Source organism: Rutidosis leptorrhynchoides, chromosome 3 (assembly GCF_046630445.1).
Source record: "Rutidosis leptorrhynchoides isolate AG116_Rl617_1_P2 chromosome 3, CSIRO_AGI_Rlap_v1, whole genome shotgun sequence".
NCBI classification, from domain to species: Eukaryota; Viridiplantae; Streptophyta; class Magnoliopsida; order Asterales; family Asteraceae; genus Rutidosis; species Rutidosis leptorrhynchoides.
The window spans coordinates 188,662,934-188,735,022 of record NC_092335.1 but is presented as its reverse complement, the minus strand read 5'-3'; the positions used below and the strand labels follow the sequence as shown (position 1 = coordinate 188,735,022).

Genomic DNA, 72,089 nt, shown 5'->3' with positions numbered 1-72,089 from the left:
ATTAATCCGTCATTTTAAAAATACATTTTTACATATATACAACAAATTATAATCAAAATATATTATATTTATTATTGATAAATATATGTAAAAATTTATATACTTATTTTTCATTAAAAACCATGTTCATAGAGTTTACTTATTCGTATATGCATCGTTTTAAATAACAATCTTTACATCATTATGTACCTATACTTCTACGTATGTCGATTAGTATTTATTATACATATCATTGTTATATCCATAGTATTATCTTAATATATCATAACTTTAATCATACATGATACAATTACAATCATATATTATCTTATACTTATATTAGTAATCATGATACTTATAATAACAACAAGTAGTAATAATAATAATAATAATAATAATAATAATAATAATAATAATAATAATAATAATAATAATAATAATAATAATAATAATAATAATAATTAAATTGCTACCTTTAAGAAATCAGCAAAAAGAATGCCCCGGCCCGGACTCGAACCCGCGACCACTCGCTAACCCAAACACACTCCAAGCCACTCGTCTGATTCTGTTTTATTTGATTTAAACATCATTCAATATTATTTAACCCTTTAATTATTTCTGTTACTCTATCTTCTTCACACACTCAGTCGACCAGGGATCAAGTAATAACATCGAGTTTTAGAATTAAATTACGATGTGATATGAAATTTGAAACAATCCATTGTGGTTGTTGTTGACTGTCAAAACAAAAAAAAATATATATAGCAGCAGCAGAACGTATGAACTCTTTATAAACTCAAATCGTGATTTTGATTTCTATGATGTTTTAGACAAAGATTTGAACACGAAGTATGTTTAAAATTACTCCTAGAAGCTTTAAAAATCATCAATTTAACTGGAAACAAAACAGAGATTTCGAATTTGACTGATGAACGAAAGTTGACTTTTTAATTAAAAAGTTTGACTCACAAATTCGTACTCGATAATTGAAATTGAGATTTGAAACTTTGCAGATAGTTCAAGTGAGTGATTCCTAACAGAACCTCATTATTACATTTTGGAATTTGTTTCGAATTCATTCAAATTAAAAAATGAAGGTAAAACAGAGATAGCGTGCAGGTTTCTTAAAAATTAAATTTGATTTTTGTTGTTTTTAATTCAAATTGCACTATTGGAGTATTATATAGATGTTAATTGATAGGATTACAGTTAATGTACACAATTATCAGTTGTTTGCTAGCTTAATTGGTATGATCAAATAAATCAAATCAGAAGAAATTTTAGAAAACTCCAATCACCTCTAACAGAATTTGTTTGCTACCAGGACTAATTGGGATTGCTTCGTACCAACATGTAGTTATAAAACAAATTACAAAATAGTTTGATAATGATAGAAAACTGGATACGTAATTATATATAAATATATATATATATATATATATATATATATATATATATATATATATATATATATATATATATATATATATATATATATATATATATATATATTCGTATTTATATTCTTATATAATATATACATCAGTATTTGTAATTATATATATATATTTGTATTTTGTATATGTATATATATTTAATTATAAACTGAATATAACAATATTCATATATCTGTATTTGCATATCTCTTTAATTTATATTTATATTTATTTTTTTATAGATTGTAACTTATTAATAATTATAACCAAAATATTAATATTCTTAATATTATAAATAATAGTAATACAAAATTAAAATAATATAATAGTAATAATAATAATATTATTAATAACAATAATAATGATTATAATAATACTAATATTTTAATAGCAACAATAATACTAATAATAATAATACTATATCAATTTATATAGTAACTTTCATATCTATATTTTATCTATTGATAGTAATAATATACCTAACACTGATTTTAATAATGATAATAATAAAAATATTAATATTATTAAGGTTGCTAATAATATTATTTGATATAATAATATAAATTTTATTAATGATAATAATAATATTAACAATAATCATAATATAACAACTTATATCTATCAAATTTCATATATGTCTATATATATACTTTATATAATGATATTAATGATACAAATATTAATATTAATATTAATCTTAATAATAATAATGAAAGTAATGTTAATAATATTAATATACAATTATTCTTTAACTTGTAATTACATATAATATAGTATATTACCATTTATTATATCATATCTATAATTCATTTATTCTTTAATATTTACATATTACAATACATATAAATATAATATTACTTATGTATAGAATTTACATATATTTACATTTTTTAAAGCAACTTAATTAGTTTGTATATATATTTTTTCTATTGATTAAATTGTATAATATTATTTCAAATTATTATTATATATATACTTTTGTTTAAATTTATATATTTATATATATATATATGTATATACATATATATATATATATACATTTAATTACACACAATAGTTCATGAATCGTCGAAGTTTGGTCGAGTTAAATGAATATATAAACACAGTTCATCATTTTTGAGATTCAATTTTATAGACTTTGCTTATCGTGTCAAAATCATATTGTAGATTAAGTTTAAATTTGGTCAGAAATTTCCAGGTCGTCACAGTACCTACCCGCTAAAGAAATTTCGTCGCAAAATTTGATCGGAATCGTCATGGCTAACAGTAAGAATGTTTTCCTGACGAATATGAGTTGATAAATAGAGTTTTATTACTGTTGGGTATTATGGATAAGATAATTCGATTACTCAAAGAGTATAAGTGAAGCTATCGCAAAAGTTTGAAATAGATAAAAAGAGATTCATCTTAACTTTTGACATAGTCATGGTTGATTTCCGGAATCCCAGGGATTTAAAGATAATCTTCGAATCTATATAAGATTTGATTCTTCGATAATTCAGGAAATTAGGATCTCTCTAATTAAATGCGGAGATCTGTCTTGGTTTCTTTATAAGATATTTCACTATAAATTAACTTCTTCCGTTCCATTACTTTTACCACTCCTATATTCAATTCCAAAATTCAAAAGATTGTGAAAATGATTAATCCAGTTCTGATCCTTGTCCTTATCCTGACTATCGCAACAATCATTCTCCTTTTTTAACTTCCACCAGAGGAATCTGTTTACTCTTACTTCGCCCTTGGGGTTATAGTATTTTTAATTTTCCCGTGTCTTAATGTTGTGATAAACATTGATATCCACGGTTTGTAATTTATGTGTTGTTATCGGGCTTTATATTCTCCCTTATATTTTGGAGCTCCTTGTTTTTGTTTTCTCTTCCCGACTTTAAATACAGCAAGTAATGGTCCAGAATTCGTAGGTATGGTGTTTTGAATTAACATAACTAATGTTTTAAGAAAGTGTAATAACACAATCTTGATTGGTTAAATTTCCAGAAGTTACGGGAAAAGGTAGAACTATCAAGAAAATATGTTCTTGATTTGTTTAGAGATTAGGTAGAATGTAAGAGTCGTGTAATATGGCACATGATGATGGTAGGGTCTGTGAATCATCATGTTCCATTAGAAACTCAACACGACTTACTGTAATATAATCACGTTGATCAAGTGTCATTATATTATACTAACTCATGCTTCAGTTCCCAACATTACTTCAAAACATTCATATTTTAAACTCAAAGGTTTCAGAACTTAGAAACTAAAATAGTTTCTTTTATGATGTAACACAAATAGCGCGAGGAGATAAATAATTTCGGATCATAATAGTTATGAAGATATCTTCAGAAATATGGAGGATATTTATAATGAAAGATACGATGATATCTTAGAATTTCTAATATCAGAGGATAATGAAAGATATTGTCCGCAAGGGTTTAGAGTCAGGAGCAATGTATTCGTTAATGACTTTAGCAGACACTGAATCATTTGGATTCTTGAAGGCAGGTTTAGTCTTTGTGATTTGTCCACAGCCTCCTTCATACTTAGCTCAATTCATTTTTCAGTACCAAATCTTCTCTTTTTTTTTGAGCTTTGCCAATAGACTATTCTTTATCATCAAACTTTTTACTGTTAAGTTCGTTTACAGTTTTTGCTGCTTCATTCAGCTTTTTCAAAAATTCGAAGAACTAAATGGTAGATTGAGGTGTTTTTCAGAAACTTCACATTCGAAGTATGTAAGTCTAGAAGATAGACGTTATATGTACACAAATAATTGTTGGAGTAGACATGCTGCGAGATTTCAAAATACTGATTGCTGATTCCCGGTAATTGACATGACAATTCTTGTTACAAGATGCGAATGAGTAAATGATGGGGTTTCGATAAATATAATGATTTTTCGGAATGTCAAAGATCAGTGAAGTTGTTGGTAAGTTTATTGCTAATGTGGTGGAACATAAACGACTCCCCGGTAATGATGGCGAAAGGGCAACGTATATATCAAGGTTATAATAAGGCTGTTTCGACTGAAAAGCCGAAGTTGACTTGCTGGAGCTGTGACAAAATTGACTACTTTGGAAAGGAATTGAAAAGTCATTTTAGCTAATAAATGCCAAAGGTTCTAACACGGATACGTGTTAAACTATGACTTTGGTTTTGAGAGTTTTTCAGGTGTATAACTGTGGGTAACATGTGGTTGGGTCATCATCTCGGTTGTTCATTATTTGAAGTGTCTTCAGGAATTTCGAAGGGTTTGAACACAGATTGTAATTGTCAATATGCATATGATGTTCTAGCACAGTTTTGAAGTCAAAATATAGCTTTGAAAGATGTAGAGATTTAAGAGTGATAATTCTGGTTATATCTCGAATTGAATTCCGCAATTTCAAAATCAGAACATGTAATTGAATTTGAATGAGTATGGTTGTTTTGATTTCTATGAAAGAATGTATATTGTTGAGAAAGTAGTGAGTATAGTTAGTGATTGCTGAATCAGATTCGAAGAATGTAACATATTAATTGTGAATTTTTATATCTCTTGGGTATTACCTACCCGTTAAAAAAAATTTCACAATTAATATTTTGTACAAAAGAATTTTATTACAGTCTTTATGAAAATATATATGTGTATATTTTCTTCAGATGTAACATAGATTTAATGAGTTAATATTAAATTAAACTCATTTGATTTACGGTTGAAACTAAAATAGATAATCTCTAAACTTTAGAAATTACATAATCGCCGTAGAATATTTCCCCAATGAAGTTATAAATCAATACTTCATCGGTTATTGTTGTTGGTATTCCTTGGTAGCTATGGTGCGTATGACGTTGATGTTCGAGGTACAGATTGTGATGTTGAAGTGTGGGATACGGATGTTATTGTTGATGGTATAGTTGTTGATGCTGGTGGTACTGTTGATGCTGGTGATGTTGCTGAAGCTGGTAGGTTTTGCACCATATTCTCCAAATTGATTACTCAAGCGCGAAGTTCGTTGACTTCTTCTATTATTCCGGAATGATTGTCGGTTCGGACAAGCGGATAAATAAGATCTAGAATTTGATATAGTATATAATCGTGACGAGATACTCTGGAAATGAGAGAGAAAATGGTGTTTCGGACAGGTTCGCCGATAAGTGCTTCAGGTTCTTTGCCAAGAGGGCAATGTGGTGGATGGAAAGGATCGCCTTCTTCTTGTCTCCAATGATTAAGGAGGCTACGAACCCATCCCCAATTCATCTAGAATAGATGATGGCTGGTTGGTTGATCCATTCCAGTCACACTGCTTTCGGAGCTTGAGTGGGATTCCATTTCGGAATCCGAGGGACTTGAACTAATGACGAATTCCATTTCGTACGATTGAATAAAGGATTTTTTTTCAATATGAAATTATTTTTCGGCTATCGGGTGGTATTCTAATTACATAGAATATCTATATATATAGAGCAAAAGATTTCGTAGATTACGGAGGAATTTATGGAATATGTCAGGCAAAGTTTACAGTAACATATACGCTAAGATATGAATTAGCAGATACGCTAAGATATGAATTTTATCTATACACTATTCATGCAATCAATGCAATAAGATGTGTCTAGACTAAGAATGATAAGCAGGTAATTTCTTAAGGATGGTAAGTAGATGATTTCTAACTAGAAATGATATGCAAAACTTTTGACATGCAGATACGGTCGAAGTCCAGACCCACTAATGCATCTAAACAACTATCAGTTAGACTAAGAATGATAAGCAGGTAATTTCCTAAGGATGGTAAGTACATAATTTTATCAATATGTTTAAATATTCCAAGTTTTTAATATGTTAGTATTTTAATTAAATACAAATTATATAGTTATATGAAAATGTATTATATTATATTATTAATAAATATTTACATACTTATTAATCCATCATTTTAAAAATACATTTTTACATATATACATCAAATTATAATCAAAATATATTATATTTATTATTGATAAATATATGTAAAAATTTATGTACTTATTTTTCATTAAAAACCATGTTCATAGAGTTTACTTATTCGTATATGCATCGTTTTAAATAACAATCTTTACATCATTATGTACCTATACTTCTACGTATGTCGTATTAGTATTTATTATACATATCGTTGTTATATCCATAGTATTATCTTAATATATCATAACTTTAATCATACATAATACAATTACAATCATATATTATCTTATACTTATATTAGTAATCATGATACTTATAATAACAACAAGTAATAATAATAATAATAATAATAATAATAATAATAATAATAATAATAATAATAATAATAATAATAATAATAATTAAATTGCTACCTTTAAGAAATCAGCAAAAAGAATGCCCCAGCCCGGACTCGAACCCGCGACCACTCGCTAACCCGAACACACTCCAAGCCACTCGTCTGATTATGTTTTATCTGATTTAAACACCATTCAATATTATTTAACCATTTAATTATTTCTGTTACTCTATCTTCTTCACACACTCAGTCGACCAGGGATCAAGTAATAACATCGAGTTTTAGAATTCAATTACGATGTGATATGAAATTTGAAACAATCCATTGTGGTTGTTGTTGACTGTCAAAACAAAAGAAAAAAAATATATAGCAGCAGCAGAACGTATGAACTCTTCATAAACTCAAATCGTGATTTTGATTTCTATGATGTTTTAGACAAAGATTTGAACACGAAGTATGTTTAAAATTACTCCTAGAAGCTTTAAAAATCATCAATTTAACTGGAAACAAAATAGAGATTTCGAATTTGACTGATGAATGAAAGTTGACTTTTTGAATTAAAAAGTTTGACTCACAAATTCGTACTCGATAATTGAAATTGAGATTTGAAACTTTGCAGATAGTTCAAGTGAGTGATTCCTAACAGAACCTCATTATTACATTTTGGAATTTGTTTCGAATTCGTTCAAATTGAAAAATGAAGGTAAAACAGAGATAGCATGTAGGTTTCTTAAAAATTAAATTTGATTTTTGTTGTTTTTAATTCAAATTGCACTATTGGAGTATTATATAGATGTTAACTGATATGATTACAGTTAATGTACACAATTTTCGGTTGTTTGCTAGCTTAATTGGTACGATCAAATAAATCAAATCAGAAGAAAATTTAGAAAACTCCAATTACCTCTAACATAATTTGTTTGCTACAAGGACTAATTGGGATTGCTTCGTACTAACATGTAGTTATAAAACAAATTACAAAATAGTTTGATAATGATAGAAAACTGGATACGTAATTTTATATAAATATATGTATTTATTCGTATTTATATTCTTATAAAAATATATACATCAGTATTTGTAATTATATATATATATATATTTGTATTTTGTATATGTATATATATTTAATTATAAACTGAATATAACAATATTCATATATCTATATTTGCATATCTCTTTAATTTATATTTATATTTATTTTTTATAGATTGTAACTTATTAATAATTATAACCAAAATATTAATATTCTTAATATTATAAATAATAGTAATACAAAATTATAATAATATAATAGTAATAATAATAATATTATTAATAACAATAATACTGATTATAATAATACTAATATTTTAATAACAACAATAATACTAATAATAATAATACTATATCAATTTATATATTAACTTTCATATCTATATGTTATCTATTGATAGTAATAATATACCTAACACTAATTTTAATAATGATAATGATAAAAATATTAATATTATTTAGGTTACTAATAATATTTTTTTTATAATAATATAAATTTTATTAATGATAATAATAATATTAACAATAATCATAATATAACAACTTATATCTATCAAATTTCATATATATCTATATATATACTTTATATAATGATATTAATGATACAAATATTAATATTAATATTAATCTTAATAATAATAATGAAAGTAATGTTAATAATATTAATATACAATTATTCTTTAACTTGTAATTACATATAATATAGTATATTACCATTTATTATATCCTATCTATAATTCATTGATTCTTTAATATTTACATATTACAATATATATAAATATAATATTACTTATGTATAGAATTTACATATATTTACATTTTTTTATAGCAACTTAATTAGTTTGTATATTTTTTTTCTATTGATTAAATTGTATAATATTATTTCAAATTATTATATATATACTTTTGTTTATATTTATATATTTATATATATAAATATATATATACACACATTTAATTACACACAATAGTTCATGAATCGTCAAAGTTTGGTCAAGTTAAATGAATATATAAACACAATTCAACATTTTTGAGATTCAATTTTATAGACTTTGCTTATCGTGTCGAAATCATTTTGTAGATTAAGTTTAAATTTGGCCAGAAATTTCCGGGTCGTCACATGAACGACAATTGAACATCAAAGCAAAAGTTGAGAAGGAAGAGAAGAAACTTGGAAAATATTTCAAATCTTTTCTGGAGGATGATTAGTAAGTATACTTTTATATATTAACATTCACGTATAAAAAAACAACTAATAGTTACCAGTAAAAGTGATTTATATAATAATAACATTAACATAATTTGGTATATATTTTTTTCCAGTTAATTCGTGTACTCTTGTGATTATCTAGCTACATGTTTCCCAATGCACATGGCTAGTCTGTTCTATCGCATAGCTGTTCATGCGCCAGTAATTGATGTTTGGGCAACAAAACTAAATGATGAAGAGAAGCATGCTTCGGATGATTCTCCGAAAAGATATTTCATGCCAACTACTTTTCTTGTAAGTTTAAAAAAATATTGAATCATTTCAATATAAATGTATAAAATTAAATTAATAGATATCATTTATGAGTTATTTTGTATCATTTGTTTGAAAATTTTTTTAATCATTCATAAACTAACTTGATATTATTCACTATGTAGAGAATGGAGATGTTGATTATGGATAAACCAACTAAAAAAGAGCCGAAAGAATTCAATTTCAATGTACTTAATTTTGTAAAAGATGATGAAGGAAAAAGTAAATTCAGTTCATATGATTTGGTTTGAAAAAAACAACATAAAGATCTTATATATTTACAAAATCTTTATTAAAATGAAGAATTATATTTCATATAAACTTAGATAAAAAAAAATCAATACAGGTGATGTTTTCGATCTGCAAAACTAATCACTTTTATCTAATCTGTGCGCACATGAAAACTGGAATCCTTGATTTGATTGACAATTCAGGAAAAGAGGTGGTATACGAAAACAAGTATGGCAAGATACCAACAAATGTGGTAAGTAAACTCTGAAATGTTACTTAAATAACTATATATAATTGCATATACTTTATGATGAATGATAAAAAAAATACGAATATTAGATGTTAAAAAAACTGCGTATAATAATGATGAATGATAAAAAAAGTACAGATAAATGATATACTTAGATGAATAATTAATTCTAAACTTGTATGTAAAATAGCTTAAAATGAATGATGTTGAATTAGTGATTAATAAAATTGTTATTGATTAAATTATTGATAACCATCTTTTTAACTATAGGTAGTTTGTTTATCTAAAATGTTTAATACTTAACTAAGAGAATATATTGTTTTTAGGGAAAGTTTTTAAACAGAATCTAAAAGATCAAGGTAATCTGATTCAACAAATGGGATGCAAAGTAAACCCGGTACCACTACCATGGAGCACAAATGTAACGACACACCCCGTTATCCGACCAAAAACACGCCTTAAATTTTTTTTTGTGGGACAGTACATCTGGACGGCGTCCAGCTATCTGGACGGCGTCCAGTTCTGAAGGACTGGACGGCGTCCAAGCCTTTTGGACGGCATCCAAATGAACTAAAAGATTCTGATATGTTTTACAATTTTACGCGAGCGGAACACCCGCTTCCTGACACTTTCACACGAAAACCCTTTCACAATATGTTATAATAATTAAAACTAAGAGTTTTCCACAACAAAACTGAGTTTTACGACACCGGGCCCACATCGGCCGTTTTACGACTTTCGTACAAAATTACGAGTTTTCGACCATATAAGTTTTAACACAAAACCGAAGACCGAGCATGGTGATTGGGGATACGCTACCCAATCCTAATCAAATCCAAAAGCACATCTTCTAAACAACTACGCAAGTCCACTAGTTCTCACGCTTACCCGAGCCACTGCATCCATGCAAATCTATAAAAATGTAAACAACGAGAGGGTAAGCTAATGCTTAGTGAGTGAGAATATACTACGTACATATATATGCATAAAATGGATACGCCATGCAAACAAATAATCAAATAACGCATATCAGAGCATCCACGTATAATGCCAACTAACTACGCATACCGTACGAGCGCTATACATCAAGCGAAGATGTCAACAAAGTAAGTTCACCAACGACGATATGAACAAGTCCAACAAGCTACACCCGAAGGGTTAGCTACATCACAATAATACGACGATATATATAATAATAAAGCGTACAACACCTAAGGTTAACCCCTTAACCCAATACCAAAAGTCAATTACCACAATACCAAGATGAAGATTGGCTGAACTACATGAGCCTTAGTAAATCCGCATCCACACGAGATTACTATCTTCAGTATCACTACAACATCGAGGTTGGCCGAACTACACGAGCCTTAGTGAATCCGCAACCACACGAGATCACTACCTCGATAAGATGACCGAACTACAAGAGTCATCGTGAATCCGAACTACACGAGACTCACTTTCTCAATAAGATGACTAAAACTACACGAGTCATTGTGAATCCGCAACCACACGTGATCCACTTCTCCAATCGCAACTCAATACCAACCCTTTGCCATTGGGGTTGTATAATCCACATCACAAGCATATGTGATATCGTACACACAAAGTGTGCATCTTGCCAAAGGTGGTCAACCAAAATGCACAACCATGCCAATTGGACCTATTACACAAGTCCATCAAATCCACCTATATGTGAAGTGAGCTCTATAACCGAGGACCACTTCACCCGACCCGCACCCATCCTACACATACATATGCACATATGATATTAACACTCACCTTGTCGCCTTGATGAATGCAACCGAATAATCCGCAATGCGCCAATGGAAAGTACCTATTCCATTATCACAATACAAACAACACAATTATGGTGGACTTACAAACCAACCCAAATCACACTTAGTGCAATTTCGACCCAAATGCACTTCCAAACACAAACCGTGCCCAAACTAACCAATAATTACTAACACAAGTGAAAATGGTCCTAATACGCCAATTAAACCCAAACACAAGTGTTAAACACTCGTCTTACCCAAATTGACACCAAACCCTAATTTCGACCCATTTCAAAATTAATCAACCAAATACTCCCAAAAGGGTTCCAACACTTCCATAATCACTAAACCTAGTGATTAAACCCAATATCAAAGCCTAAACATGGCCAAAACGTCAACCAACCCAAAACCCGCCAAGTGACAAGAATAACTAGTCACCATAAACCCACTTCATCACCTAAAAGAGTTTTACAACTAAACAAGCTCAAACCCTAACTCTAATATCAAATCTAACAATTGAAATTTGGAGTTTGAACTTACCAATACTACCACAACGTAGATAGGAGCGAGATGAACAACTTTAAAACCAGAGCCTTGGTGAGAATCCGTCTCATTCTTCTCCAAATCAAGCTCTCTCTCTCTCTCTCTAAACCCTTCCTCTCTCTCTCTAGATACAAGTGTGTGAGTGAAAAGAGGTGAAATGAGGATAAGATAGCCCAATGGATCAGTTTTGTGGCTCATAAACCGACCCTCAAGTGAAAATACCAGAATACCCCTTATTAACTCAATTTATCACAGCTGGCCCGTCAGTTCTGTTGGACGGCATCCCAAAACTTGGACGGCGTCCAACCCTTCATTGTTGGACGGCGTCCTCCAATCTGGACGGTGTCCCAATCAACTGAAAAGGACTGAAATAGAAACATGGTCTTACAACAAAACAAAATGATGAAGACTGTGGTGTTTTCACGATGCGTCACATGGAGATATACATGGGTGATCCTAAGTGGAAGAGCGGTTTCTTTAAAGAAGGACCAAGTCAAACAAAACAGTTGAACGAATTGTGTGTGAAGTATGGAGTGAAGATTTTAACACATTCTACTAATAAATCTATGAATGAGTGGATGGAAAGGTACAATAAATATGAAGTAACTCATTCAGAAGAGGAGAAAGATGAGAAGCTAAAGAAAGAAGAGAAGAAGTATAGAGAGACAATTAATTCAAAATTTTAAAAAAGGTCAATGATGTCTTAAACAGGAGAAGAATTCAGGTGATGAAAAATATGTTTTGGAACTGTGTTTTGACGAATTGTGAACATCAATGTCTTAAAAACAGTGTTTGTTTGATGGTTATTTTGTACAAACTAAATGTTTGTTTCGTGAATGATGGAAAACCGTACAATGAATGATAAGTTTGCTGAATGATGGAAAATTTTATGATGAATGATTGTGATATATTAGAAAAATTGATAAGCGATGAATGATACATTGAGAATGAGATATATATGATTATAAATTTAAACTAATGATAGATTATGATTCATGATAACGAAAATGGATTATTAGATTTTAAGATTATGAATTTAAACTAATTATTAAAAATAAATGATTAAAAAGATATAAATGATTAATAAAATTATACAGTAGTTGTACTGTTACATAATGATTTTAATAATCATAACGATTCATCTTTAAAAATTGATTTAAAAAAAATGAGATGATGAATGATAAAAAGGATGGGATGAATGATAAAAATGAGGTGATTAATGATGAAAAACAAAATGAATGACAAAAAAGTAGGTGATGAATGATAAAAGTAGGTGATGAATGGTAAAAATGTTGTGATGAATGATTAAAATGAGGTAATGAATGATTAAAATGAGGTAATGAATGATTAAAATGAGGTGATGAATGATAAAAAATGTGATAAAAAATAGGAAAGAGGTGATGAATGACTAAAAACAACATGAACAATAAAAAAGATATAAATGAATGATATACTAAATACAAAAAATTTATAGATAAAGCATGAAAAATAAGTTATAGAATAACGAAACAGATAAATTCAATATAATGAATGATAAAATTTATGACAAGTGATTAAAAAAAGATGAATAATAAAATGCTTTAATGAATGATAAAAAACTTAGAAATTACCTAGTAATCTAATTTCAAAGGAATTTATACAAAAAAAAAATTTTAAAAAGATAAAACATATAGAAAATTTAAAAAAATAATAAAACAGTAAAAATTAATCGGAATCAGAATCTTGATCTTGATATTCCAGGTCTTCATCATCTTTTTCACTTTCGTCTTCTAATTCAAAGTCGACGACATTTTTTCCTTTATTCTTTGCATTACGTACTTCAGTGAGGTCAGTAGTACAAGTCCGAACATTGTGACCATGAATACCACAACGCTTGCAAGCTCTTGTTTTAACATGTTTCTTAACAGCTACTTCTTTGGAAGACAATATCCGATTTGATCTATGTTGACCTTTGTTTCTAATATTCTCCGGAGCACGGATATTCGAATTGACTGGTTTATAGAATCCCCATAGTTTATTAATATGTTCACCTCTAGTAGATGTAGAATGCTCATCAGGAGTAGAACCAAGAAAATCATCAATTAAGACATCAAACTTATCTCTAAAATTAACAAGTTTATCTATATCATCTCGATAAACAGAGGAAACCTTCCTAAGCTTGTTGAAAACGTGATTAATAATCTTTTTGGATTCAGACTTATCATCAGAATACACAAAAATGGAATTAAATGTTTCAGATACCTCATTTGACCACCTCCTCAACAAATGAACCATGGGGATAGCAACAACATTATGAACATGATACACATAAAATATGTGCCTACATAAAGACCTTCACGTGTAAAAAGCAAACACGAACAGTTGGCTTTGGCAGTTTTAACATCAAAAGTAACCTAAAACAAGAGTAAATTAAAAAGTTAAAAACAAGATGAATGACAAAACATAATGAATGATAAATATGATGAATGACAAAAAAGATAATGAATGAAAAACAAGATGAATGACAAAAACACATTAAATTTAATCTAAAAAATATGATGAATGAAAAAAATATGATGAATGACAAATATAAAGAACGAAAAACAAAATGATGAATGAAAAAAAAAGATGATGAATGAAAAAACAAAATAAATTAACCTAAAATATACTAAAACAAAAAGCATGTAAGCATTCAGATTAGAAAAAATTAAAAAAGATATGAAGTGAAACCTGACCGTATATTTCCAGTTTGGACGAGGAAGAGTAAATTTCTCTTGAATTACACATAATTGTTTGTCTTCATTCTCTTCAGTGGTTGAGCTGATTTGCACACAAGAAATGGAAGACTGGAAAATTTCTTCTTGAACTAACAGAAACATGGTTGGTGTATAAAAATCCCTAGCATGCAACTCAATTAGCTTATTGGTAACACAATTAATAGATCTATTATCCATTTTAAACTCGAGAAGCGTGTTGTTATGGCGCTGCTTTTCAACTACAACATCGAAGCGTGAAAAAAACTCCACCAATTTAGAATGTTTGTTCTTACATTTTATAAACACGGAATCCACTTCTCCTTCATAGCATACATATCTTTAAACCAATCAACATCATGCAAGCCAAATTCATCTAAAACATGTTGCTAACAATTTTCAAGCTTTTCAGCATTCAACTCCTGATTCCAGAATATGTTATTCATTTGCTTACGAAAATCTTTATTTGAAAACAACTCACGACCAACCTATAAAAAAAATATAAAACACATGAAAGATATCAAAAACATGAATTATACTAAAATTTTTTACCTTTTTTTCAAGTTTTTGACTGATATGCCACATACATAACTGATGCTGCGCAGTCTTAAACTTTATTTTAATAGCCTCCAACATTGCTGGGTCTTGATCAGTGGACACTAAGCCCGGTTCAGTCCCAAAAACTTTGAAAAAACAATCAAGAAACCAACTAAACGATTCTATGCTTTCACTAGCTAATAAAGCAGCTCCAAAAATAACAAGCTTCTTGTGGTTATCAACTCCAGTGAGAGGTACAAAAACCATGTTATACCTATAAAAATAGCATAAAAATTATAAGATGATTGGTAAAGATAAAGTGGTGAATGATAAAAATGAACTAATAAAAAAATAAAAATAAAGTGATACAAATTACAGAAAACTTACATATTTGTACCATATATAGCATCGAAGCCAACAATATCACCAAACTCTTTGTAGTTCAACTTAGAAATATTGTCAGCCCAAAAAACCCCACGTAAAAAATCATTATGATCACAATAATACTCGACACTGAAGTTAGGTAAAGAATTTTTCTTCATAAGCAATTGTTCAATAGCAATATGTGCATCAGTATCACCTAACGATTGGATCAAATCACGATGAAAATTATTGAAATCTACAGGCAAAGGACCAACATTATCAATACCACCACTAAGAGCACTAAAAAGTGTGTGAGCTTTAAATCTACCCATATTTGATCGAGTACTGAGTTTGAAAAGAAATTCCATGTGTTCAGGATCCAACTTTCTCCTCTTATTCAACAAATTCCTATTCCTTTCAGTTATGAGTTTGTGAGTATGCCCCTCAAAAAACTTAAAAATAACAATCTTACCCTCGATAAGTTTGAATCTAATGCAAGCTTCACATTCAACCTTAATACTAGAAGATTTACTGTTAGACACTTTCCTACGCTGATGCTTTCGCTTTGGAGGTTTATCAGGAATGGAAGAATTAGGATCAGGGGCAGATTGAGATGTGTGACGACCCGAAAATTTCTGACCAAATTTAAACTTAATCTTTAAATAATTCTGACTTGATAAGCAATGAATTTTAATAAGTCTTGAACATCCGGAAAGAGTTTTACACAAGCTTTTGGTCACCCTTTTATTCCGACGATTCACGAACGTCATAACTTGATTTAATTGTTTAATTGATTAATTATTGTGTATATATATGGATTTATATATATTTAACTTGAAAATATGATAATTAAATATCTCATTAAGTATATTAACAAAGTATTATATATATATATATTTTCATACTACTAATTTAAAGAGTTTTTGAACAATATATATGTTACTATTTAAATGACGTAATTAACTTATGTTAAAATGTATTTACATATAATGTATTTCGAGTGTAAATACATCCTTACAAGTATTAAATACACTTCATAATATACCAATACATATAAAGGATAGCTATACTCGTATTTTCGTTCAATTTTCTCAAGAATTCTACTCGCATTCATACGATATTTTTACCCATATTATACACAACTTCTAGAAGTATTTACTATTGGTATATACCAATAGAAATCTGCGATTATTTGTGTAATATGTCATCCATGACCTAATCAATTTAATATGTTATCCATGACTTAATACATTTTAACTTATCTTAGATATTTTCACTAAAAACCAAATTTTCAAGCCTACAAATAAGCACCATTTCTAACTCATTTTTACACATTCATTTTCCAAATTTTACTTCCAATTTTCACACACACTTGCAAGAACTCTCTTAAGTTTTGTTCTACTACTTCTTTCCAGCAACTTTACATTCTAAACTTGAGGTTAAAACTCTACTTCAACTCTTGTTCAATTCATATGTCTATAGCTCTCTATATAAGAGTTTATAAACTAGAACATAGTTTAGTTAATTCTAAACTTGTTCGCAAACAAAGTTAATCCTTCTAACTTGACTTTTAAAAACAACTTAACACATGTTTTATATCTATATGATATACTAACTTAATGAGTTAAAACTTGAAAACACGAAGAACACCGTAAAACCGGACATACGCCGTCGTAGTAAAACCGGGGGCTGTTTTGGGTTGGATAATTAAAAACTATCATAATCTTTGATTTAAAAGTTATTCTTATGAGAAAATTATATTTCATATGAACATGATGCTATATCCAAAAATCATGGTTAAACTCAAAATTGAAGTATGTTTTTCAAAATGGTCATCAAGATGTCGTTCTTTCGACGAAAATGACTACCTCTTTCAAATATGGATTATAACTTGTAACTTCGACTATAAACCACCACTTTTTCATTTTAGTTTCACAAATTATAGTTCGTTATAAAACCATAGCAATTTGATTCACTCAAAACGGATTTATAACGAAGAAATTATGGGCAAAATAATATTGGTTAGAAATGGATAATTTGATTACGGGATTAATTCATTAAAATCTATATTAACCATATCCTAGCTAACTTTTCTTATATTATACATGTATTCTAACATGTCATGGTTACACAATACGTCAAATAAATCAAAAGACACCACATACATAATACGTGTAACTACAATAGCGGTATTGTAGGTCATGATTGAGTCTTATACAACACGTGTATACTATGTACTACTAACTGTGGACTACTAATTGTGGACTACTAACGTTGGAGTGCTAACTTGACAACTTAAACTTAAACAATCACACGTGATTGAAAATATAAACTTAAACAATCACACGTGATTGAAAATATAAACTTAAACAATCACATGTGATTGAAGATATGATATGAATAATAGTTGTATTACATTTTGATATATATATATATATATATATATATATATATATATATATATATATATATATATATATATATATATATATATATATATATATATATATATATGTTACAGGTTCGTGAATCCAAGGACGACGGCCATATTTTTAATAAGTTGAAAACTTATTATTAATATACTTTTACTACCGTGAGTTTATAGTCCCATTTTTAAACTCTAAAAATATTTTGGGATGAGAATACATGCATTTTATGTTTTACGCTATGGACACAAGTACTTAAAATATATTCTACGTTGAGTTGTACCACCTTGCATATCTTCCCTAATAGCTTGGTAACTAATATTTACATGTTGGAAGAACATGTAAGCGCGAATCCTATTGATAGATCTATCGAATTTGACAACCCCAACCGGGCTAGTCGCTCTAGTATCGTAAACGGTAGTACTTCATTTTTACTACACTTGGCACAGTGTAGGGAGATTTCATAATAAAGGGAATATGCTACATTAATGGTTAAGTATGGTTACCGAAGTGCTCAACAACTTATAGAATACTTTTATACACTTACGAGTGTACATATATTTATAACTATGAATTCTTGTGGTCTATATTTATATCGATGCTAAACCTATATATCTCACCAACCTTTGTGTTGACTGTTTAAGCATGTTTATTCTCAGGTCCTTAAGAAAGTCTTCCACTGTTGCATTATCTGAGCAAGCTGTGCATGGAGTCTCATGCTTTTTTATTAAATAAAGTGTTGCATTCAATAAAACCTTTGTCATGTATTATATTTGACTGTTATGTCACGTGTGTAGTATTTGAAAATCAATGTATTATGGGGATTATTCCTTAAATAATCGCCCAATTGTTTAAAACATGCATTATGTATAATAATAGTGTGCTTTTTATGAAACGAATGCAATATTTTCTAAAACGTATCATATAGAGGTCAAATACCTCGCTATGGGACCAATGAATAATGTACCACGTTTATAGTAATATGGACGAGTCGTTTCAGTTGGCATCAGAGCGGTGGTCTTAGTGAACTAGGTCTTCCATTAGTGTGTCTAACTGATAGTTGTTAGGATGTATTAGTGGGTCTGGACTTCGACCTTAGCTGTATGTCAAAAGTTTTGCTTATCAATTTTTGTCGGAAATTACCTGCTTATCATCTTAAGTCTAGACGCGTCTTACTGCATTCACTGCATAGATAGTGTATAGACAAATTCATATCTTTGCATATTTATTACAGTAAACTTTGTCTGACATCTTTCTAAAAATCCTCCGTAACTTATGGGATTCTGGTATTATAAATACATATGTAAATTATGTATTGAGGAATACTAAACTAGTCCTATAATTTATTTCATTTCAAATTTCTTTTCCCTACTCTGTACGAGATGGATCCTTCAACTGGTTCAAGTTCATTGGATTCCGACAGCTATTCCGATACGGATATTCACCTGAGCTCCGAAAGTAGTGTAACCGGAATGGATCAACCGATTAGCCATCATCGATTCTGGATGGATTGGGGATGGCTTCCTAGCTGACTCAGTCAATGGAGATGAGAAGAAGGCGATCCTTTCCACCCACCAAATTTCCCTCTCGGCGAAGAACCTGAAGCACTTACCGGCGAACCAGTCTGAAACACCATTTTAACCCTCATTTCCAGAGTATCTCGCCACGATTATATATTATCTAAACTTCTAGATCTTATTCATCCTCTCATTCCAACCGCCAATCATCCCAGTGTACTAGAAGAAGTCAACGAGCTTCACGCTAGAGTGGTGGCTTTAGAGAATATGATGCAGAACTTACAAACATCACAAGCCCCACAAGCACCAACTGCACCATATGCATCCACACCAATGGTACCATTACCACCTCCAACAACATCCGCATCGCAAGCCCCAACATCACAATCTGTCCCACGAACATCAACATCATACGCCCTATAAATATCAAGGAATACCAACAACATCAAACGATGAAGTATTGATTCATAACTTCATCGGAGAAATATTCTACGGTGATTATGTAATCTCTAAAGTTTTAGAGATTATTTATTCTAATCATAACCGTAAATCAAGATGAGTGGATGGATAGAGATGATAGAGGGGAGAATAGAAACCCTGACAGGAATGGTGCGTGCGTTACAAAAAAGACTTGTTATACAAGCAGCACTAGCAGTACCGACAGCATCACCAGTACCAGCAGTACCTACAACATCACAAGCTCCGCCAGTTCCATAATCACCAACATCATCACAAATCAAGAACGAGCATATTGTATCAACGAGTTATGAAGTATTAACTCATTCCATTTGGAAAAAAAAATTATATGTATATTTTATATATATATATATATATATATATATATATATATATATATATATATATATATATGAGTTTTTAAACCACAATATATCTTTTCGTACTAAGCTATTAGGTGTGAATGTTAAAGGGTAGATACTACTCTGTTAATTCATATTACTAATATGCTATGATGTACATCCTTCGTTAATGACTTAACAATCATTAATTATAATCTCTGCTTCAACTCAATAGATTCCATTTCATAATAAACCAAGTGTATTGTTCGAGTACGTGTTAGATTTCACACTTTCATTTTTGATGTACTCGAAACTTTCTAGAAAATGTCATTCGTGTCTTGCGAAGTTCACAAGAATTCTACGAACACCAACATCAATCACTGATGAAATATCAATAAAAATGAATAATGAAGTATTGATTCATAATTTCATTTACGTTGAAGAAATACTCCGCAAAAATTATGTAATCTCTAAAGTTTTAGGGGTTATTCATTCTAGCTCCAGCAAAAATCAAATGAGTTTAATTGTGATGCCCCATACAAAACCATCGTGTACGAATCATCAACAACAGGATCATTACAAGGTTAAGTACTATATGCTGTAATAAAAGAAGTTGCATTCACGATAAAAAGGTGACGTCATAACCGACATCAAATGTTTTACACCAACAGTATGCTTCTACGAATAGAAAGCATGAATAAATGTATGTGACCCTTAGGTCATTACAAAACATAGTTTCAAAAGTATTAAAGTTTGAATGCAAGATAAACAGTTCATGCGGTGATAACACTAGAGCAGCGGGTGTCTACGGCAAGACTAGCACGACAGTGGAAGCAAATAACCTTAAGCACCTGAGAAAAACATGCTTAAAAACATCAACACAAAGGTTGGTGAGCTATAGTTTAAGTATAACAGTAAGTAAGGTAGGCCACGAGATTTCAGTGCTACAAAGAGCGTTTCAAAACAGTATGATAAAGTATATGTTAACCGTGGGCACTTGGTAACTAACTTAACGTTTATACCCCCTGAAAGTACACTTGGCAAGTGCGTATGTTTACGAAGTATTAAACACTCGTTAAATGCTAGCGCTACTAGCCCGAGTGGGGATGTCAAACCCTATGGATCCATATCTAAGATTCGCGTTCACGGTTCAAAAACCAATGATTAAACGTTACCGAGCTAAAGGGAATGTTTATGCCGTTGTATAACCCACACATATATAAGTTTAAGTACTCGTGCCTAGTATGTAAAACATAAAATCCGCATGTATTCTCAGTTCCCAAAATAAGTTAAAGTAAAAAGGGAATGCTATAACTCACAATGATAAAGTAGCGGTAAAGTATGACTCGGAAAGTAAGCAAGTAATGAAAGTTGTCCAAACGGGTCCTCAACCTAAGTCAAATAGTACTAAGTCAGTAAATCGTCCGAATAGATTTAAAAGTATGTAAATAAGGTCTTAAGGGTCATCATCAATCATCATCAAACATAAGGCGTAAAGTAGGTTTCGTTTATGAAAGTAGTTTAAAACAAAGGCTGAGTTTAGTCAGTCACCACGGCCTCTACACTTACTGAAATAAGGTGAGACCAGTGGCCATGGCTCCGTCTATGAGTCCTTTAAGTGTGGTAAAATTTACAGAAGCAAACTCGTCTTCGTTTGACCGTGGAAATGGTCTAAGTGCGAGTAGGTCAGAAATTTCCGCACAACGTTAAAAGGACATAGTGACGATCGGAGGGCCATAAATCCTAAACCGTAACTTGGATTAAGACGAATCCTATATGAAAACTTATCTACTTGAAAAGAGCTATCTGAAAATAAAGGTTACAGTAGCCCAGGTGTACTGGTCTGTTATAGAACCCAGAAAACAGTAGGCAGAAGACAGAAAACCGAAAAAATAGTGGGTTCCGGTGGTCTTGGTGCTCGATGCTTATCACGGTTCTCATCCTTGATGCATATAGCTTCAAGTGTACAAATCGTTGATGTGTTTGCATCATTTTCACCAAGGTTTGACCATCATAACCCAAGTGTAAGTCTAAGACATGAAGCACAACTCACTTAAGTGTTGCAAGTGTTTTGATGAACCAAAGTTACATCAAAGTCTTAGATTCAACACATACATGAAATGTAAAAGTAATATTAACCAATTTTTAACTATTATGACACAAGTGTAGGTCTAAGACATGTAGCACAACTCACTTAAGAGTTGTATGAAGTTTGATGAACCAAAGTTACATCAAAATCTTAGATCTAACACATACATGAACTTTAAAACTAATAATAAGTTACAAACTTGAAAGTACACTCATGAAATCAAGATCTTGAGTTGTAGAACATAGTTCTTAGTTTGATCTTGAAGATCCAAGACTCAAAAGTCTAGAATTATCATAAGTGTACAAAGTTATAATTAAAAAGTTTCATTTACATGTTCTTGAACTAGTAAAGTTAACTTTTAGTTCAAGAGAAATGAGATCAAGACTAACTTGTAGTACTTGACCAACAACAACCAAAATCATAAAATTAAAGTGCAAGTAATGAAGTAGTAAACTAAATAAACAAGTTAATAAGTCATGGTTGTTCATACTTTAAAGATTCAAACCAAAGTTTGATCTTTAAGAAAGTAAACTTTAAAGTTTACTAACATGAATCACAAGTATGAGTTTAACAACTATGAACTTACAATCTTTTGATACATTAAGTGTAGAACATAAACTAGTAAGTTTATGTTCTTGAGTGTTCTTGTAAAAACAAGATAAAAGAAGAATGAATCTAGTAAGTTTGATTCTTGAAACTAGTAAAGAATAATTACAACAACAAGTAATTAATTAACAAACATGAACAAGTATCAACTAACAAATGATGATGAATGTGTATATGTAATTTGGTTTTGACAAGGAAAAAGAAGAAGAGAAAGCCTTGAAAGAACTCACAATGTAGAGAGCAAATGAGAGAAAAGTTTGAGAGATATTGAAAGTATTTTGTGTATGTGTAATATGAGAGAAAACTAGTGAGTTAGTAATGTAAAAAAAAAAATTAAACAACCCCCCCCATGTATCCCCCAATGCTACGGCCAGTAGGAAAAAAAAGAAGGGGAAGGGAGTAGTCTATTGGGTTCATGCATGTAAAGCTTCAAAAGTAGGATAATAAGGGTGCATGCATGGGGATGTAACATGTAACTAGCTAGTAACAAGATTCTTATGAAAAAAACTAACTAGTCAAGTTCTAAATAATACTTACAAGTCTTAGTGGGCTAAGTAATCCATAAAAGAGGTAGGGTGGGCTTATAAGGTCCAACAATACTAAAGAAAGCCCAAGTTCAAGTGATTAACAAAATAAGTCCAACAAAAGCCCAAGTAATTAACCAACAACCTTAGTTAATTAAAATGATTAATAAACTTAATCATGAATGTAAATAATACTTGAAAATATTATTCGTGTAAGTTTCGAGTGTCACAAAGACGTTTCGGGCAATTAAAGTCAAGTACGGTGTATCATGGCAACAAGTAAATGTAATAACATACATTCGTTTTATCACAAGTATTAATAATAATTATTATTAATAAATAACGTTGGAAAATCCATGGTCGTTACATTACCCACCTGTTAAAGAAAATTTCGTCCTGAAATTTTAAGCTGAGGTAGATGGAGGAGTCGGGAAAAGGTGAGGATACTTCTGCATCATTTGATCCTCTCATTCCCAAGTAAACTCAGGTCCTCGTTTGGCATTTCATCGTACCCGAACGATCGGAATCTTGTTGCGTTTCAAAGTTTTGATCTCACGATCCATAATCTCAACAGGTTCTTCCACAATGTGGAGTTTGTCATCAATTGTAAGTTCCTCAAGTGGTATGATAAGTTCAGGTGCAGCAAGACACTTCTTCAAGTTTGACACATGGAAGGTAGGATGAACTGAGCTCAACTGTGCTGGTAGATCCAAACGGTAAGCAACGGGTCCAACACGTTCCAAGATTTCAAAAGGACCAATGTATCGTGGGTTCAACTTTTCACATTTTCCAAAGTGAATCACACCTTTCCAAGGTGCAACCTTCAACATTACCCAGTCGCCTACGTTGAATTCAAAGTCCTTACGTTTAAGATCAGCATAACTCTTTTGACGGTCACGAGCAGTCTTAAGTCTAGCTTGAATCTGAGCAATCTTCTCCGTTGTTTCATGAACTACCTCGGGTCCGGTGATTTGTTTTTCGCCTACTTCGGCCCAACAAATAGGAGATCGGCACTTGCGGCCATACAACGCTTCAAAAGGTGCGGCATTTATGCTTGAGTGATAGCTGTTGTTGTACGAGAATTCGGCGAGTGGCAAATGCCTTTCCCAGGCCTTTCCGAAATCAATGACACATGCACGCAACATGTCCTCCAAGGTCTGAATTGTTCATTCACTTTTCCCGTCGGTTTGTGGATGATACGCAGTACTCATGTCGAGACGGGTTCCCATGGCTTCTTGCAAAGAACGTCAGAATCTAGAAGCAAAACGGGGATCGCGATCTGAGATGATCGATAAAGGTACACCATGACGAGATACAACCTCCTTGATGTATAGATGAGCAAGTCTTTCCATTGTATCAGTTTCCTTCATCGCTAGGAAGTGTGCAGATTTAGTAAGGCGGTCAACAATAACCCAAATAGTATCGTATCCGCCCACCGTCTTTGGCAGCTTAGTAATGAAATCCACTGTGATCCTTTCCCACTTCCATTGTGGGATTTCCGGCTGTTGAAGTAACCCAGAAGGTCTCTGATGCTCGGCTTTAACTTTCGAACAAGTCAAACACTTCCCAACATAAGTTGCAACGTCCTTCTTAAGATTCGGCCACCAATACTGTTCTTTAAGGTCATGGTACATCTTGCCCCCTTTCAGGATGAATTGAATATCTTGATTTATGTGCTTTATTAAGTATAAGGTTCCGTAGATCTCCATAACGTGGTACCCAAATTCTTCCGGCATAACATCGGAGTCCAGACTCCCTAACCTCGAATCGAGAGACAAGTATGTTCAAATGTTCATGAGTTATATTCTCCTTCTTGAGAGCCTCAACTTGGGCTACTCTGATCTGGATGTTGAGGTTCGAATGGATGGTGATGTTCAGAGCCCTAACACGAAGAGGTGCCGTCCTCTCCTTTCGGCTTAAAGCGTCAGCTACAACATTGGCCTTGCCAGGATGATATCGTAGTTCACAATCGTAGTCATTGAGTGTCTCGATCCATCGACGCTATCTCATATTCAATTGCTTCTGATCGAAGATGTGCTGGAGACTCTTGTGATCGGTGAAGATAGTGCTCTTAGTTCCATACAAATAATGTCTCCACAATTTGAGCGCAAAGACAACGGCTCCAAGTTCAAGATCGTGAGTAGTGTAATTCTGTTCGTGAATCTTCAATTATCGGGAGGCATAAGCGATAACCTTTGAGCGTTGCATCAGTACACAACCAAAACCACTTTTCGACGCATCGCAATAAACAACAAAGTCGTCACTGCCTTCGGGAAGCGATAGGATAGGTGCGGTGGTTAACTTCTTTTTCAAAGTTTGAAATACCGATTCGTATGCGGGTTCCCAAATGAACTTCTTGCCCTTGTGAGTCAGTGCGGTCAGAGGACGCGCAATCAGAGAAAATCCTTCAATAAACCTTCGGTAATAACTGGCGAGACCTAGGAATTGGCGAATATGCGTCGGAGTAGTGGGGGTCTCCCATTTGCTGATAGCTTCAATGTTAGCGGGGTCAAATTTGATACCCTAGTCGCTCACAACATGACCCAGAAATTGAACTTCCTTCAACCAAAATTCACACTTAGAGAATTTGGCATAAAGTTGCTCTTGTCTCAAGAGTTCAAGTACTAGTCGGAGGTGTTGCTCATGCTCTTGTTCGCTCTTAGAGTAGATGAGGATATCATCTATGAAGACAATAACAAACTTATCCAAGTACGGCTTGCAGACACGATTCATGAGGTCCATGAACACGGCAGGTGCATTTGTCAAACCGAATGGCATCACGAGAAACTCATAATGACCATAACGGGTCCTGAATGTAGTTTTCATCACATCACTTTCTTTCACCCTCAACTGGTGATTACCGGATCGCAAATCGATCTTTGAGTAGACACTCGATCCTTGTAGTTGATCGAAAAGATCATCAATTCTAGGAAGAGGATACCGATTCTTGATAGTCAGTTTGTTGAGTTCACGGTAGTCGATACACATACGGAATGATCCATCCTTCTTCTTCACAAACAACACAGGTGCGCCCCAAGACGAGAAACTTGGTTGGATAAATCCACGGTCAAGTAGTTCTTGTAGTTGACTCTGTAATTCTTGCATCTCGGAAGGTGCGAGTCTATAAGGTGCGTGAGCTACAGGTGCAGCTCCTGGCACTAAGTCGATCTGAAACTCTACTGCTCTCTGCGGCGGCAATCCATGCAATTCCTCTGGGAAGACATCAGAAAATTCGTTCACAATTCGAACGTCGTTCACGCTCTTCACCTCAGTTTCTACCGCTTTCACATGTGCTAGGACAGCAAGACGTCCATTCTTCATAATCTTTTGCGCTTTCTTGCAACTAATGAGGTTCAGCTTCGAGGTACATCTCTCTCCGTAGATGATCAGTGGCTCACCGTCTCCGTGTGGTATACGAAGAGCTTTATCTCTACAGATAATATCGGCCCTTATCTTGCTCAACCAATCCATACCGACGATCACGTCAAAACTTCCCAGTTTGATAGGTATCAAGTCAATTTTGAAATCTGCACCAGCATTATTGATAATAGCTCCTCGACTAATATGGTCAACTTTTTCAAGTTTTCCATTGGCGACCTCGACAAGCATACTCTCTTTTAACGGGACTAATTAGCAATTAATCTTATCGCAAAAATGTCTACATACATAACTTCTATCCGCACTAGTATCAAACAAGACAGAAGCTAAAAGATTGTTGATTTTGAATATACCTGTCACCAAGTCGGGGTTTTCGCGTGCGTCCCTTGCATTAACATTGAAAGCTCTAGCGAGCGGTGGTCCGCTATCTTTTTGCTTATTTGGACACGCATTTCTGAAATGGCCTGTCTGCCCCCATTCATAACACTTCCTTGGCCCTGTGGGGTTCGGCTTCCCATTCAAAGTGGTGACCTTGCAGTCTTTTCCAACATGCCCAGACCATTGGCACTTCTCACAGACAACATTGCAATACCCAGTGTGGTGTTTGTAACACCTCTTGCATTGAGGTAGGGTTCCCTTATAGTTCGGGTTGGAGTTGGTGTTGTTGTTGGGATTGGGGTTTCCACCGTTGTTGTTTCCTCTAAAACCCTCATGTCGTTTCGCAAGGTTTTGATCATAGTTTCTTCCCCTGTTGTTGTTGTTGTTGTTGTTGTTGTTGTGGTTATCCCATTTGGGCTTCTCACTAGTATCCGCTTCAGACTTAGTTTTCTTTGGTTCATCGATGGTTATTTGTTTCATTAAAGTATGCGCCATGCGCATCGCTTCAGGAACATTTGGTGGTTTGGATGAGGTGACGTTTCCCTTAATGCTCTTAGGGAGTCCCCAGAAGTATCTCTCCATTCGCTTGAATTCTGGGGTGACCATTGTCGGACACATCAGGGGTAGTTCCAAAAATCTCCTGTTGTAACCATCAAGGTCGTTCCCAACGGCCTTTAACTGCATGAATTCCATTTCCATCTTTTGGATTTCGGTTCTCGGACAATACTCCTCAATCATGGCACATTTAAATTCCTCCCATGGCGTAGCATACGCCTCATCAATGCCTTGTGCCTGTGCCATTGTGTTCCACCACGTGAGCGCGCTGTCAAATAGCATGCAAGAAGTAAATTTGGTTTTGTTGTCCTCCGAATAGTTGCTAACTCAGAATACTGATTCAAGTTTATCGAACCATCTGGTGAGACCAACCGGTCCCTCAGTGCCGCTGAAGTTATGTGGTTTACAGCTCTGGAATTCCTTGTAAGTACACCCATTTCGAATGGGTTGAATAACCGGTGGTGGTGGCGGTGGAGCTTGGGGTTGCATTTCCGCAAAGGCTGCGGTTACACGTTCTTGGATCATCTCTTTAATTTGAGCAGCAGTAGGTGTGGATCGACCGTTAGCCATGTTGTTCTATACAAACATTTTGACTCAAGTCAAAATCTAGCATTCAATATATAATAATATAGTATATAACAACCAACATGTAAACAGCACAACACATGTTAATTAAGTAACGCAAGTTGATACAAGTACCGCAAAACACCATACAGTAACGTAAATAGAACACTTGTGCAAAAAGTAACATCACAAAGTTTCCATTCATTAATAATAAGTTTCATACATCATGATAGATTCGTACAATACATAAGTGAAATATGAAACTACAACTAGATTACATCATGAAATCTAATACAAAAGGTCCTACGGTGAAGGCGGGTGTAGGATGTCTAAAACCTGAGCCAACTGCTCCCCGAGCTCAGTAACCCGAGCTCGGAGGATTCCCACCTCCCTCCTCAGTTCCTCGTTAGAGGGAGATGATGGGGCAGGCGGTGCAGGTGGTGCGGGTGGTGCGGGTGGTGCCGGTGGTGCGGGTGGTGCAGACCGCACGAAACGGGGTGCAGAAGTTCCGGCTCCAGAAATAGTCAGTACGTAACGGGGAAACTTACGTATCTGTGGGTCGACAGGGTACGGCACAAGCCGTTTACGGGCGGTAACCCTACGACGCCGACCAAATGCGTCAGTGAAAGCATGTCCTCCGTTGATCCCCGGAATAATGGTACCGTCGAAGCGATACCGCTTCTTCGGCGGGGTGGAGGGTGGCTGAATAGGTATATCAGCAGGGTCCTCATCATCACTGGAGTCTTCTGAGGAGGTGTTGTCGGATGAAGCATCAGTGGATGACGGGTCATCCGAATCATGTGGTGGCTGTACGGGTGGCTGAACTGGCAGTCCGTGGGCGGCCATCATCTGTCTGTATCTGCCTGGCAGAATCGGCACTAAACGTCCATTAGGAGCGCGTCCGCACAGCATGCGCATATGGTTAGGGAATGGCCCTTCCCCGAACTCCGCGGGAATCACAACACCACCGATGCGGGGCTGTGGCTCCGAGGGTCCGGGAGCAGACGGAGCTGGAATCTCTGTAGGGTCCACGTGTCCGTCAATAGTAGCCACTGGTGCCGGTGCACTACTACTAGCTCCGGAAGATGATGCGCCGGGGTCACTGGTGCGTATCGGGATTGGTGTGTCGGCAGCAGCAGCAGGTGGGGTGGCTGACGAGTCTAAACTGCCTAAAACGATAGCAGGTGGAACATCCGACATCTGAACAAGGAAAAATAAATTTTCCATGTCAGTAAGTCATAAAGCAAGCACGTATTAGGCCAACAGTTTAAATCATGTATAACAATAAGTAGCATGGCAGAGGTAGCATGCCATCGAAAGCAAGTAATATCATACAGTAGTGAAATCATGTAGTAGCATATGGCATATAGCAGTAAAAGTAAGCAGCAGCATGCAGTAAGTCAGCGGAAACAAGTAAACTAGCAAGTTGTAGATTAGTCCTATTAGTGAATCCTACTCGGGTCGGTCTTAGACTCACTAATGCATCCTAATTCCCTACAACCTGGCTCTGATACCAAATGTGATGCCCCATAAAAAACCATCGTGTACGAATCATCAACAACAGGATCATTACAAGGTTAAGTACTATATGCTGTAATAAAAGAAGTTGCATTCACGATAAAAAGGTGACGTCATAACCGACATCAAATGTTTTACACCAACAGTATGCTTCTACGAATAGCAAGCATGAATAAATGTATGTGACCCTTAGGTCGTTACAAAACATAGTTTCAAAAGTATTAAAGTTTGAATGCAAGATAAACAGTTCATACGGTGATAACACTAGAGCAGCGGGTGTCTACGGCAAGACTAGCACGACAGCGGAAGCAAATAACCTTAAGCACCTGAGAAAAACATGCTTAAAAACGTCAACAAAAAGGTTGGTGAGCTATATTTTAAGTATAACAGTAAGTAAGGTAGGCCACAAGATTTCAGTGCTACAAAGAGCGTTTCAAAACAGTATGATAAAGTATATGTTAACCGTGGGCACTTGGTAACTAACTTAACGTTTATACCCCCTGAAAGTACACTTGGCAAGTGTGTATGTTTATGAAGTATTAAACACTCATTAAATGCTAGCGCTACTAGCCCGAGTGGGGATGTCAAACCCTATGGATCCATATCTAAGATTCGCGTTCACGGTTCAAAAACCAATGATTAAACGTTACCGAGCTAAAGGGAATGTTTATGCCGTTGTATAACCCACACATATATAAGTTTAAGTACTCGTGCCTAGTATGTAAAACATAAAATCCGCATGTATTCTCAGTTCCCAAAATAAGTTAAAGTAAAAAGGGAATGCTATAACTCACAATGATAAAGTAGCGGTAAAGTATGACTCGGAAAGTAAGCAAGTAATGAAAGTTGTCCAAACGGGTCCTCAACCTAAGTCAAATAGTACTAAGTCAGTAAATCGTCCGAATAGGTTTAAAAGTATGTAAATAAGGTCTTAAGGGTCATCATCAATCATCATCAAACATAAGGCGTAAAGTAGGTTTCGTTTATGAAAGTAGTTTAAAATAAAGGCTGAGTTCGGTCAGTCACCACGGCCTCTACACTTACTGAAATAAGGTGAGACAAGTGGCCATGGCTCCATCTATGAGTCCTTTAAGTGTGGTAAAATTTACAGAAGCAAACTCGTCTTCTTTTGACCGTGACGATGGTCTAAGTGCGAGTAGGTCAGAAATTTCTGCACAACGTTAAAAGGACATAATGACGATCGGAGGGCCATAAATCCTAAACCGTAACTCGGATTAAGACGAGTCCTGTATGAAAAATTATCTACCCGAAAAGAGCTATCTGAAGATATTTTCATAACCATTGTTATCTGAAATCTTTTATCCCCTCGCGTTATCTGTAGCACATCATAAAGGAAACTGTTTTAGTTTCTAAACATTTGAAACCTCTGAGTGTAAAGTATGAATGTTTTTGAAGTAATGTTGGGAACTGAAGCATGAGTTAGTATAATATAATGACACTTGATCAACGTGATTATATTACAGTAAGTCATGCTGAGTTTCTAATGAAACATGATGATTCACAGACCATAACGTCATCATGTAACATGTTACAAGACTCTTACATTCAATCTAATCTCTAAACATATCAAGAACATATTCTCTTGATAGTTCTATCTTTTTCTTTGGATTCTGGTAATTTCACAAGTCAAATTGTGCTATTACAATTTCTCTCTTAGAGCATTAGCTATGTTCATTTCGAATTTCATATCTATGAATTCTAGGCCATTATTCGCTTGACTTGAAGTCGGGAAAAGAAGACGGAAGCATGAAACTCCAAAATATAAGGAAAAATATAAGAATGACGACAACGCAGAAATTACAAACCGTGTATATCGATGCGTATAGCAATATAAAGACACGGGAAAACTAAGAACACTATAAACCCAAGAGCATAGTAGAAATTAACGGATTCCTCCGGTGGAAGTTGAAAAAGAAGAATGACAGATGTGATAGTCAAGAATATATCAAGAATTAAAACTGGATGGAGCATATTGACGAATGTTTTGGAATTAAGAAGAAAGGAAGAAAGTATAAAAGATAGGAGATGTGAAAATAAGGAAACGTAGGGGGTTGATTTATAGTAAAATATCCGACAGAGAAATCGAGACAGATTATTGCATTAAATCGAAGAGGATCATAATTTTCTTAATCACCGAAGAATCAAATCTTATATAGATTACAAAGATTTTCTTTAATTCGGAGATCAACCGTGATGACGTCAAAAGATAAGACGAATCCCTATTTTCTCATTTCACTCTTTTACGATAGCTTCACTCATACGTTTCGAGTAATCAAATTATTTTATCCATATTTCTCAATTATGATAAAACCCTATGAATCAACTTATATTCGTCATAATAACATTCTTATTGTTAGCCATGACAACCTCGATCAAATTTCGAGACGAAATTTCTTTAACGGGTAGGTACTGTGATGACCCGGAAATTTCTGACCAAATTTAAACTTAATCTTTATATAATTCCGACTTGATAAGCAATGAATTTTAATAAGTCTTGAACATCCAGAAAGATTTTTACACAAGCTTTTGGTCACCCTTTTATTCCGACGATTCACGAACGTCATAACTTGATTTAATTATTTAATTGTTTAATTATTGTGTATATATATGGATTTATATATATTTAACTTGAAAATATGATAATTAAATATTTCATTAAGTATATTAACAAAGTATTATATATATATATATATTTTCATACTACTAATTTAAAGAATTTTTGAACAATATATATGTTACTATTTAAACGACGTAATTAACTTATGTTAAAATGTATTTACATATAATGTATTACGAGTGCAAATACATCCTTACAAGTATTAAATATACTTTATAATATACCAATACATATAAAGGATAGCTATACTCGTATTTTCGTTCAATTTCCTCAAGAATTCTACTCGCATTCATACGACATTTTTACCCGTATTATACACAGCTTCTAGAAGTATTTACTATTGGTATATACCAATAGAAATCTGCAATTATTTGTGTAATATGTCATCCATGACCTAATAAATTTAATATGTCATCCATGACTTAATACATTTTAACTTATCTTAGATATTTTCACTAAAAACCAAATTTTCAAGCCTATAAATAAGCACCATTTCTAACTCATTTTTACACATTCATTTTCCAAATTTTACTTCCAATTTTCACACACACTTGCAAGAACTCTCTCAAGTTTTGTTCTACTAATTCTTCTAGCAACTTTATATTCTAAACTTGAGGTAAAAACTCTACTTCAACTCTTGTTCAATTCATATGTCTATAGCTATCTATATAAGAGTTTATAAACTATAACATAGTTTAGTTAATTCTAAACTTGTTCGCAAACAAAGTTAATCCTTCTAAATTGACTTTTAAAAATAACTTAACACATGTTTTATATCTATATGATATACTAACTTAATGAGTTAAAACTTGGAAACACGAAGAACACCGTAAAACCGGACATACGCCGTCGTAGTAAAACCGGGGGCTGTTTTGGGTTGGATAATTAAAAACTATCATAATATTTGATTTAAAATTTGTTCTTCTAAGAAAATTATATTTCATATGAACATGATACTAAATCCAAAAATCATGGTTAAACTCAAAATTGAAGTATGTTTTTCAAAATGGTCATCAAAATGTCGTTCTTTCGACGGAAATGACTACCTCTTTCAAATATGGATTATAACTTGTAACTCTGACTATAAACCACCACATTTTTTAGTTTAGTTTCACAAATTATAGTTCGTTATAAAACCATAGCAATTTGATTCACTTAAAACGGATTTATAACGAAGAAATTATGGGCAAAACAATATTGGTTAGAAATGGATAATTTGATTACGGGATTAATTCATTAAAATCTATATTAACCATATCCTAGCTAAATTTTCTTGTATTATACATGTATTCTAACATGTCATGGTTACACAATACGTCGGATAAATCAAAAGACACCACATACACAATACATGTAACTACAATAGTGGTATTGTGGGTCATGATTGAGTCTTATACAACACGTGTATACTATGTACTACTAATTGTGGACTACTAACTGTGGACTACTAACTGTGGACTACAAATTATGGACTACTAACGTTGGACTGCTAACTTGACAACTTAAACTTAAACAATCACACGTGATTGAAAATATAAACTTAAACAATCACACGTGATTGAAAATATAAACTTAAACAATCACATGTGATTGAAGATATGATATAAATAATAGTTGTATTACATTTTGAAATATATATATATATATATATATATATATATATATATATATATATATATATATATATATATATATATATATATATATTTGTTACAGATTCGTGAATCCAAGGACGACGGCCATATTTTTAATAAGTTGAAAACTTATTATTAATATACTTTTACTACCGTGAGTATATAGTCTCATTTTTAATCTCTAAAAATATTTTGGGATGAGAATACATGCATTTTATGTTTTACGCTATGGACACAAGTACTTAAAATATATTCTACGTTGAGTTGTATCACCTTGCATATATTCCCTAATAGCTTGGTAACTAATATTTACATGTTGTAAGAACATGTAAGCGCGAATCCTATTGATAGATCTATCGGGTTTGACAACCCAAACCGGGCTAGTCGCTCTAGTATCGTAAACGGTTGCATAGTACTTCGTTTTTACTACACTTGGTACAGTGTAGGGAGATTTCATAATAAAGGGAATATGCTACATTAATGGTTAAGTATGGTTACCGAGGCGCTCAACAACTTATAGAATACTTTTTTACACTTGCGAGTGTACATATATTTATAACTATGAAATCTTGTGGTCTATATTTATATCGATGCTAAACCTATATATCTCACCAACCTTTGCGTTGACTGTTTAAGCATGTTTATTCTCAGGTCCTTAAGAAAGTCTTCCGCTGTTGCATTATCTGAGCAAGCTGTGCATGGAGTCTCATGCTTTTAATTAAATAAAGTGTTGCAATCAATAAAACCTTTGTCATGTATTATATATGACTGTTATGTCACGTGTGTAGTATTTGAAAATCGATGTATTATGGGGATTATTCCTTAAATAATCACCCAATTGTTTAAAACATGCATTATGTATAATAATAATAGTGTGCTTTTTATGAAACGAATGCAATATTTTCTAAAACGTATCATATAGAGGTCAAATACCTCGCTATGGACCAATGAATAACATACCACGTTTATAGTAATATGGACGAGTCGTTTCAAGATGCATTGACAATATAAGGTGGATTAACAATAGCAGGGGGAACAAGAGCTTTTGTGTAGTGACCCGAACTTTTCCATATTTATATATATTAATTGAGATTGATATTTACATGATTAAATGTTTCCAACATGTTAAGCAATCAAACTTGTTAAGACTTGATTAATTGAAATATGTTTCATATAGACAATTGACCACCCAAGTTGACCGGTGATTCACGAACGTTAAAACTTGTAAAAACTATATGATGACATATATATGAATATATATATAGTTAACATGATACTATGATAAGTAAACATATTATTAAGTATATTAACAATGAACTACATATATAAAAACAAGACTACTAACTTAATGATTTTTAAACGAGACATATATGTAACGATTATCGTTGTAAAGACATTTAATGTATATATATCATATCAAGAGATATTCATACATGATAATATCATGATAATATAATAATTTAAAATCTCATTTGATATTATAAACATTGGGTTAACAACATTTAACAAGATCGTTAACCTAAAGGTTTCAAAACAACACTTACATGTAACGACTAACGATGACTTAACGACTCAGTTAAAATGTATATACATGTAGTGTTTTAATATGTATTTATACACTTTTGAAATACTTCAATACACTTATCAAAATACTTCTACTTAACAAAAATGCTTACAATTACATCCTTGTTCAGTTTCATCAACAATTCTACTCGTATGCACCCGTATTCGTACTCGTACAATACACAGCTTTTAGATGTATGTACTATTGGTATATACACTCCAATGATCAGCTCTTAGCAGCCCATGTGAGTCACCTAACACATGTGGGAACCATCATTTGGCAACTAGCATGAAATATCTCATAAAATTACAAAAATATGAGTAATCATTCATGACTTATTTACATGAAAACAAAATTACATATCCTTTATATCTAATCCATACACCAACGACCAAAAACACCTACAAACACTTTTATTCTTCAATTTTCTTCATCTAATTGATCTCTCTCAAGTTCTATCTTCAAGTTCTAAGTGTTCTTCATATATTCTACAAGTTCTAGTTACATAAAATCAAGAATACTTTCAAGTTTGCTAGCTCACTTCCAATCTTGTAAGGTGATCATCCAACCTCAAGAAATCTTTGTTTCTTACAGTAGGTTATCATTCTAATACAAGGTAATAATCATATTCAAACTTTGGTTCAATTTCTATAACTATAACAATCTTATTTCAAGTGATGATCTTACTTGAACTTGTTTTCGTGTCATGATTCTGCTTCAAGAACTTCGAGCCATCCAAGGATCCGTTGAAGCTAGATCCATTTTTATCTTTTTCAGTAGGTTTATCCAAGGAACTTAAGGTAGTAATGATATTCATAACATCATTCGATTCATACATATAAAGCTATCTTATTTGAAGGTTTAAACTTGTAATCACTAGAACATAGTTTAGTTAATTCTAAACTTGTTCGCAAACAAAAGTTAATCCTTCTAACTTGACTTTTAAAATCAACTAAACACATGTTCTATATCTATATGATATGCTAACTTAATGATTTAAAACCTGGAAACACGAAAAACACCGTAAAACCAGATTTACGCCGTCGTAGTAACACCGCGGGCTGTTTTGGGTTAGTTAATTAAAAACTATGATAAACTTTGATTTAAAAGTTGTTATTCTGAGAAAATGATTGTTATTATGAACATGAAACAATATCCAAAAATTATGGTTAAACTCAAAATGGAAGTATGTTTTCTAAAATGGTCATCTAGACGTCGTTCTTTCGACTGAAATGACTACCTTTACAAAAACGACCTGTAACTTATTTTTCCGACTATAAACCTATACTTTTCTGTTTAGATTCATAAAATAGAGTTCAATATGAAACCATAGCAATTTGATTCACTCAAAACGGATTTAAAATGAAGAAGTTATGGGTAAAACAAGATTGGATAATTTTTATCATTTTAGCTACGTGAAAATTGGTAACAAATCTATTCCAACCATAACTTAATCAACTTGTATTGTATATTATGTAATCTTGAGATACCATAGACACGTATACAATGTTTCGACCTATCATGTCGACACATCTATATATATTTCGGAACAACCATAGACACTCTATATGTGAATGTTGGAGTTAGCTATACAGGGTTGAGGTTGATTCCAAAATATATATAGTTTGAGTTGTGATCAATACTGAGATACGTATACACTGGGTCGTGGATTGATTCAAGATAATATTTATCGATTTATTTCTGTACATCTAACTGTGGACAACTAGTTGTAGGTTACTAACGAGGACAGCTGACTTAATAAACTTAAAACATCAAAATATATTAAAAGTGTTGTAAATATATTTTGAACATACTTTGATATATATGTATATATTGTTATAGGTTCGTGAATCAACCAGTGGCCAAGTCTTACTTCCCGACGAAGTAAAAATCTGTGAAAGTGAGTTATAGTCCCACTTTTAAAATCTAATATTTTTGGGATGAGAATACATGCAGGTTTTATAAATGATTTACAAAATAGACACAAGTATGTGAAACTACATTCTATGGTTGAATTATAAAAATCGAATATGCCCCTTTTTATTAAGTCTGGTAATCTAAGAATTAGGGAACAGACACCCTAATTGACGCGAATCCTAAAGATAGATCTATTGGGCCTAACAAACCCCATCCAAAGTACCGGATGCTTTAGTACTTCGAAATTTATATCATATCCGAAGGGTGTCCCGAAATGATGGGGATATTCTTATATATGCATCTTGTTAATGTCGGTTACCAGGTGTTCACCATATGAATGACTTTTATCTCTATGTATGGGATGTGTATTGAAATATGAAATCTTGTGGTCTATTATTATGATTTGATATATATAGGTTAAACCTATAACTCACCAACATTTTTGTTGACGTTTTAAGCATGTTTATTCTCAGGTGATTATTAAGAGCTTCCGCTGTCGCATACTTAAATAAGGACGAGATTTGGAGTCCATGCTTTTATGATATTGTGTAAAAACTGCATTCAAGAAACTTATTTTGTTGTAACATATTTGTATTGTAAACCATTATGTAATGGTCGTGTGTAAACAGGATATTTTAGATTATCATTAGTTGATAATCTACGTAAAGCTTTTTAAACCTTTATTGATGAAATAAAGGTTATGGTTTGTTTTAAAATGAATGCAGTCTTTGAAAAACGTCTCATATAGAGGTCAAAACCTCGCAACGAAATCAATTAATATGGAACGTTTTTAATCAATAAGAACGGGACATTTCAGTTGGTATCAGAGCGTTGGTCTTAGAGAACCAGAATTTTGCATTAGTGTGTCTTATCGAGTTTGTTAGGATGCATTAGTGAGTCTGGACTTCGATCGTGTTTACTTGAAAAATGATTGCTTAACAAATTTTGTTGGAAACTATATATTTTTAACATGTGAATATTATGTGATATATTAATCTCTTAACGCGTTTGATATTATGTGATAGATGTCTACCTCTAGAACAAGTCCCATTGACTCACCTAATAATAATGAAGAGTCAAATGTAAATTGGAATGATTCGTGGACTGATTCACAAGTTCCCGAAGAGGAACCGAAAGAAGAGTCAGAACCGGAAGAAGAATCGGAACCGGAAGAAGAATCGGAACCGGATGAAGAAATAGAACCGGTGGGGGAAATAATAAAACGGTTAAGTAAAAGAAAATCCTCAACCAACCGACCAAGGTTAATTATGGTCAATGGTGTTTCCGCCAAGGAAGCAAAATATTGGGAGGATTACCAATTCTCCGATGAATCGGATTCCGACGAGAATTCCGATGATGTTATAGAAATTACCCCAACTGAATTTAAAAAGGCAAAAGAAAATAATAAGGGAAAGGGCATAAAAATAGAGAAATCTAATTCCAACCCCGATGAACTTTATATGTATCGTCAACCCCCGAAGTCCTTAAGTTGTAACAATGACCCGGGAACCTCTAAACCACCAGGTTTTTCTAAACCAATGTGGAAAATGACGGCTCGTATTAGGGGAACATCATATATCCCTAGAAACTTGGCAAAACGAACCAAAACCGAAGAAGAAGAAACAAGCGAGTCGGAATAAGATAGTTGTATTCGTGTGGTGTAATATATGTAATATAGTGTGCTTATGCTTTATGATATATATAAAAATTGCTTGTATTAATAAGTATTTTTTTTATGAATCTAACTCTTGTCTATTTTACAGTATAAAAACACAAAATGGATAGACAACCCAATATTTTAAGAGACCTACCCGGAGACATGATTGATGAAATCTTGTCTAGAGTCGGTCAGAATTCTTCGGCACAACTATTTAAGGCGAGATCAGTTTGTAAGACATTCGAAGAACGTTCCAAGAATGCCTTGGTTTATAAAAGGCTTTCGTTCGAAAGATGGGAGATATCACATTGGGAAATCCATAAGTTACGATGTGTTTACTTTGACGCATATATGGGAACCCAAATGCTATTTTACGCAATGGGTTAAGAAATTATTTTGACTCAATATATCCGAATATTGGACTTCGTGATTTAGAAAAAGCGGCTAACATGCAACATAAAGAAGCATGTTATGCTTACGGATTAGTAATGTTCGCTTCTCACCAAAGTGAGAACAAGAACATCAGGCTACAACTATTAAACAAAACGTTTCCACAAGTGACGGAGTCGGTAATTGGGGTAAGAAATGAGGTTTTTAGATTGTTACGGGACTGTTGGACATTACGTAACCCTCGTCCCTTTGATGACGTTACAACACGCTGTCTTATCAACGGCCATAACGGTTATGTTCCACAAGACCAAGGATGGGAAGTAATCCTAGTAAAACCAGAATGCATGACTTGTTTCTGGACGTATGAATTACGTGTCTTTATTGCCTTTGCTGAACGACTTGTGTACTAGCTAGAATTATCTTCACAACCATCTTGTATCAAATTTATTGTGTGCTATATTTCATGCTATATGTAAAATAAGCGGTATTGTAAGCTTGTAAAATATTGTGTAAAAGTTTGAACGCGAAATATTATTATAATCAGTTTTTCATATATAATTGTAGTAGTTGAATTGTATATTAGCTACTAAGTATGAACTTAACGGGTAGGTACTACCTGAATTTAAACTTATAAAACGCTAATATGAAGAAAAAGCTTTTATAAATGAGTTCATATTATGCTACGAAATACTATTAACTACTCTTAATATTCTGTATGATTAACTTGTTCCATTTGATTATTTTGAAGGAAATGGCACCGACTACTCGACACACCGTGAATATGAATGAAGAGGAATTCCGTACTTTTCTAGCTTCAAACATAGCCGCAGTACAGGCTGCGCTACATACCAACAATAACCTTGGATCTAGCAGTACAGGAAATTGTGTAGGATGCACCTACAAAGAATTCACTGCCTGCAAACCTTTGGAATTTGATGGAACCGAAGGACCGATCGGATTGAAATGGTGGACCGAGAAGGTCGAATCGGTGTTTGCCATAAGTAAGTGTACTGAAGAGGACAAAGTGAAGTACGCTATGCATACCTTCACAGGTTCTGCGTTAACATGGTGGAATACCTATCTAGAGCAAGTGGGACAAGACGATGCGTACGCACTACCGTGGTCAGCATTCAAGCACTTGATGAACGAGAAGTACCATCCCAGAACCGAGGTCAATAAGCTCAAGACAGAACTTAGAGGGTTACGAACCCAAGGATTTGATATTACCACGTACGAAAGACGATTCACAGAATTGTGCCTATTGTGTCCGGGAGCATTCGAAGATGAGGAAGAGAAGATCGACGCGTTTGTGAAAGGATTACCGGAAAGAATCCAAGAAGATATAAGTTCACACGAGCCCGCCTCCATACAACAGGCATGTAGAATGGCTCACAAACTAGTGAACCAGATTGAGGAAAGAATTAAAGAACAGACGTCTGAAGAGGCCAATGTGAAGCAAGTCAAAAGAAAGTGGGAGGAAAACAGTGATAAGAATCACCAAAACAACAGCAATTACAATAATAATCGCAACAATGATCCCAAAAATCGCAACATCAATCGCAACTACAACAAACGGCCCAACAACAACAACAACAACAATAACAACAACAACAACAACAACAACAACAACAACAACAACAACAACAACAACAACAGCCACTACAACAATCATCCCAACAACAATAACAACCGCAACAACAACAACAATCAGAAGCAGCTATGCCAAAGGTGTGAAAAGTATCACTCGGGGTTCTGCACCAAATTTTGCAACAAGTGTAAAAGAAATGGTCATAGCGCTGCGAAGTGTGAGGTCTACGGACCAGGGGTTAACAGAACGAAAGGAACAAATGGTGTCAGAATGAGTAATGGCGGAGCAAGTAGTGTCGGAGCAAGTTATGCCAATGTAGTTTGTTATAAATGTGGAAAATCAGGCCACATTATTAGAAATTGCCCGAACCAGGAGAACACGAATGGACAAGGCCGCGGGAGAGTTTTCAATATTAATGCGGCAGAGGCACAGGAAGACCCGGAGCTTGTTACGGGTACGTTTCTTATTGACAATAAATCTGCTTACGTTTTATTTGATTCGGGTGCGGATAGAAGCTATATGAGTAGAGATTTTTGTGCTAAATTAAGTTGTCCATTGACGCCTTTGGATAGTAAATTTTTACTCGAATTAGCAAATGGTAAATTAATTTCAGCAGATAATATATGTCGGAATCGAGAAATTAAACTGGTTAGCGAAACATTTAAGATTGATTTGATACCAGTAGAGTTAGGGAGTTTTGATGTGATAATCGGTATGGACTGGTTGAAAGAAGTGAAAGCAGAGATCGTTTGTTACAAAAATGCAATTCGCATTATACGAGAAAAAGGAAAACCCTTAATGGTGTACGGAGAAAAGGGCAACACGAAGCTACATCTTATTAGTAATTTGAAGGCACAAAAACTAATAAGAAAAGGTTGCTATGCTGTTCTAGCACACGTCGAGAAAGTACAAACTGAAGAAAAGAGCATCAATGATGTTCCCATTGCAAAAGAATTTCCCGATGTATTTCCGAAAGAATTACCGGGATTACCCCCACATCGATCCGTTGAATTTCAAATAGATCTTGTACCAGGAGCTGCACCAATAGCTCGTGCTCCTTACAGACTCACACCCAACGAGATGAAAAAACTGCAAAGCCAATTACAAGAACTTTTAGAGCGTGGTTTCATTCGACCAAGCACATCACCGTGGGGAGCTCCAATTTTGTTTGTCAAGAAGAAAGATGGTACATTCAGGTTGTGTATCGACTACCGAGAGTTGAACAAACTTACCATCAAGAACCGCTACCCACTACCGAGAATCGACGACTTATTTGATCAACTACAAGGCTCGTCTGTTTATTCAAAGATTGACTTACGTTCCGGGTATCATCAAATGCGGGTGAAAGAAGATGATATTCCAAAGACTGCTTTCAGAACACGTTACGGTCATTACGAGTTTATGGTCATACCGTTTGGTTTAACTAATGCACCAGCTGTGTTCATGGACCTTATGAACCGAGTGTGTGGACCATACCTTGACAAGTTTGTCATTGTTTTCATCGATGACTTACTTATTTACTCAAAGAATGATCAAGAGCACGAAGAACATTTGAGAAAAGTGCTAGAAGTATTGAGGAAAGAAAAACTGTACGCTAAGTTTTCAAAGTGTGCATTTTGGTTGGAAGAAGTTCAATTCCTCGGTCACATAGTGAACAAAGAAGGTATTAAGGTGGATCCGGCAAAGATAGAAACTGTTGAAAAGTGGGAAACTCCGAAAACTCCGAAACACATACGCCAGTTTTTAGGACTAGCTGGTTACTACAGAAGGTTCATCCAAGACTTTTCCAGAATAGCAAAACCCTTGACTGCATTAACGCATAAAGGGAAGAAATTTGAATGGAATGATGATCAAGAGAAAGCGTTTCAGTTATTGAAGAAAAAGCTAACTACGGCACCTATATTGTCATTGCCTGAAGGGAATGATGATTTTGTGATTTATTGTGACGCATCAAAGCAAGGTCTCGGTTGTGTATTAATGCAACGAACGATGGTGATTGCTTATGCGTCTAGACAATTGAAGATTCACGAACAAAATTATACGACGCATGATTTGGAATTAGGCGCGGTTGTTTTTGCATTAAAGACTTGGAGGCACTACTTATATGGGGTCAAAAGTATTATATATACCGACCACAAAAGTCTTCAACACATATTTAATCAGAAACAACTGAATATGAGGCAGCGTAGGTGGATTGAATTATTGAATGATTACGACTTTGAGATTCGTTACCACCCGGGGAAGGCAAATGTGGTAGCCGATGCCTTGAGCAGGAAGGACAGAGAACCCATTCGAGTAAAATCTATGAATATAATGATTCATAATAACCTTACTACACAAATAAAGGAGGCGCAACAAGGAGTTTTAAAAGAGGGAAATTTAAAGGATGAAATACCCAAAGGATCGGAGAAGCATCTTAATATTCGGGAAGACGGAACCCGGTATAGGGCTGAAAGGATTTGGGTACCAAAATTTGGAGATATGAGAGAAATGGTACTTAGAGAAGGTCATAAAACCAGATACTCAATACATCCTGGAACGGGGAAGATGTACAAGGATCTCAAGAAACATTTTTGGTGGCCGGGTATGAAAGCCGATGTTGCTAAATACGTAGGAGAATGTTTGACGTGTTCTAAGGTCAAAGCTGAGCATCAGAAACCATCAGGTCTAGTTCAACAACCCGAAATCCCGGAATGGAAATGGGAAAACATTACCATGGATTTCATCACTAAATTGCCAAGGACTGCAAGTGGTTTTGATACTATTTGGGTAATAGTTGATCATCTCACCAAATCAGCACACTTCCTGCCAATAAGAGAAGATGACAAGATGGAGAAGTTAGCACGACTGTATTTGAAGGAAGTCGTCTCCAGACATGGAATACCAATCTCTATTATCTCTGATAGGGATGGCAGATTTATTTCAAGATTCTGGCAGACATTACAGCAAGCATTAGGAACTCGTCTAGACATGAGTACTGCCTATCATCCACAAACTGATGGGTAGAGTGAAAGGACGATACAAACGCTTGAAGACATGCTACGAGCATGTGTTATTGATTTTGGAAACAGTTGGGATCGACATCTACCGTTAGCAGAATTTTCCTACAACAACAGCTACCATTCAAGCATTGAGATGGCGCCGTTTGAAGCACTTTATGGTAGAAAGTGCAGGTCTCCGATTTGTTGGAGTGAAGTGGGGGATAGACAGATTACGGGTCCGGAGATTATACAAGAAACTACCTAGAAGATCATCCAAATTCAACAACGGTTGAAAACCGCCCAAAGTCGACAAAAGAGCTACGCTGACATTAAAAGAAAAGATATAGAATTTGAAATTGGAGAGATGGTCATGCTTAAAGTTGCACCTTGGAAAGGCGTTGTTCGATTTGGTAAACGAGGGAATTAAATCCAAGGTATATTGGACCATTCAAGATTATTGATCGTGTCGAACCAGTAGCTTACCAACTTGAGTTACCTCAACAACTCGCGGCTGTACATAACACTTTCCACGTCTCGAATTTGAATAAATGTTTTGCTAAAGAAGATCTCACTATTCCGTTAGATGAAATCCAAATCAACGAAAAACTTCAATTCATCGAAGATCCCGTCGAAATAATGGATCGTGAGGTTAAAAGACTTAAGCAAAACAAGATACCAATTGTTAAGGTTCAATGGAATGCTTGTAGAGGACCCGAGTTCACCTGGGAGCGTGAAGATCAGATGAAGAAGAAATACCCGCATCTATTTCCAGAAGATTCGTCAACACCTTCAACAGCTTAAAATTTCGGGAAGAAATTTATTTAACGGGTAGGTACTGTAGTGACCCGAACTTTTCCATGTTTATATATATTAATTGAGATTGATATTTACATGATTAAATGTTTCCAACATGTTAAGCAATCAAACTTGTTAAGACTTGATTAATTGAAATATGTTTCATATAGACAATTGACCACCCAAGTTGACCGGTGATTCACGAACGTTAAAACTTGTAAAAACTATATGATGACATATATATGAATATATATATAGTTAACATGATACTATGATAAGTAAACATATCATTAAGTATATTAACAATGAACTACATATGTAAAAACAAGACTACTAACTTAATGATTTTTAAACGAGACATATATGTAACGATTATCGTTGTAAAGACATTTAATGTATATATATCATATCAAGAGATATTCATACATGATAATATCATGATAATATAATAATTTAAAATCTCATTTGATATTATAAACATTGGGTTAACAACATTTAACAAGATCGTTAACCTAAAGGTTTCAAAACAACACTTACATGTAACGACTAACGATGACTTAACGACTCAGTTAAAATGTATATACATGTAGTGTTTTAATATGTATTTATACACTTTTGAAATACTTCAATACACTTATCAAAATACTTCTACTTAACAAAAATGCTTACAATTACATCCTTGTTCAGTTTCATCAACAATTCTACTCGTATGCACCCGTATTCGTACTCGTACAATACACAGCTTTTAGATGTATGTACTATTGGTATATACACTCCAATGATCAGCTCTTAGCAGCCCATGTGAGTCACCTAACATATGTGGGAACCATCATTTGGCAACTAGCATGAAATATCTCATAAAATTACAAAAATATGAGTAACCATTCATGACTTATTTACATGAAAACAAAATTACATATCCTTTATATCTAATCCATACACCAACGACCAAAAACACCTACAAACACTTTTATTCTTCAATTTTCTTCATCTAATTGATCTCTCTCAAGTTCTATCTTCAAGTTCTAAGTGTTCTTCATATATTCTACAAGTTCTAGTTACATAAAATCAAGAATACTTTCAAGTTTGCTAGCTCACTTCCAATCTTGTAAGGTGATCATCCAACCTCAAGAAATCTTTGTTTCTTACAGTAGGTTATCATTCTAATACAAGGTAATAATCATATTCAAACTTTGGTTCAATTTCTATAACTATAACAATCTTATTTCAAGTGATGATCTTACTTGAACTTGTTTTCGTGTCATGATTCTGCTTCAAGAACTTCGAGCCATCCAAGGATCCGTTGAAGCTAGATCCATTTTTATCTTTTTCAGTAGGTTTATCCAAGGAACTTAAGGTAGTAATGATGTTCATAACATCATTCGATTCATACATATAAAGCTATCTTATTTGAAGGTTTAAACTTGTAATCACTAGAACATAGTTTAGTTAATTCTAAACTTATTCGCAAACAAAAGTTAATCCTTCTAACTTGACTTTTAAAATCAACTAAACACATGTTCTATATCTATATGATATGCTAACTTAATGATTTAAAACCTGGAAACACTAAAAACACCGTAAAACCGGATTTACGCCGTCGTAGTAACACCGCGGGCTGTTTTGGGTTAGTTAATTAAAAACTATGATAAACTTTGATTTAAAAGTTGTTATTCTGAGAAAATGATTGTTATTATGAACATGAAACTATATCCAAAAATTATGGTTAAACTCAAAATGGAAGTATGTTTTCTAAAATGGTTATCTAGACGTCGTTCTTTCGACTGAAATGACTACCTTTACAAAAACGACTTGTAACTTATTTTTCCGACTATAAACCTATACTTTTTCTGTTTAGATTCATAAAATAGAGTTCAATATGAAACCATAGCAATTTGATTCACTCAAAACGGATTTAAAATGAAGAAGTTATGGGTAAAACAAGATTGGATAATTTTTCTCATTTTAGCTACGTGAAAATTGGTAACAAATCTATTCCAACCATAACTTAATCAACTTGTATTGTATATTATATAATCTTGAGATACCATAGACACGTATACAATGTTTCGACCTATCATGTCGACACATCTATATATATTTCGGAACAACCATAGACACTCTATATGTGAATGTTGGAGTTAGCTATACAGGGTTGAGGTTGATTCCAAAATATATATAGTTTGAGTTGTGATCAATACTGAGATACGTATACACTAGGTCGTGGATTGATTCAAGATAATATTTATCGATTTATTTCTGTACATCTAACTGTGGACAACTAGTTGTAGGTTACTAACGAGGACAGCTGACTTAATAAACTTAAAACATCAAAATATATTAAAAGTGTTGTAAATATATTTTGAACATACTTTGATATATATGTATATATTGTTATAGGTTCGTGAATCAACCAGTGGCCAAGTCTTACTTTCCGACGAAGTAAAAATCTGTGAAAGTGAGTTATAGTCCCACTTTTAAAATCTAATATTTTTGGGATGAGAATACATGCAGGTTTTATAAATGATTTACAAAATAGACACAAGTACGTGAAACTACATTCTATGGTTGAATTATCAAAATCGAATATGCCCCTTTTTATTAAGTCTGGTAATCTAAGAATTAGGGAACAGACACCCTAATTGACGCGAATCCTAAAGATAGATCTATTGGGTAACAAACCCCATCCAAAGTACCGGATGCTTTAGTACTTCGAAATTTATATCATATCCGAAGGGTGTCCCGGAATGATGGGGATATTCTTATATATGCATCTTGTTAATGTCGGTTACCAGGTGTTCACCATATGAATGACTTTTATCTCTATATATGGGATGTGTATTGAAATATGAAATCTTGTGGTCTATTATTATGATTTGATATATATAGGTTAAACCTATAACTCACCAACATTTTTGTTGACGTTTTAAGCATGTTTATTCTCAGGTGATTATTAAGAGCTTCCGCTGTCGCATACTTAAATAAGGACGAGATTTGGAGTCCATGCTTGTATGATATTGTGTAAAAACTGCATTCAAGAAACTTATTTTGTTGTAACATATTTGTATTGTAAACCATTATGTAATGATCGTGTGTAAACAGGATATTTTAGATTATCATTACTTGATAATCTACGTAAAGCTTTTTAAACCTTTATTGATGAAATAAAGGTTATGGTTTGTTTTAAAATGAATGCAGTCTTTGAAAAACATCTCATATAGAGGTCAAAACCTCGCAACGAAATCAATTAATATGAAACGTTTTTAATCAATAAGAACGGGACATTTCATTTTGGGGCTGGACGACCTGCCCTATTACACCTATAAACTTGGTAAACAATTAAACCGTCTTCATCTTTATTTTCAAAAGCTTTCTTAATATTGAACCCGACAGCCTCAGCGTACAAGTCATAAAAATATAAACAATCTTCCCATGATCTAAACACGGAACCAATAACATGATTAAAATAATCCGGAACATTAGGAAACCACAATTTCTTTCCGTCAAGACCTTCATCCTCATAAGACGACAAAAAATGATTTCTACAGACTGAGTTGTTGCCTATCAATGATAAATCATATAAAATTAGTTATGCATTACAAAGATCCAAACTAAAAAATGCATATATCATTCATAAAAATGCATTATCATTAATGATAAAAGATGATACATGATGAATGATAAACAAAAAAATGAAACAGCATAAAAGTTTATAATGAATGATAAACAAATGCATACAATAGTTAGATTTAAAATGTTACATGATGATGAATGAAAAACAAGTATGAATGTTATATGTTATAAACTGCCTAGAGTTATAATGAATGATTAAAAATACAGATGAATGGTAAAAAATACATAATGAATGGTACAAAAGTACACGAAACTGCGTATAGTTTATCATACATCACAAACAATAACAACAACATAGATGATAAACAGATTATCATCTATAAAAAAGCAATTTTCATACAACAAAACTATAAAAAAGCAGATTTCATTGATCATTTGAACATCTATCTTAAAATATAAAAAAAACATTTATCATTGATCAATACATATCTAATTAAATATGAAAAAACACTATCATAAAAAGAGACGTGATGACTGATAAAAAATATCCGATGAATGATTAAAAACTAAACTTATCGTTACTCATATATATATATATATATATATATATATATATATATATATATATATATATATATATATATATATATATATATATATATATATATATATATATATATATATATATATATATATATATATATGATTAAAAACTTACTAGAAAACGTATCAGGAACAGAATCAGCAGCTGATTCATTAGCCGAATTCGTAATAACATGAACTGCAAAAAAAAAAGAAAAAAAGAAACGAACAACGTATATCGATTAAACCTAATTTTAAGCATAAAACTATTTTCAGTAAAAAAAGGAACGAATGAACGTAACCATCAGATTGAGCGATTGAAGTTGAATCTGCGATTGAAGTTGAATCCATGAGTATCTGTTGTAGATTGATGATGAAGATGATGAATATTGATGATGAATACAGAGATCCAACATAACAGGAATCAACGAGACGAACAAAGAAATATATACTGAAATTAAAAATTACAAAAATAAAAATGAGCGATTGATGTTTAATCTACGATTGAAGTTGAATCCATGAGTATCTGTTGTAGATTGATGATGAAGATGATGATGAAAAGAGAGATCGAACGTAAGAGGAATGAACGAGGCAAAAAAATAAAAATATACTGAAATTAGAAATGTGAAATTCCAAAAATACCCCTCCGCGTTTTTCAGTCTAAAATTGGGTTTTTTTATTAAAAATATGAAATGTGAGGCCCATATTCACTTATCCAGTTTGTACCCCATTTAGTTCTTATCCCTCGATTGATCCACTATATATATATATATATATATATATATATATATATATATATATATATATATATATATATATATATATATATATATATATATATATATATATATATATATATATGATTTGGTTATGCTACAACAATGCTTAAAATAAAATGGGTAGGATGTGATATTAACCATTGGATTAAAAAGATCCCCGCATAACTGAAAGTATTTTACTTTGTTATTTAATTAATCATCATTTAAGGGTTTCCAAATTTTCTCTACTATCACGTTTTGTTTATTGCTTCTTAACAGCCATTAAAAACATAAATAATCACCATATGTAATACAAATTTCCAAATAAGTAATTACATTTTTTCACGTATAAAGACTAGCTTGCAAACAAACATATTTTGATGCTCATGTAGTACACAAATGACGTCGTTTGATGCACATTCACTACACATTATTAGCGTTTGAACCTACAGCTTGTACACACACCTTAAAATATTGATACATTTTAATTTTTTGTCATGATATTTAGAAAAAATGATGCACAAAAAATGATACATTTTTGTTCAATAATTAGACACAAATCATTAGAAGGGGTTTACTAATACTTACAACATACTTGATACATGAATGACACTAAATTAATTGATACATGAATCTTCTACCTAAATTGATAAACAACGCCCACACCGATGAATAGAACTAAATTGATGCATGGATATTAAAAATTTATCGTACAAGGATATTTATTTACATTTTAAATTACAATATAACCAATTGATACACTACATGCGCTGCAATTTTGATACAATGAAAAGTTGATAGTTGTGTGAATAAAATTGAATCAATATTTTTTCACAGTAAATTATCATGCGACGGTTTGAAAATCCTTTGAAATTATAAACTGCAATGCCAATATTCATGGAAAGGTTATAAGCACACTACAAATAAGACGTTACATTCAAATACATATAATTAATAAAAACATTTTGATTTATAATTTTACTAAAGTGCCCTTTTATTTAAAAATCTTTCTTCATTTTAGTTGGACATGTGTCAACAAAAGAGTGTTAGTTATTTTATGTATTTTAAGGTTATTTGTAGATGAACCAATTCCTATATATATATATATTAGTGAAAAGACCCGTGGAACCACGAGGTTGTTTAAATAAAATAGTTTAGTTTAATGATATGTTATAGATAGATATTAAGTGAATGTAAAAGTTAAAGTCATATGCGTTACGAATTGTTCGTTCACCCATGCTTTCATGGTCCCTATGTCTGCATATAACAAATTTATTCATATTACTTAGGCGTAATTGTTTTGTTTCCCTATTAATACGTGTGCCAAAATATGTTATTATTATATGTTAATTTGTATACGTATATTTATTCATATTTGTATATATTTATATTTATTTCGTTTTTAAATTCCTTGAGTTCATTTCTATTTTTCTTGAATTTGTTTATAATTACTCTAAAGCAAGCATAATGTAATGCCAATCAAATAATTTATTTAAATTTCAAATATCTATCCCCTATTTAGGCGTAATTAAAAAGTAACATTGTGTTCATCTAAATATGGACACAAATATTAATGTGATATGATTGTATTATCAATATATCCAAATCATCAAAATTTAAAATGTAACAAATTTATTTCTATTACTCAGGCGTAACTGTTTTCCCCCCTATTAATACATGTGTCAAAATTTGTTATTATACGTTAATTTGTAGACTTATATTTATTATTTGTATATATTTATATTTATTTCGTTTATAAAATTTCTTGATTTTGTTTCTAATTTTCTTGAATTAGTTTATAATTTTTCTTGATTTTAAAATTAACTTTTTAGTTTGTTTCTTTTTACCAATTTTGCTTGAAATAACAATGTGTAGAAAGGTTTATAAGTTTGACAATACTTACTCAACTAAAATTCCACCCGTAATCTTCTATATATTAGTTAAATGATGAAAGTAATAGTGATTTAATTATTTAAATTTTAAAAATAATTAATATTTATTACTGTAATTTAAGAAATTTATTCCTTATTTCAATTTTAAAAATGATCAATATTTATCACTCCGTATCTATTTTATTCTTTTAATTATTTAATGTTAAACTAATTAAGAATTATGACATCATGTACATGGTCTCTAAATTTTTCTTTTTTCTTTTTTAATCTTTGTAATGAAGGAAAAAACTTATTTATGATGTCATCAGTTTAGAATTTTAATAAAAACTATATATATATATATATATATATATATATATATATAAAGGAAAAAAAGGCAAACAAAACATATGTGTTACATTTGTAAGTTCTTTTAAAAAGAAAATGAAAGGGAGGTGATACTCACACACTCAGTTTTGATCCATACACACGTTTGATCATTAAACTTACAATTATATCCCTAAATTTATCTAGGAATTTAAACCTTGACTATTGTAAATAAGGGTATAATAGTAACATGGGTGTGTATGGATCAAAACTTGGTGTGTGAGTATCACCTCCTAAAATGAAAGGGAAACAAAAGGAAATGAAAGGAAACAAATAAAAAATTAAAGGAAAACAAAATGAAATCAATAAAATTTAACAATGCCATACCAATGAGAATTGTAATACCCCGTCAAAATGTGGCCTTGACGTGCTGTATTACCAGAGGTCAAAGTCTGATCGATGCAAACTATATGTAACGTTTTAAAAGTTATAGTGGCATTTTATTCAAAAATCAAATGTTTACAATACTTAAAGTTAAATCCAACAAAGTACTAATCAAAAACCAAATGTATATAAAATGAAAGATAAGAGGTCACTCTCATAGTTTAAACAAATCTTCATTCTAAATGCATGACCTCTACAGTCTTACTAGCTACAGAAGAAGCATTCTTTAATTACCTGAGTATAAACATGTAAAAACGTCAACACAAAGGTTGAGTGATTCATAGGTTTAAGCAATATAAAGTGTAGAGTGTAGACCACAAGATTTCGTTTGCATGCTCGCAAGCATCATTAAAAATATAAAAAGATTCTATAAGTTTGAGCACCCGGTAACTAAGCCTTAACGCTTTTTTAAAGTACCCCTGTTTTTAAATACACTTAACCAATGTGTACTACCTCAAATAGTATACGCCCGTTTTGTGCTAGCGTGACTAGCCCAGACGGGGATGTCAAGCCCTACGGATCCATATACATCTATTCGCGCCCACCAGTTCATAAACTAGTAGTTACTAGTTACCAAAGCTAAGGAATTTTTGATTATAACTCAGCATAGAATGTAAGTTTAGCACTTGTGTCTACGTTGTAAAACAAAAAAAAGACATGTATTCTCATCCCGAAAACAGTTTATAAAACAGTTAATAAAAATTTGGGGCTATGACTCACCTTATGAGCACAGTAACAGTATGATAGAAATTAGCAGCGGTGGTCCAAAGTAGTCAACCTATCATAAGTAGGTTTAAGTTAGTCGAATCATCATTGTCATCATCGTTTGTGATGTATATTCATATATATATATATATATTTCTTAACTTGCGTGTTCATTTTATGAATTTCTTAACTTGCGTGCTTACTACTCTCACAGTGTAACATCCCGCATTTTTTCATCAAATTATTTTAACGCCCGTCTTTTTTTTTTAGATAATATCTTTCGTTTTATAAATTCGTATCCTTCGTTAATAAGTGTTTCCAATATTTTTCGTTATTTAATTTTAACATCTCCCGTTTATTCTCGCGTATTTAAAATAATTCGTTTGGTTAATTCACGTGCCCGTTTTAAACTGAGGGACCAAAGTTGGCTAGTGGGAAAACTAGTTGACTAGGTCAACTAGTCAACTCACCATCTCCATCATTCATTTCTTTCACCTCCCACCTCTTTACTACTTCCATTTTCTCTCATTTTCTTCAAACAAAGATTCATCATCCATTTCCAATCTAGCAATCAAACATCAAAACGAATTGTACTTTTGTGATCCTTGCATCATCCTCTTCAATTTGGTACCAATTTCACTACTTGGGGTAAGTTTTCTAAAAACTCTAGATTTCTCTAATTCATTTTATAGACTTGAAATGGTTTTAGTTAGTGTCTATGGCTCACTAGGTTGTCGTGTATGTAATTTGTTTGCTCGATTTGTTGTTTTAAATAACTAGCATGAACACTTGAAATGGGTTAGTTAACTCTTTGATTTTGGATGATGAAATGTGTTTAGATGTTAAACCTTGTGTATTAAAAGTGTTACTAGTATCGTTAGCTTCGTTTTGGTATGTTGGATGACATTAAAACCTTGCATTAACATGATTATTGATTTTGTGATTCTTGGTTAGGGTTTGATAGATTTTAAAACTAACTTTTGATGCATCAAATTCTTTGCAATGTTGTTGGTAAGCATTTAGTTTTATTGTATACGTAATTACCTACGAAACGACATATTATATGTGTGTAGTAGGTTCCCGAATCATGAAATGCGTTTTACGAACTTGAAACTTTGATAATGAACTTTTAACGATCATTCGACGAGGATTTTGTTGTTGTAAATGATGAACTTGTTTGATGAAATGTGCTTAGTCGTTTTCCTCGTCAAAATACCTTTCCAACGATATAAGATACCTGTTTCGAGTATTTTCGGTTCATAAGTTGTGTTTGAAATGAGTTTTGGTTCGAGACTTGTGAAATTTCAGCAAACTGCAACTGCCCAGGTGTTTGGATGCTTCCCAACCTGTGACGACCCCGTCAAAACACTTAACGGATCCGTCAGTTGGTCCCACAGCTTGATCGGACTTAAATAAATTAAATAAACAAAGTTGCATTCTTTTATTTCAAAAGTTTCCCAAAAAGGAAACAAACCAAAATATGTAGTTTTAAACAACCAACCATAGTAATAAACCAAAAGTTGACACAAAACCTTGCCAACAAACCCACAAGTTTAAATTATCCAAAAATAGAATGTAAGCTTAAGTTTCATAAAATGTTTCATAAAATCTGCCCAAATGCATGCAGACTCTTCTAAACACAGCGGAAGCATCACAAAACTCAAGTACCTGTGAAAACATGCAAGTAAACTGTCAACACAAAGGTTGAGTGAATTATAGATTTAAATAAATAAGTAAACTTTAGACCACAAGATTTAAAAATGTTAGAAAACATTAAACATTATTCCATTATCAATGAGCCACCTGGTAACCACTTAACCCTTTATTTACCCTTGCCAAACACAATAAAAATATACACTTGGACAGTGTATCTACAACAAATTACGAAGTACTAAACATTCCGATTATAAATTGCTAGCGCGACTAGCTCGAAATGGGGTTGTCAAACCCGATAGATCTGTCCATAGGATTCGCGTTCACCAGTAGAAACCAATGATTACAGTTACCAGACCAGGGAATATTTTTGTCCAACTCACAATGAATAAATCAATTTAACTGTTATTTGTGTCTAAACGTAAATAAAAATGCATGTAATCACATCCCAAAAATATACTTTGAAAAGTATGTAAAAACGGGACTATAACTCACCTTAAAAGCAACTGAAGAAACCACACAAACAAGCGAACAGCAAATAGAATAAAGTGATCAGGAATGATCACAACGCCGACCTATAAATAAAGCAGGTCGAAATAAATAACTAACTTAGGTCAAGTCTTAGTATGATAGCTATTGTACATGTTGCAAGTAGACATAGAACAATACTCGACAAGCATCGGTTTGACTGGAACAGCGTACGGACACATACATTCTATTTTTAGAAAGTTTCTATTTTTAGCAGGTTTCCATTTTTGGAAAGTTTCTATTTTAGGAAAGTTTCTATTTTTGGAAAGTTTCCAAATTTAGAAAGTTCTATTTTTAGAAAGTTTTTAAGTTAGGAAAGTTTCCTTATTTAGAAAGTCAACAAAAGTCAACTGAAAGTCAAAGTCAACCGAAAGTCAACTCAAAAGTCAAACTTGGTCAAACATAGTCAACGTTAATTTGAAAAGTGTAAGTTATAATAATAACATAAGTTATAATGTTTATTAAAGTTAAAAGTGTATAATTATGTCATAACATAAGTTTAATTAAATAAAATGAATTATTAAAGTTAATATAAGTTGAAATGATATAATTAATATAACATAAGTATTTAATTAATTAATTAAATATTAGTCATAATATAAATATTATTAGTTAATAATAAATTTTAAATCATATCATAAGTATTATTAATTAATAAATTTACTCAAAACCGTGTTTTAGTCGTACCGGGTGAACCGTGGCTCGGATTTAGGTGACCCGAACATGAAAGTTCATCTCACCATCAGTCCTAACACACTAACACACCCTAAAGACACCAAGGAAGGTCACCAAGTCGGACCAAACCTGTTTCATGTCAATCCACATTTCAATTTTAACAAAATAGTAATTTGATCATAACTAGGGCTCCGGGAATCGAAACGACATGAATCCGGAGTCTGAAATTAATGTCTTGATGAGAGGAACTCATCTAGATAGTTTATTTTAACTTTTATATCAGTCACAAACCCAGAATACACGAAATAGCTGCTGTCCAGAATTTTATAAACCGAAAACATGCAATTATGAGTACATCTATGCATACAAACACCATTACAATAATCCACAAACATCATACTACTAAATAAACATCAAAATACAGAAAATAATTGAAAAATTGAAAGTTCTAGGGTTAGGGTTTATACCCTAATCGAGAAACGATTGATGTTATCGCGTAGAGAATGAAGAGAGGAACGCGTTTATACTAATCAATCCTTGATCCAAGCTTTAAATTTTGATGATGATGGTGATGTTGGGTGAGGATGACGACGGCACAAAGGGAAGAGGGAGAGAGGAGAGCAATTTGATAAACTTAGGTTTAGATAAAAGTGGAAGTAACAAAATAAAATGCCAAAAAAAAAAACATAATGGGGAGTATTACCCCCTCCCCTCTTGGTTTCGGCCGATGGGGGGTGTGTGGGGTGGGCTCCATGGCCCAAAGTTGCCAAGTGAAGAATTCCTTATGGCCTGAAAGCCCGAACGAGTCCCGAAACGCAAAAACGCACTTACGCGATTAAAAATTAGGAAAGATAACAAACGCGCGACGAAAAATAAATATAAATACACTATATAATAATATGATCTTAAAATATCATATTTAAAATATTTAGGATTTAAATGTCCCAAAAACTCGACCGTTGGTTTGAAAACCAAAAAGATTCGCCGGATGAAAATCCGCGAGACGTAGAAACGTATAAATTAAAATATGAATACAAATATTCACATAACACATAATTATTAATATATATATATATATATATATATATATATATATATATATATATATATATATATATATATATATATATATATATATATATATATATATATATATATATTATTACAAATAATAATATAGGTCATAGAAATGACGTGGCACACTAACAGTTAACGGTCGTTAAATAATTAATTGAAAAAGATAACGGAAAAAGTAGTGTAGTGACACAACCTTTGGATGTCGTCCAGGCCTTCATTGCTGGATGCCGTCTAGCCAATCTGGATGCCGTCCAAAAGAACTGCAGAATTCTGTTTTGCTTGGTCGTTTACCGTTAAATTCTAACTATGCTACGCACCTCCGATTAACATGAAACTTAGCCAACATGTTTATATATGATTACTAATCGAAGAAAAATTGTCAGATACCCGACCTGACCCCGTTGACTTTGACTTTGACTTTGACCAAGTTTGACTTTTAGTTAAACTTGACCAAACACTTATGCAATCGTTTTAACGTGCTTTTACACTTATATCTTGCATGAAACTTGACAACTTGATTCACATGCTATATAAATCGAGTCGTAACGAGCCATAGGACTAATTGAACACATTTTGCCCGACCTTGTGTCGTAACCCGTAGTTGATACAACTTATTTGTTTAGGTCAAGGCTAAGCAACTTTCATTTACACAACGTTTAATTATAAGTACTTTGGCATGCAACTACGGTGAGATCATAGTCCCATATTTTCAACAACTTTTATATTTTTAAATCATGGGATGAGAAACATATACGGTTTATACTTTTATACGTTGAACACAAGTACGAAAACAAACATTCCACGTGCGAGTTAGAACAAAAAGTCTCAATTCAATTATTATTAGTTACACTTGCAGGGTGTAAGCGCGAAATTATGTTGTGTGGCCATACGGGTTTGACGAACCCTCATTTGGACGGTTCGCTACCGTTAGCGGATGAAATGTAATTTTATCGTGTATAGTGATGGTTCTAACAATATGATTCAGAGGTACCATTTAGTAAAGTCTTGATAATTGGGTGCTCGACATACAAACAACATCTTTGGAATGCAAACGATTAGGATAATCAACTATACTAAATCTTGTGGTTCAAAAACATACTTTACAAATACACCTATGATTTCACCAACGTTTTTTCGTTGACAGTTTCTAAATGTTTCTCAGGTTCATACTTGGCTACTTGATACATGTTTCCGCACACTTTGATTACTTGCTTGGGGTCAAGCATACATGCATACGCTAATGATAGCACCTTTGGATTCAAGCATATTGTTTACATACTTACGCTATTTATAGAAACCGTGGTTTTCAACTTATATTATGTCGCAAGTTATTTCATTTATACTTTATAACTTTTGTAAACTTAAACTCTTCGTCGAACCGGTTGGTAACTTAAAACTTTGAAAGTCATACATTTCAAATGAATGCGACATAATTTTGGTCAAACGCATCTCATTTAAGGACTATGACCACATAACGGGACCTAAGTTAACGGCACCGTCAATGAAGATTTTGTCGGGTCATTACAGAAGGTATCAGAGCGTTGGTTATAGAGAACTAGGATATGCATTAGTGCGTCTGACAGAGTCGTTAGGATGCATTAGTGAATCTAGACTACAACCGGATAGTTAGCCATTGCATTCTGACATACATTTGCTATAGATAGCACTTACTTGACTACTTGTGCATATATACTTGAATCTTCTTAGGTGAACTTCATAATGGTACCAAATTTTTCTCATGCGAACTCGTACTCTGTCACTTTCTGGTAACACACGTAAATCTAAGATTCATACGCGTAAGGATGACGACGACGTCATCAGTTACACTAGATCGGGAACTTTGTCTCCCAGGTTGTTATTCACCACCGTCCCAGCTTACTATCCACGAGTACTATAAAGTTCCCACCACAAGGGCAATCACTAGCCACTATCGATGTTGTGACAACTCAGAAATTTCCGACCAAATTTAAACTTGATCTTTATATGTTTCCGACACGATAAGCAAAGTGTGTAATGTTGAGTCTCGAAAACTTTGGAACTATGTTCATATGTTCAATTACCCTTTGACTGTGCTCGACGATTCATGAACATTTACGTGTATATATAATATATAGTTATATTAATTGAAAACGTTAATAAATATTAGATGTATAATACTTTGCATGAACGTATTTGTTTCAATATGTTTTTCGACAGAATTTGAAGATAATATCAAATGATTAATTTATCAGTTACATTGTGATATGATTTACGTGTCTTTGTTGTGAGGTCCACTGTGATTTAAGAAATCCGTTCTTTTTAACAATATTCGGAATAATTGATAAAGTGATTTACAAGTAAGAATAAAGTGTCAATTAACGAGTGTTAGTCAAAAGTTAGTGGAGATTCCTGCTTAACTTTCAATGTGTGTTTTACAATGTTTACCTCATGTCTCTTGATAATTTAATTATTTAGTTTTCATAATATTGAAAATGTTTTACGATATAGTTGAAAATTTTTTAAAGGATGATTTGGAATATAACTGATTCTGGAAAACCAAATTTATAATTACTCGATTTAGTTTCAAATGTATGAAAACGTTTTTCTATCTAAAAGAACTTTGTTCAAAAATATTTTGAAAATATAAAAGGAAACAATATTAACTTTCTCGTAATATATATAAGAATTTAAAATAAATAAAATAAATGTCAAAAAGTAGGAACATATTATAAAACTTTAAGATTATTAAAGTTATTACCATTATCATTAGAAATTTTAGAAATTATATAAAACGATTTGAGTGTCACGTCTTCTCTAAAACGAATATCTAGAATCACTTTTGACAATTCGTTACTGAGCCAGGATGATAAGAATGAAGGTTTTAACGTTATCCTAAACTTTAGAATCTTTCTAGAAACCTTTTGACAAATTATAAATGATAATATATATGTTTTATAACGTGATAAAATATAATATAAATTTAGATTTAAAACGATTTGTTATAAAAACTTAATATATTATTAAACATATTTTGATAAATAACGAGACATTGATTTTAAGAAGCAAATGACCATAACACTCAAAAGTATAAGTTACATTTAGTATAATTATTGGTGAAATAAGTCTAATTATTGATAAAGGTACACGTCACGAAACATAAAGTACCAGTTTTCTAAGCGTACGAAAATGCGTTTGAGAAACCGGAACCAGGACACAAGTCGAGTGACAACGTACGAGACATCGGTGCTAAAATTACAAGTTAACTATGCATGTAAATATAATATAATATTTAATTAATTCTAAAGATTAAATATATTATATATTAAAAATAATAAATAATAAGTGTCGGCAGAGATTTACAAAAGAGTGTGAGCTGTAAATGAAGCCCATGCGATCGCATGGCTTCTCCCTTTGCTTTCCATGCGATCGCATGGCAGTGAGGGACCAGCAAGGTGCTATAAAGCTCGATCAAATTCTGATTCAAATTCATTCATACAATCTCTCGATCTCTCTCTATAATTACAAGTAGTAGTATTATTATTATTATTATTATTATTATTATTATTATTATTATTATTATTATTATTATTATTATTATTATTATTATTATTATTATTATTATTATTATTATTATTAATATTATTATTATTAATCCTAATAATATTATTAGTAGTATTAGTAGTATTATTGTTAGTATTTATACATAAAATACTACGACGGAGTGCTGTTCAAGTAATTTAAAAATGGGTTTTCGAGCGGGATAGAGCTAAGGAAATTATGGGTTATAGCTATAGAGGTTATGGGTAATATTCGGGGGTATGCTCGTGAGGTCAATCTAGTGTTTATCATCTCTGTTGCGTCTATGTACTTTCCTGCAATATTGATACGTGAGCACTCATAACTTAACTTTTATATATTAATAGTGTATCCCTGACTAGTACTCGAGTATAAATGATTATGCATGCTTGTATGTTTAATATTGTCGTTTGATAGTTTATGATGAATCCTGAATTAAATACATATACTACTGAGATAAGGTATATGATATGCATATCGTTGGAAAGCTGGCGAAAAATTAATAACTTTTTATTTAAAAAGCGTATGGTTTCGATGAACAGATTTAAAGTTATAGTTAATTGAATTATCTATAATTTTAAGTATTATTATTAAAATGATTATTATTATTACTATCGTCGTTATTATCGTCGTTATTAACTAATAATTATTGTTATTATTATTATCATTATTGTTATAAATGTTATCATTAGAAATTGTCATTTTTATTAGTATTACTATCGTTATATTCATTAAGATTATTATTAACATTATCATTATCATTATTATTATTATTTTTATTATTATCATTAAAATAATTATTAGTATTATCATTAATGTTATTATAATAATTATTATTATTAGTATCATTATCATTAAAATTAATATTAGTATCATCTAATTATTATGACTAATATTATTATCATTATTATGAATGCGATATAAAAGAGGACTAAAAGCTATTAAACAAGTCGAATAAGAAATAATGAGTATAAGTATCATGATTCAGTTAAAATAATGTTAAGATTATGATTTAGATAAAATATTGTTTTTATTATTATCATTATTATTATTATTAAAAGTATCGTTAAAGTTAAAACTATCATTTTATCAAAAATTATCGTTTTAATAGTAATATCATTGTTATTATAAAATATCATTATTATTATCATTTTAGTATTATTATTATTAAAAATTATCATTTTGAATAGAATTATTATTTTATATAAAATATTTATATTATTATAGTTAATATTAAAAAATATCATTATTATTAAAAATTATTATGATTAAAATTATCATTTTATAATTAATATCATCATTAGTAAATTAATATTGTTATTACTATTATTAGTAAAATAATAATAATTATTATTATTTCAAAATAATACAACTTTTATTCATTACTATTATTATCTATAGTATTTAAATATGTGATACAAATATATTTTCATCACACGTAATATAATTACATTAATAATACATACCACTATACTGTTATAATATTAAGTTAACTTTATAAATTTTATTACTTAAGATATATAAAAGTATATTTTTATCATATATAAATTTTAATATAAATTTTTTTATTTATTAATAAATGACTTGTATTATTTACTCTAAATAAATCTGATAAATATATTCAAATATATAAAACGACTATATTTAAGTTATATAATAAACATATATTGATTTCTAAAGTCATATTGGTCAAATATACTCTTGTTCACTTTTGCATGATAATCTCGAGCATTAGGATTGTGATACACTTTGACTTGACCTAAATTGTTAGACATATATTGACCAACATATAAATATATAATTAATATAGGTTCGTGAATCCGAGGCCAACCTTGCATTTGTTCAATGCCGTCATATGTATTTTTACTACGAAATACAGTATTGTGAGTTTCATTTGCTCCCTTTTTAAATACTTTTGCAATATATTTTGGGGGACTGAGAATACATGCGCTGCTTTTATAAATGTTTTACGAAATAGACACAAGTAATCAAAACTACATTCTATGGTTGAATTATCGAATCGAATATTACCCTTTTTAGTCTGGTAATCTAAGAATTAGGGAACAGAAACCCTAATTGACTCGAATCATAAAGATAGATCTATTGGGCCTAACAACCCCCATTCTTGTCTATGGATGGCTTTAGTACTTCGAGATTATTATTATACAGACGTCGATGTCTGTGGGGATATTCTATGCATTATGGTTAATGTCGATTGCCAGGTGTTCAATCCATATGAATGATTTTTATGCAGATGGCTATATGCATGCATGATGTTTATGAGAAATGAAAATATGAAATCTTGTGGTCTATTAAAAATGATGGAAATGAATATTGATGATAAACTAATGAACTCACCAACCTTTTGGTTGACACTTTAAAGCATGTTTATTCTCAGGATTGAAAGAAATCTTCCGCTGTACATTTGCTCATTTTAAAGATATTAGTTGGAGTCATTCATGGCATATTTCAAAAGACGTTGCATTCAAGTCGTTAAGTTCATTAAAGATTATGATTAAGCACATGACAAATTAGGTCCTTTATAGTTGGATATTATGAAATGTTATGCATGCCTATTAACTTTCTATGTAATGAAAGTTTGTCTTTAAAAATGAATGCAATGTTTGTAAAATGTATCATATAGAGGTCAAATACCTCGTAATGTAATCATATGTTATTGTATTCATCCTTATGGATTAGGACTGGTAGTCTCATGTGGTATCAGAGCGGTGGTCTTAGCGAACCAGGTCTTGCATTAGTGTGTCTAACTGATAGTTGATAAGATGCATTAGCAAGTCTGGACTTCGACCGTGTCTGCATATCAAAAGTTTTGCTTATCATTTTTGTCGGAAATTACCTGCTTATCATCTTAAGTCTAGACACATTTTAGTGCAATTATTGCATAGATAGTGTATAGAAAAAAACTTACATCTTAGCATATATATTACTATAAACTCTGCCTAACAACTTCCGAAAGTTCCTCCGTAATCTACAGAATGTTTTGGACTATATATAGGTATTCTATGTAATTAGAATATCATCCGAATTCAAAAATCATTCCATATCGAAAATCCTTTAACTGATCATGTAAGATGGATCCTGTACCAAATTCGAATTCATATAATTTCGAAGGCGATTCTGAAGACTCTGAAGGTAGTGTGACCGAAGTACCCCAACTGGTTGACTACACTTCTTTCTGGAGGAGATGGGGATGGGTTCGAGACATACTCACTCGCTGGAGAAATGAAGATGGAGAACCCTACCACGAACCAAATTTACCTCCCGACATCGGAGAACTTGACGTACTCACCGGTCAACCAATTCGCAATACCGTTTTCACACTTTTTGCCCGAATATTCTTCCTTGAAGAACGCATTCATAGAATTATATTGGTAATTCAGCCCCTACTCCCGACTACTAATCAAGTAGGATTAGTGGAAGAAGTTAGAGGGCTTCGTGCTAGGCTTGAAGAAAGAATGGAAATTCTGGAAAATACAGTACACAATTTGGAAGGTGGACTTACGTCTACAGCAATAACACCAGTACCACCAACAACATCCACATCGTAAGCCTCAATACTACAAGCACCCGCAGCATCACTGGCATAAACGGTACCACCATCATCAACACCAATAGTATCATTACCACCACCAACCACAACCGCATCGTAAAACTCAACTTTACAATCTGTCCCATAAACACCAATGTTATACGCCCTATAGATACCAAGGAATACCAACAACAACAAACGATGAAGTATTGATTCATAACTTCATTGAAGAAATATTTTGCGGTGATTATGTAATCTCCAAAGTCTTAGAGATTATTTATTCTGATCACAAATCAGATGAGTGAACAGAGACGGTAGAGTAGAAACCCTGTCAGGAATGGTACGTGATTTACAAACTATACTTGTTATGCAAACAACATCAACAGTACCGTCAACATCACCAGCATTGTCAGTGCCATCAACATCGCCAGTATCAGCAACACCTACAACATCACAAGCTTCGCCAGATTCATAATCACCGCGAACATCATCACTAATCAACAACGAGTACATTGTATCAACGAGTTATGAATTATTAACTCATTCCCTCTGAAGAATTTATATGTATATAAATTTTGAAACCATAACAAAATCTTTTCGTACTAAGCTATTACGTGTGAATCTTTAACCGGTAGGTACTACTCGGTTAATTCATATTCATATGACTAATATGCTATAATGTACATCCTTCGTTAGCAACTTAACCATCATTAACTACAACCTCTTTTTCAAATTCAATGAATTCCGTTTCATAATAAACTAAGTGTATTATTCAGTTACATATTTGATTTTACACTTTCGATATACTCGAAACTTTCTAAACAACATCATTCGTACCTTGTGAAGTTTACAAGAATCCCACGAACACCAACATCATTCACCGAGTAAATATCAATAAAAATGAATAATGAAGTATTGATTCATAATTTCATTTACGTCGAAGTGATAATCCACGAAGATTACGAAATTTCTAAAGCTTTAGAGATTATTCATTTCTAGTTCCAGCTGAAAATCAAATGAGATTAATATGATATTAACTCATTAAATCTGTATTACATTTGAAGAAAATATACATATTTATATTTTCATAAACATTGTAATAAAATTCTCTCGTACAAAAGATTACTTGTGAAACTTTTAACGGGTAAGTAATACCCGAAAGATATATAAAATCACAATTAATATGTTACATTCTTAGATTCTGATTTAGCAAATCATCCACTATACTCCCTACTTTCACAACAATATACATTCTTTTATAGAAATCGAAACAACCATACTCATCCAAATCCAATTACATATTCTGATTTTGAAATCTCAGAACTGAATTTGAGATATAACCGGTATCATCACTCTTAGATTCTTACATCTTTCAAAGCTATACTTTGATTTCAAAACTGTGATAAAACGTCACTTCTATTCATAAAACCCAGCAAAATATGCGTATCATTTAAAATTCTATAACATCACAGGTATATTAACGATTACAATCTGTGTTCAAACCCTTCGAAATTCCTGAAGACACTTCAAATAATGAACAATCGAGATGATGATCTAACCACATGTTACCCACAGTCATGCACCTGAAAAACTCTCAAAACCAAAGTCATAGTTTAACACGTATCTGTGTCAGATCCTTTGGCGTTTATTACCAAAAATAACTTTTCAATTCCTTTTTAAAATAGACAGTTTTGTCACAGCTCCAGCAAACCAACTTCAATTGTTCATTCGAATGAGCCTTATTATAACGATTACCCTTTCATCATTATTACCAGAGAACCTTTTATGTCTCGCCACATTAGCAGTAAACTTACCAACAACTTCATTGATCTTTAAGCCTCTCCGAAAAATCAAGATACTTATTTATTGAAACCCTATCATGTACTCATCTGCATCTTGTAACGGTAGTTGCCATACCAAAAAGCTTGAATCGTTATTCTCGAATTTTGCAGCAATTCTACGCCAACAGTCATATAACATCTATCTCCAAGACTTACATACTTCGAATGTGAAGTTTCTGAAAAACACCCTAAACTGCGAACTAGTTCTCCGAATTTTGAAAAATGTTGATGAAGCAACAAAAACAGTAAACGACCTTAACAGTCAAAAGTTTGATGATAAAGAATAGTATTTTGGCAAAGCTCAGAAAAAAGAAGGTTTAGAACTAGGAAATGGATTGAGTAAACCATGAAGGAGGCTATGGACAAATTACAAAGACTAAACCTACCTTCAAAGAATCCAAATAATTCAGTGTCTGCTGAAGTCTTTAGAAAATACCTTGCTCCTTACTCTCAACTCTTGCGGACAATATTCTTCATCATCCTCTGATCTTAGATATTCTAAGATATCATCATATCTTTCATTATAAATATCTTCGATGTTTCTAAAGAAATCTTCATAACTATTGTTATCCAAAATCATTTACCTCTTCGCGCTATCTGTGTTACATCATAAAAGAAACTATTTTAGTTTCTAAATTCTGAAACCTTCGAGTTTAAAATATGAATATTTTTGAAGTAGTGTTGGGAATTGAAGCATGAGTTAGTATAATATAATGACACTTGATCAACATGATTATATTACAGTAAGTCATGCTGAGTTTCTAAATGGAACGTGATGATTCACAGATCCTAACGTCATCATGTGCCATGTTACACGACTCTTGTATTCTACTTAACCTCTAAACATATCAAGAAAATATTTTTCTTAATGATTCGGCCTTTTCGAGATATTCTGGTAATTTGACAAATCAAGATCGTGCCATTACCAGTTCCTTCTTAGAACAATAACCATGTTCATTCCGAAATTCATATCTACGAATTCTGGACCATTACATGCGGTGCTCAATGACAAGAAGAGAAAACAAAAGAATGAAGCTCTGAAATAGAAATTGGAGTATAAATCGCAGCAAATAGGAGAAAACATTAACCGTAGATATCAATAATTATGGAAAGACAGATGCAAGGAAGAATCAGGAAAATCACTACCCCAAAAGCAAAGTAGAAATAAACGGATTCCTCTGGTGGAAGTTGGAATAAAAGGATGATTGTTATGGTAGTCAGAATAAGATCTAGAATCAGAATTGGATGAAGCATTTCCACAATCTTTTGGAAATAAGAACTGAGGATAAAAGAATAGAAGGTGTGAGCTGTGGAATTAAGAAAATGAAGGGAGTGAATTTATAGTGGAATATCATACAGATAAATCGAGACAGATTACCGCATTTAATTCAAAGAGATCTTAACTTCCTTAATTACAGAAGAAGCAAATCTTATTACGAAGATTTTCTTTAAATCCCTTGAACTCCAGAAATCAACCCTATCTACGTCAAAAGATATGACAAAACTTTATATCTCATTTCACTCTTTTGCGATAGCTTCACTCGTACTCTTCATATAATTTATCCATATTACTCAATGATGATAAAACTCTTATTTTCGACTCGTATGAGTCAGGAAAACATACTTATTGTCAGCCATGACCATCCTAATCAAATTTTGGGACAAAATTTCTTTAACGGGTAGGTACTGTGACAACCCAGAAATTTCTGACCAAATTTAAACTTGGTCTTTATACGTTTCCGATACGATAAGCAAAGTCTGTAATGTTGAGTCTCGAAAACTTTGAAACTATGTTCATATGTTCAATTACCCTTTGACTGTGCTCGACGATTCACGAACATTTACGTGTATATAGATATGTATATATAATATATAGTTATATTAATTAAAAACGTTAATAAATATTAGATGTATAATACTTTACATGAACGTATGTGTTTCAATATGTTTTTCGACAGAATTTGAAAATAATATCAAATGATTAATTTATCAGTTACATTGTGATATGATTTACGTGTCTCTATTGTGAGGTCCACTGTGATTTAAGAAATCTGTTCTTTTTAACAATATTTGGAATAATTGATAAAGTGATTTACAAGTAAGAACAAAGTGTCAATTAACGAGTGTTAGTCAAAAGTTAGTGGAGATTCCTGCTTAACTTTCAATGTGTGTTTTACAATGTTTACCTCATGTCTCTTGATAAGTTAATTATTTAGTTTTCATAATATTGAAAACGTTTTACGATATAGTTGAAACCTTTTTAAAGGATGATTTGGAATATAACTGATTCTGGAAAACCAAATTTATAATAACTCGATTTAGTTTCAAATGTATGAAAATGTTTTTCTATCTAAAAGAACTTTGTTACAAAAACATTTTGAAAATATAAAAGGAAACAATATTAACTTTCTCGTAATATATATAAGAATTTAAAATAAATAAAATAAATGTCGAAAAGTAGGAACATATTATAAAACTTTAAGATTATTAAAGTTATTACCATTATCATTAGAAATTTTAGAAATTATATAAAACGATTTGAGTGTCACGTCTTCTCTAAAACGAATATCTAGAATCACTTTTGACAATTTTTTACTAAGCCAGGATGATAAGAATGAAGGTTTTAACGTTATCCTAAACTTTATAATCTTTCTAGAAACCTTTTGACAAATTATAAATGATAATATATATGTTTTATAACGTGATAAAATATAATATAAATTTAGATTTAAAACGATTTGTTATAAAAACTTAATATATTATTAAACATATTTTGATAAATAACGAGACATTGATTTTAAGAAGCAAATGACCATAACACTCAAAAGTATAAGTTACATTTCAATTAGTATAATTATTGGTGAAATAAGTCTAATTATTGATAAAGGTACACGTCACGAAACATAAAGTACTAGGACGAAAATGCGTTCGAGAAAACAGAACCAGGACATAAGTTGAGTGACAACGTACGAGACATCGGTGCTAAAATTACAAGTTAACTATGCATGTAAATATAATATAATATTTAATTAATTCTAAATATTAAATATATTATATATTAAAAATAATAAATAATAAGTGTCGGCAGAGATTTACAAAAGAGTGTGAGCTGTAAATGAAGCCCATGCGATCACATGGCTTCTCCCTTTGCTTTCCATGCGATCACATGGCAGTGAGGGACAGGAAAGGTGCTATAAAGCTCGATCAAATTCTGACTCAGATTCATTCATACAATCTCTCGATCTCTCTCTATAATTACAAGTATTATTATTATTATTATTATTATTATTATTATTATTATTATTATTATTATTATTATTATTATTATTATTATTATTATTATTATTATTATTATTATTATTATTAATCTTAATAATATTATTAATAGTATTAGTATTATTATTATTATTAGTATTTACATATAAAATACTACGACGGAGTGATGTTCAAGTAATTTAAAAATGGGTTTTCGAGCGGGATAGAGCTAAGGAAATTATGAGTTATAGCTATGGAGGTTATGGGTAATATTCGGAGGTATGCTCGTGAGGTCAATCTAGTGTTTATCATCTCTGTTGCGTCTACGTACTTTCCTGCAATATTGAATCTCAATATTGATACGTGAGCACTCATAACTTAACTTTTTATATATTAATAGTGTATCCCTGACTAGTGCTCGAGTATAAATGATTATGCATGCTTGTATGCTTAATATTGTCGTTAGATAGTTTATGATGAATCCTGAATTAAATACATATACTACTGAGATAAGGTATATGATATGCATATCGTTGGAAAGCTGGCGAAAAATTAATAACTTTTCATTTAGAATGCGTATGGTTTCGATGAACGGATTAAAAGTTATAGTTAATTGAATTATCTATAATTTTAAGTATTATTGTTAAAATGATTATTATTATTACTATCGTCGTTATTATCGTCGTTATTAACTAATAATTATTGTTATTATTATTATTATCATTATTGTTATAAATGTTATCATTAGAAATTGTCATTTTTATTAGTATTACTATCGTTATATTCATTAAGATTATTATTAACATTATCATTATTATTATTATTTTTATTATTATCATTAAAATAATTATTAGTATTATCATTAATGTTATTATAATAATTATTATTATTAGTATCATTATCATTAAAATTAATATTAGTATCATCTAATTATTATGACTATTATTATGATTATTATGAATGCGATATAAAAGAGGACTAAAAGCTATTAAACAAGTCGAGTAAGAAATAATGAGTATAAGTATCATGATTCAGTTAAAATAATGTTAAGATTATGATTTAGATAAAATATCGTTTTTATTATTATCATTATTATCATTATTAAAAGTATCGTTAAAGTTAAAACTATCATTTTATCAAAAATTATCATTTTAATAGAAATATCATTGTTATTATAAAATATCATTATTATTATCATTTTAGTATTATTATTATTAAAAATTATCATTTTGAATAGAATTATTATTTTATATAAAATATTTATATTATTATAGTTAATATTAAAAAATATCATTATTATTAAAAATTATTATGATTAAAATTATCATTTTATAATTAATATCATCATTAGTAAATAAATATTTTATTACTATTATTAGTAAAATAATAATAATTATTATTATTTCAAAATAATACAACTTTTATTCATTACTATTATTATCTATAGTATTTAAATATGTGATACAAATATATTTTCATCACACGTAATATAATTACATTAATAATACATACCACTATACTGTTATAATATTAAGTGAACTTTATAAATTTTATTACTTAAGATATATAAAAGTATATTTTTATCATATATAAATTTTAATATAAATTTTTTTATTTATTAATAAATGACTTGTATTATTTACTCTAAATAAATCTGATAAATATATTCAAATATATAAAACGACTATATTTAAGTTATATAATAAACATATATTGATTTCTAAAGTCATATTGGTCAAATATACTCTTGTTGAATTTTGCATGATAATCTCGAGCATTAGGATTGTGATACACTATGACTTGACCTAAATTGTCAGACATATATTGAACAACATATAAATATATAATTAATATAGGTTCGTGAATCCGAGGCCAACCTTGCATTTGTTCAATGCCGTCATATATATTTTTACTACGAAATACAGTATTGTGAGTTTCATTTGCTCCCTTTTTAAATACTTTTGCAATATATTTTTGGGACTGAGAATACATGCGCTGCTTTTATAAATGTTTTACGAAATAGACACAAGTAATCGAAACTACATTCTATGGTTGGATTATCGAATCGAATATTACCCTTTTTAGTCTGGTAATCTAAGAATTAGGGAACATAAACCCTAATTGACGCGAATCCTAAAGATAGATCTATTGGGCCTAACAACCCCATTCATGTCTATGGATGGCTTTAGTACTTCGAGATTATTATTATACAGACGTCGATGTCTGTGGGGATATTCTATGCATTATGGTTAATGTCAGTTACCAGGTGTTCAATCCATATGAATGATTTTTATGCAGATGCCTATATGCATGCATGATGTTTATGAGAAATGAAAATATGAAATATTGTGGTCTATTAAAAATGATGGAAATGAATATTGATGATAAACTAATGAACTCACTAACCTTTTGGTTGACACTTTAAAGCATGTTTATTCTCAGGATTGAAAGAAATCTTCCGCTGTGCATTTGCTCATTTTAAAGATATTGCTTGGAGTCATTCATGACATAATTC

The 72,089-nt window shown here is 31.9% G+C and overlaps 1 protein-coding gene across 1 annotated transcript; it reads right to left on the bottom strand.

Annotated features, from left to right (window-relative positions):
* Nucleotides 1-13,736: 13,736 nt before the first annotated feature.
* LOC139900699 (uncharacterized) lies at nucleotides 13,737-50,066 on the bottom strand. The gene is made up of 9 exons (XM_071883458.1): nucleotides 50,062-50,066; nucleotides 49,638-49,786; nucleotides 49,472-49,534; nucleotides 48,509-48,741; nucleotides 15,689-16,299; nucleotides 15,317-15,575; nucleotides 15,159-15,252; nucleotides 14,742-15,006; nucleotides 13,737-14,352 (listed from the first exon to the last, which is right to left on the bottom strand). Exons 1-9 carry the CDS (start codon nucleotides 50,064-50,066, stop codon nucleotides 13,737-13,739), a joined length of 2,295 nt encoding a protein of 764 aa, XP_071739559.1.
* Nucleotides 50,067-72,089: the final 22,023 nt, after the last annotated feature.

Excerpts from the sequence above, each read along its gene's own strand:
- LOC139900699 (XM_071883458.1), bottom strand. Across the intron at positions 15,576-15,688 it reads GCTATATATGGTACAAATAT|GTATAACATGGTTTTTGTAC; the intron begins GTAAGTTTTCTG and ends CTATTTTTATAG. Across the intron at positions 15,253-15,316 it reads GTCAAAAACTTGAAAAAAAG|GTTGGTCGTGAGTTGTTTTC; the intron begins GTAAAAAATTTT and ends TTTTTTTTATAG.